This window comes from Salvelinus alpinus, chromosome 4 (assembly GCF_045679555.1).
Source record: "Salvelinus alpinus chromosome 4, SLU_Salpinus.1, whole genome shotgun sequence".
In the NCBI taxonomy this organism is placed as follows: Eukaryota; Metazoa; Chordata; class Actinopteri; order Salmoniformes; family Salmonidae; genus Salvelinus; species Salvelinus alpinus.
This window is the reverse complement of record NC_092089.1, coordinates 50,545,600-50,617,688: the sequence shown is the minus strand read 5'-3', so window position 1 is coordinate 50,617,688 and position 72,089 is coordinate 50,545,600. Positions and strand designations below refer to the sequence as shown.

At 43.4% G+C, this 72,089-nt stretch overlaps 3 protein-coding genes across 3 annotated transcripts in view; all 3 read right to left on the bottom strand.

Moving 5' to 3' along the window:
• The window catches only part of LOC139573877 (mitogen-activated protein kinase kinase kinase 5-like), a 29,333-nt gene extending 22,624 nt beyond the window's left edge, over positions 1-6,709 (bottom strand). Inside the window, exons 1-6 of the mRNA XM_071397815.1 lie at positions 6,148-6,709; positions 5,825-5,964; positions 4,919-5,106; positions 4,445-4,613; positions 423-529; positions 1-108 (exon numbers count right to left, since the gene is read on the bottom strand). The exon at positions 1-108 is cut by the window's left edge and continues 63 nt beyond it. Coding sequence (XP_071253916.1) covers positions 1-108; positions 423-529; positions 4,445-4,613; positions 4,919-5,106; positions 5,825-5,964; positions 6,148-6,478 — 1,043 coding nt within the window. The 5' untranslated portion in view covers positions 6,479-6,709. The remainder of the gene's footprint in view (positions 109-422; positions 530-4,444; positions 4,614-4,918; positions 5,107-5,824; positions 5,965-6,147) is intronic.
• A 5,789-nt stretch (positions 6,710-12,498) lies between these two features.
• Positions 12,499-26,882, bottom strand: LOC139573876 (smad nuclear-interacting protein 1-like). Its single transcript, XM_071397813.1, has 4 exons — positions 26,568-26,882; positions 15,019-15,142; positions 14,224-14,840; positions 12,499-13,757 (listed from the first exon to the last, which is right to left on the bottom strand). The coding sequence occupies exons 1-4, from the start codon at positions 26,732-26,734 to the stop codon at positions 13,478-13,480; spliced, it is 1,188 nt and encodes a 395-aa protein (XP_071253914.1). The 5' UTR covers positions 26,735-26,882; the 3' UTR covers positions 12,499-13,477.
• A 7,695-nt stretch (positions 26,883-34,577) lies between these two features.
• On the bottom strand, positions 34,578-64,477 carry LOC139573875 (nucleolar GTP-binding protein 2-like). Its single transcript, XM_071397812.1, has 16 exons — positions 64,284-64,477; positions 63,756-63,846; positions 63,409-63,503; positions 62,958-63,097; positions 51,670-51,854; positions 51,305-51,371; positions 49,930-50,088; positions 45,063-45,176; positions 44,192-44,320; positions 39,511-39,615; positions 38,593-38,751; positions 37,808-37,915; positions 36,740-37,242; positions 36,231-36,304; positions 35,351-35,433; positions 34,578-35,181 (listed from the first exon to the last, which is right to left on the bottom strand). Exons 1-16 carry the CDS (start codon positions 64,345-64,347, stop codon positions 35,038-35,040), a joined length of 2,220 nt encoding a protein of 739 aa, XP_071253913.1. The 5' UTR covers positions 64,348-64,477; the 3' UTR covers positions 34,578-35,037.
• Between the last annotated feature and the right edge of the window lie 7,612 nt (positions 64,478-72,089).

The window sequence follows — 72,089 nt, the reverse complement described above, 5'->3', positions numbered from 1 at the left end:
TAGATACGGCCGCAGAGGCAGTGCACGTCCGACGCCACCCTGCCACCTGACTCCACAATGGGCAGAATCACCTCCAGGGCCTTGGCACGGTCACCTGGACGATTCCTCCTGAAGGTCAAAGATTAGGAAACATTATGACAGATGGAATCCTCAGAATCAACAGCCTGTGTCGTGCTGCAAGTTAAAAGTGTCGGGTAAATTTCTTGATGAAACTGTGTGCTTGCTTCAAGCTGTCTAAAATAATAAAGATGGGGGAAAAACAGTAGTGTGCTTTCAGAAAGCCCACTAATTAAGTGTTAAAACAGGGGAAGGCTTTAACCCATTTAGTGTTGTATACACATTATTTCCTTCTATTATATAAGGTGAAAGACTATAGTCAAACAGAATATGTGAGCAATACACAAGTGGAGGAACAATGGTACCTGTTTAAAGCAAATATGTAGTGAAATTTGATATTCTGCTGGGCAGCCACCAAGCACATGGGCAAGTTGTTCAGAGTCTCTACCAGTTTGATAATGGCATCGTAGTCCTGAAGTCAGAAAGAGGACTCGATTACAGCAAACCCTTTATCAACATTATAATAACATCTCTGATTTCAATGAATTATATATTAGGCATGGCTGCAGACACCTTTAATATTCTTTAAATTGACATACAGAGTGAAGGTCCTCATTCAAATTGATTTACTTTAACCCCTGCAGTACTTGTTGGGTTGGGCGACGTCAACCTTTGTTCTATCTTGATTAAGTAGCCATAAACAAAATGGTGACATAAAATGAATATCCCCCTATTTGCCAAGCCAAAAATATATACAGTGCCAGTCAAAAGTTTGGACACACCTACTCATTCAAGAGTTTTTCTTTATTATAACTTTGTTCTACATTGTAGAATAATAGTGAAGACATCAAAACTATTAAATGACACATATGGAATCATGTAGTAACCAAAATAAGTGTTCAACAAATCAAAATATATTTGAGATTCTTCAAAGTACCCACCCGTTGCCTTGATGACAGCTTTGCACACTCTTGGCATTCTCTCAACCAGCTTAACCTGGAATGCTTGAAGGAGTTCCCACATATGCTGCTTTTCCTTCACTCTGCGGTCCAACTCATCCCAAACCACCTCAATTGGGTTGAGCTCGGGTGATTGTGGAGGCCAGGTCATCTGATGCAGCACTCCATCACTCTGCTTCTTGGCAAAATTGCCCTTACACAGTCTGGAGTTGTGTTGGGTCATTGTCCTGTTGAAAAACAAATGATAGTCCCACTAAGCGCAAACCAGATGGGATGGCGTATCGCTGCAGAATGCTGTGGTAGCCATGTTGGTTAAGTGTGCCTTGAAATTATAAATAAATCACTGACAGTGTCACCAGCAAAGCACCCCATCACACCTCCTCCTCCATGCTTCACGGTGGGAACCACACATGTGGAGATCATCTGTTCACCTACTCCGCGTCTCAAAGACAGTTCGAACCAAAAATCTTCAATTTGGACTCATCAGACCAAAGGACAGATTTCCACCGGTCTAATGTCCTTGCTCATGTTTCTTGGCCCAAGCAAGTCTTTTCTTCTTATTGGTGTCCTTTAGTAGTGGTTTCTTTGCAGCTTGAAGGCCTGATTCATACAGTCTCCTCTGAACAGTTGATGTTGAGATGTGTCTGTTACTTGAACTCTGAAGCATTTATTTGGGCTGCAATTTCTGAGGCTGGTAACTCTAATGAACTTATCCTCTGCAGCAGAGGTAACTCTGGGTCGTCCTTTCCTGTGGCGGTCCTCATGAGAGCCAGTTTCATCATAGCGCTTGATGGTTTTTGCGACTGCACTTGAAGAAACTTTCAAAGTTCTTGAAATTTTCCAGATTGACTGACCTTCATGTCTTAAAGTAATGATGGACTGTCATTTCTCTTTGCTTATTTGAGCTGTTCTTGTCATAATATGGAGTTGGTCTTTTACCAAATAGGGCTATCTTTTGTATATCACCCATTCCTTGTCACAACACAACTGATTGGCTCAAACGCATTAAGAAGGAAAGAAATTCCACAAATTAACTTAACAAGGCACACCTGTTAATTGAAATGCATTCCAGGTGACTACCTCATGAAGCTGGTTGAGAGAATGCCAAGAGTGTACAAAGCTGTTATCAAGGCAGAGGGTGGCTACTTTGAAGAATCTCTAATATATTTTGATTTGTTGAACACTTATTTTAGTTACTACATGATTCCATATGTGTCATTTAATATGTTTGATGTCTTCACTATTATTCTACAATGTAGAAAAAAGTTATAATAAAGAAAAACCCAGGAATGAGTAGGTGTGTCCAAACTTGTAACAGGTGCTGTATATTTGTATATATTTAAAATAAATACAATTAAAAAATGGACACTAAAAAGACTGCTAAAAATATATTTTAGTAGCCTATTTCTCTCTATTGGAGGTGTGGCATAAAATAAGTGTGTGTGTCGACACGTAAGACAGCCTCGTGGGCTGTGATATATTATGGTTAGTAAATAATGAATGGCCTGGCTGCAGAGCACGCAACTCTGCTGTCCCCAGAACTGGATAATTATTCAATGATTCGCATTTTTGACTAATCTTCCTCTCTTATTAGGCCTAGGCTTCTATACGTTGTAGGTAGGTTCTGTACATGGCTAATAATAGGCTATTGAAATAGGCCTACTCTACACATCATTTCTTTCATAAGCTTGGCTCAGCTGTTAGTTTCCTTTTGACTTCATTTTTCCACCAAAATATTGTTTGCACAATTTCACTTCCTGTTGCCTGTAATAGTTGCCATTCAAAATAAATCTGTATTAGAAAATCACCTATATATTCTGACTTTCACAATTGTTTCCATTTGAAAGCTGCAACTTTAGGACATTAAACACTTTATTAAAATGGCCTACTTGGGAAATATCTTTTATAATGTTAACTTGTCTTAATGTTTTTGATAAGCTTTTTTTCATTAGTAGGATTTGGCTTTTGGCCATTTGGTTCGCAACAGCAAGTAGGAGGGATTAATCATTTATTTCAGACTAAGCTTTGCTCAACTCTAAGGTTTGTTCAAACTACTAATTCTATTTTTCTATCTTGCTATTGTTTGTTCTACCTCTCATTATTACCTTAGGCCTATCATGTTAAGTTATTCAAAAACAACTTGAAACTGTCTGAGAACTCTGTTAAATAAATGTATTGTTTGATCAGGAAGTAGTACAGCAGGAGGAGGCGGGAGAAAGCCAGCATGCATAAAAACGGATGTCATATTCATATCAAATGGAGAGAAAATACAAAATGAGGCTTTTAAAATAATTAGACACCGGATTGTCCGCTATAAAAAAAAATGTATAGGCTTCGGCTATATGCCCAGATCACCCGACACAGAGAAAAAATATATATGTTTCTGACAGGACATTTTGTGCTGCTTTGGTGAAAATCTTAGCTCTGTCTACATTGTTCTTTTGCATTCTATAAATTGTTTATAACATATTTATTGAAATAGGTTATGCAGGCTATAGCAAAGAAATAGGCCACTTGGCATAGCCCTGCTGTGGGTTGCCCGGGCAGCTCTTTACTGCGTGGTGCCAATCAAGTTGAAATAGGCTATACATTGTCTGTCACGTCACGATGTCATCACCATCAACGATGGCTGTCAATCAGCTTCGATATCCAATACTATCATAATATCAGCCAACCCCTACTAGACAGTGTTCTTGCCTACAACTGAGACCCCCGATAAGATGAGTTTATTTTTACTTAGAATGACCATGGAGGGCTGCCATCTAATCATTGTTAGCATTCAATCCCCTTTATAATTGGTCTTTGTGTTCGCAAGACAAAGAGCATGAATGTTTCAATGAAGGCAACCCTCATGCAAAAACAGGCAACCGTCATGCAAAAACAGGCAACTGTCATGCAGACTGTAGATCCGCCACACCAACACACAGGTTTTAAAAGGTAGATTCAGCGATGCATGTAGTAAACTGCAGAGTTGGGCCAATTTCCACAACTAAAAGTATGAGCACGAGGCTAAACTTCTCAGCTATTGTGGTCCTGCAGCTATCACATTGCAGCAGTTACTCTGTGTGAGTGAACTGTCTTGCATCACGCTTATCTTCAACATGTGTGGTTCATCCTTCTGCTCGTGGTAACGTCATATCGCCGATTCTCTGTTTAAAACGCCACAAAAGCATTCCACAGCCATAAAAGTGAGCCCATGCCCAAAAATGTACTGCCCAAACAACAGCCAGCATAACATAAATAAGGGCAGTCTTGACACTGGCAAACACAGTACCACTGAGCCCTCGGTCATGTTCATTAGGCACCAAATAGTAGGAACTACCTGGACTTGTCCAATAAGAAGCGCTCATTTTCCATTACACAAAGCTTTGCTACAATGTAACCTAATAAACATGATCCAGGTCCCTCACTCCCATAGCTAAGCCCACCTGGACATCCCGGTACGACAGCAGTAAGTTCATGATGATGTCTGGGCTGAGCAGCTCCACCGTGTCAAGGCGCTTCTGGATGCGGCCCAGCTCCTGACTCAAATCCTGGCCACTGAAGCGTTCCCGGGCTGTGCGGATCTCATGCCGGATGGACTCCCGGAAGTACTCACTAATAAGAGAGACAGTTGTACCCTTAAGCAAGGCACTTAGCCCCTGAAACTGCTCTTGACCCAGAGGCATATATTGTACATAGCACAAATGACTGATAATAGCTCATGTCTAACTGAAAGACATTTGCAGTTGGGCAGTCTAGACATTTCCAAGCTTAACCTTGTACTTTATTTGCTGCTATTCTCCCACCCAGCCAAGCTATCAAACCAAGCAGTTTGGTTGAGCAAAACTAAGTGAAAAACACAACGAGGGAGTCATAAGGGAATAATTAGACATGCAGTGTGGGTAGCATGACATGCTGACCTGGCATGAACGTGCACATTATCCAGCAGTTGAATGAGCCTCTCTACCAGTGGGGTGAGGAGGGCTTCCAGTTGGAAGCTTGGCTGCATCAGTTCTTTGATGCCGTTTAAGAGGGTCGCGTCGCAGGCAAACACCTTGCCCTGTGGCAACACCACATACGGGATGAACGTGTAGCTCCCACACTGCTCCTGAGGGAAGACACACATACGGGCATTAATATACAAGCTCACACACACACAAGCGTTATCTATATGCAGCATACATAAACATATGATGACCAAACCCCGGCACACTACTAGCAAACAGAAACATATACAATATTCACGTTGGTACCACTGTATTAACATGTGTTCAAATATTAGGAAATGTTTTTGCTTAATTACATCTTGGCAAAAGCTTAATAAACATAAATGAGGTTATGAACACTGTTCCATTGTCATATGCCTGCTTGAGGATAATGATAATGGAATACTCACCTTGGTACCTTATCCATACCAGAGTGGTATCATGCTCTAATAGCAGAGCTGCTTTAAACACAGATATCTACTAAACACACACATCCGCTTGAAAGGTCTAAGGAAATCCATTGACCTATAAACCCATAAGAGACTGCAATTCAACTTATAAAACAACCCTAGGATCAACTTATATCAGAGAAATCAGGGCTAAAAATATATTTTTTAAAGTACAGCAGTAGTTTTTGGCAATATTAAGCAACTGGTGGTGGGATTGTTGTGGCAATGGAAGGGACATCTTTATGGCACTGTAGCCTACTTCTTCCAAAATGTCACACCCTAAAATCTGTTTACAACCCAATTTTCCCCCAAAGTGAGCTGGCAAAAGGCCAACTTGGTCCCTTCGTCAATTATTTAATAATTGTAAACTCTCACAATGCCCTGGGTGTACCTTGAGTGCTTGCAGGTCGCTGTCCTGCTTGTAACAATACAGGATGATGTTATTGGTCATGCTGAAGCTCTCTCTTACGCCCAGGTGATAGAAGAGGGACTGCTGGCAGTAAGTATCACTCATTTCCACCACTGCCACATCTGTCAAAAGAGAAAGGCCAAATTGGGTGTCGAAAAACGAAAACACCCGTGCAGCGCAGGTACGCACTTAAAATACCTGTGTGTGCAGAACACACACCAACTTTTTGGCCAACAACACTTCAGAAGAATGAAGTAGTGTGGTGTGGCCAATGCCTTACTGACAGTAGGCATGACTATACTTGCCTGCATTGTAGAATATATCAAGAATGTCAGTCGTCCCAAGCGATATTCTCTCGAAAGGAATGGTTTTGAACACCGCGTGTGTATCCGCGCAGGCTTCTTTCACGGACTTCAGTGACAAATTCTCTTCCGTCTGTGGCAGGGATGCATCCTCAGTGACAATGTATGCAACAGCAACAGCCCTAGTCCGGCTCCGGGGGGAAATAATGTGTTTATTCGAGGTGCTGAGTTCAATAGCCAAAGGGTCCTGCCATAAACTTCCAGCTGATACCCAAACAGGATCCTTTCTCTTAACCTCGTGCAGGCTCATACGCCTGCGTTCGGTGGTATACATTTCCCCAAATATTCAAGAACGCATATTCCAGTGTTGAATACCCTTCATAGACAGTGCAGCTCTGTTCCTGCAAATTCCCCAGGTGCGTCTCGTCTCGCCCCCGTTTCCAGTGACATTCCTTGAACTGTTCCATAATCTCTACACGCCTTTAACCCCTCCCATATCCCCGGTTGCAATGCGCGATTTCGTTTTGCGTGGCCAATGGAATGGTCTAAAATGTAAAGACTACGCCGACCGGGTCAAGAACCACCCGGTCGGCGTAGTCTTTACATTTTAGACCATTCCATTGGTCCTTAACTGAAATATCTACTCACCAAGGGCACCGGGCATGCGAAACGAACTCGCCCAATGTCTAGCCCAGATTAACTGTTGGATTTAGAGAGGCTCTTCTACGACCTCTGCTGACTACGTAGTGGTGTAGGCAGAAATTCGTTGGCGGGTGAGCCTGCAGAAATATTGCTATGTGGTAGAGATAAATTTGTTGTTTTATAGCTAATTTTATGCGATTCTACACATTTTGCTATGAGACTGATAGAAAATGTTGCTGTTTTAAAGCTCATTTCCTGTAATTCTACACATTTTGCCATGGGGCAGAGGAAAATGTGCATTTTTATGCTCATTTTATGCTATGCTACACATTTTGCAATGAGGCTGAGAGAACATAATTCAGTTTATGTTACAAAAAAAACATAAAATCTTACTAACGAAGTGCAATGCTTGCTATGAATTCTACCTGGTGGTGTTTGCATGTTTAGGTAAAAAGACAAATAATGTCCTGTTAGGAACACTGACAAGTAAAGGACATAAAAATATATTTGGGTGATTGGGTGGATCTGGCTCCCCAGTGGGTGGGGTATGCTGATGATTCAACCATACACGCATCAGCAACAATAGCTAATGAAGCCACTGAAACCCTTAACAAAGAGTTGCAGTCTGTTTTGGAATGGGTGGCCAGTAATAATCTGGTCCTGAACATCTCTAAAACTAAGAGCATTGTATTTGGTACAAATCATTCCCTTAAATTCTAGACCTCAGCTGAATCTGGTAATGAATGGTATGGCTGTTAAACAAGTTGAGGCGACTTAGATTGTGAACTGTCATGGTCAAAACATATAGATTCAATGGTTGAAAGATGGGGAGAGGTCTGGCCGTAATAAAGAGATGCTCTGCTTTTTTGACACCACACTCCAAAAAGCAAGTTCTGCAGCCTCTAGTTTTGTCTGATCTTGATTATTGTCCAGTTGTGTGGTCCAGTAATGCAAGGAAAGACCTAGTTAAGGCGCAGCTGGCCCAGAATAGAGCGGCACGTTTTTCTCTTAATTGTAATCAGAGGGCTGATATAAATACTATGCATGCCAGTCTCTCTTGGCTAAGAGTTGAGGAGAGACTGACTGCATAATTTCTTCTTTTTATAAGAAACAACGTGTTGAAAATCCTAAATTGTTTGCATAGTCAACTTACAAACAGCTCTGACACACACACTTATCCCACCAGACATGTCACCAGGGGTCTTTTCACAGTCCCCAAATCCAGAACAAATTCAATAAAGTGTACAGTATTATATAGAGCCCTTATTGCATGGATCTTCATTCCATCTCATATTGCTAAAATAAACAGAACAAATTGTCTCAAAAAACAGATAAAGCAACACCTCGCTGCACAACGCCTCTCCCCTATTTGACCTAGATAGTTTGTGTGTATGCATTGATATGTAGGCTACGTGTGCCTTTTAAAATGTTTTATGTAGTTCTGTCCTTGAGCTGTTCTTCTCTATTTATGTTCTGTATTATGTCATTCTGTATTACGTTTCATGTTTTGTGTAGACCCGAGGAAGAGAAGCTGCTGCTTTTGCAACAGCTAATGGGGATCCTAATAAAATACCAAATAAACTCAGCCAGAAAAGAAACGTCCTTACACTGTCAACTGCGTTTATTTTCAGCAAACTTAACATGTGTAAATATTTGTATGAACATAACAAGATTCAACAACTGAGACATAAACTGAACAAGTTCCACAGACATGTGACTAACAGAAATTAAATAATGTGTCCCTGAACAAAGGGGGTGTCAAAATCAAAAGTAACAGTCAGTATCTGGTGTGGCCACCAGCTGCATTAAATACCGCAGTGCATCTCCTCCTCATGGACTGCACCAGGTTTGCCAGTTCTTGCTGTGAGATGTTACCCCACTCTTCCACCAAGGCACCTGCAAGTTCCCGGACATTTCTGGGGGGAATGGCCCTAGCCCTCACCCTCCGATCCAACAGGTCCCAAACATGCTCAATGGGATTGAAATCCGTGCTCTTCGCTGGCCATGGCAGAACACTGACATTCCTTTCTTGCAGGAAATCACACACAGAACGAGCAGTATGGCTGGTTGCATTGTCATGTACCACATGAGGGAGGAGGATGTCTTCCCTGTAACGCACAGTGTTGAGACTGCCTGCAAAGACAACAAGCTCAGTCCGTTGATGCTGTGACCCACCGCCCCAGACCATGACGGACCCTCCACCTCGATCCCGCTCCAGAGTACAGGCCTCGGTGTAACGCTAATTTCTTAGACGATAAACGCAAATCCGAACATCACCCCTGGTGAGACAAAACTGCGACTCGTCAGTGAAGAACACTTTTTGCCAATCCTGTCTGGTCCAGCGACAGTGGGTTTGTGCCCATAGGCAACATTGTTGCCGGTGATGTCTGATGAGGACCTGCCTTACAATAGGCCTACAAGCCCTCAGTCCAGCCTCTCTCAGGCTATTGCTGACAGTCTGAGCACTGATGGAGGGATTGTGTGTTCCTGGTGTAACTTGGGCAGTTGTTGTTGCCATCCTGTACCTGTCCCGCAGGTGTGATGTTTGGATGTACCGATCCTGTGCAGGTGTTGTTACACGTGGTCTGCCACTGTGATGACAGTCAGCTGTCCGTTCTGTTTCCCTGTAGCGCTGTCTTAGGCGTCTCACAGTACAGACATGGCAATTTATGCCTAAGGCACATTCACGCAGATAAGCAGGGACCCTGGGCATCTTTCTTTTGGTGTTTTTCAGAGTCCGTAGAAAGGCCTCTTTAGTGTCCTATGTTTTCATAACTGTGACCATAATTGCCTACCGTCTGCAAGCTGTTAGTGTCTTAACGACCGTTCCACAGGTGCATGTTCATTAATTGTTTATGGTTCATTGAACAAGCATGGGAAACAGAGTTTAAACCCTTTACAATGAAGATCTGTGAAGTTATTTGAATTTTTAAGAATTATCTTTGAAAGACAGAGTCCTGAAAAAGGGATGTCCCTTTTTTTGCTGAGTTTAGGATATGATGTTCATGTGCACATGAACACTTGCTACAGTAATGAGAAAGTTTATTTCCATTTGTAATGTGTCCTTTGTTTGAAGTTTGCTGTCTCAGAGCACCATGTCTTATCTGTCATGCCCATGCGTAATGGGAGCGTGTGCGACTGCGCGCCTCCATAAGTAATACTTTTGCCACCTGTTGGCCTGCAGAACTATTGTTATGAAAGATGTATTCATTAAACTGGTACCGGGGAACTTCAGATAAGTCTTGTGAGGCTTGTGTGCCTCTTGAGCAAAACAACCGACATGTATGTATTCATGAGAGACTCATGTAGCCCAATCTGTTCGGATGCTACAGACAGAGGAGTCCAGTTGAGGAGGGGTCATAAAACGGAGAACACCATGTTTGTGAAAGTCTCATCTTTCCAGAGCCGTTGGATTAAGACGCAGCCCATGCAGAAATATATAGTTTTTAAACATTAGGATTTTGAGGGGGGTTTTTATATTATGGTAATTTGGTTTCCGCAGGGCCGTGGAAATTGTATAAGGGTTAATATGCCATATTTGGGCAAAGAGCTCCATGTTTAATGGTATAGTCCACAGGGAGGGGCCATAGGTATAAAGGTACCTGTGAGCTGGAGTTATGTTCTGGCTCTGCTATGTGAGCTGTGTGGGAGGCTGTCTATAGCCTGGTATACCCCAACCTGCTATAGTTGGTTTAGTAGGGTAGGCCTGATTAAGGCTTAAGTTTTCAATTTAGATTTAAATCTGTATTTGAGAGTCTGTTCATATTGTAAATATGTAAATAAGTACATTGTGTAAATATTCATTCATTGGATTTCGTCATTCACCGGGAACCACCTTTCACTGTTAATAAACTGGACACTCTTTTGCACCTGATCCTGCTGCCTCCTGCTACTTATTGCATAAAAGGCTGCTTCAACATCCAGTCTCTACAACAGCATCAGAGAGAAAATGTGTCATTTTTCAAGCTAATATCCTGAAATTCTACACATTTTGCCATGAGGCAGATAAAAACATTCAGTTTATGTTCCATTTTTTTTTTAAGGGGAATACAAGAAGTACTGAGTACTATGGAGCCTCCAAAACCCATGTTGCCCAGGGTTAAGAACATACATTGTAGAATAAAGGCGCTAGGCTATATGTTATATTTTTCATTGTTATTTCTAAAAACGTTCTTAATATCGACAGTAATAGTGGAATTATAGTGTTTCACAATATTCTTTTCCCAAAAAATGTATTAGGTCCACACAAAATTGCATTTATTGGTAGAGCGTTGTTATTGGTCAACAAAAGACGACTATCCCGTGGTCAAATTGACTTGAGTTTCCTTTAGCTTCAATAGACAGGTTAGCTGACGTCGCAAAAACCATGTGCACGCTTACAAGGGGCAGCAGGCCGTGTGTTATGGTTCTGGATGGACACATAGCTAGCAACAATGTCAAGAAACTGCCATTTGGTGAATCTTTAGTGGCTCGTTTCAGCTCATTTGATCTCGTTCTTAATACCATGTCTTATTTATAGGTGTTTTGACTGTCACATCTATGCTAATATGGCAAAAAAATGCTAGCCATCTAATGTAAACCTAACGATGTATTTGAGAAACAAGTGCTCATTGTTCAACTATGTGTTTTCAATAAACATTGGAGATGGAATATGTTAACAAATGATGTCAAAAATCTACGCCAACCCCGTGTTTTGTCCCATAGTTGCGCACCTGGCGTTGTTTTTTTGCTAAACAATCAACCCCTACTATAACCCCAAAGTAAGATTCCACAGCCACAAAGTCAAAATTGGCTACAAAAAAAATAGGTTAGGGTTTAATTTAAGGTTAGGCATAAGGTTATCATTGCAGTTGTTAGGGTTAGGTTTAAATTCAAATGTTAATTAGAGAAATTGTAGAATTAGGCGGGGTTTATGACTTTGTAGTTGTAAAAACGAGTGACAACCAAATTACTGGGGCCAGCAAATCTCGTCAAATTGACTGGGGCTGAGCGATTTTCTACATGTTTAACATTTGCTGGCCTCAGTCAATTTGACAAGAGTCTTTCGCCTTTCATTGACCAATAAGGCTGCACCATTAGAATGCAATTGTGTCCGCCCCCAATAACATTTTTTGGGGAAAAATACTATCACTGTAATATTATTACATTGTATTGCATTACACCCTCTAAACTTATTCGACAGATACCGGTCTTTGGCCAAAATGCGTTTTGTAATATTCATGTAATTATCATCTTGCAGTACCCCCGTGGCCCACACTGAGAACCGCCAGGGGTACTCAACTCAACCTACGAGGTCCAGAGCCTGCTGGTTTTCTGTTCTACCTGATAATTGCACACACCTGGTGTCCCAGGTCTAAGTCGGTACCTGAAAAAATGCAGTGTGGTCCAGAGTTAAGTTTGAGGGGTCTACGCAATACTATTACTGATATGACAGAAATGTATGAGAAAACGTTACTCACACAACGCAGCGCGCCATAGGACTGCAGGCAAGGCTAATAAAACTGAAATAACCGTGGTTATCAGAATTTGGGGTAAATTAGAGTTTGTAGAAGTTGCAACATTTATCTCTGGTTTATCACTTGATGTATGTGGCTTACTGTAAGGTTATGATGGTTTACTGTAAGGTTACGATGGTTTACTTGACCATACAGTAAATCATCAAAGGAATGGCAGATGTAAACCTGAACTACGAACAAACATCAACAAAACTAATAGTCTTTTACAACCTTTATGTACAATACAAAACATCTAAAATGGAACTACAATGTAGATGGTGTCTGAAAAAGTAAAAAACAAAATTGTCTTTGTAGTAGGAATTGTCATGCTTTACAGTGTGGTATGATCTTTCTCCAGAAACCTCCATAGCCTAGTCAATTCGGTGGTAAAGAACGGACAAACGAGAATATACTGCGATACACACGTTTTTCTTACATCACAAGAAACACATTTAAAGCAGATACATATACGCCTATGCTTTCTTTACTCCTGCTCAAACCCAAATACAGTACACCATATGATGAATCCAGCGTTCACATTCAATACATCCAGTGTATTTACAGTTAAGGTCTGGACATAGTCTATTGCTGAAGGCTAGCCTTACTTTGTATTCAATGTTGTATTCCAAAAATATAATAACAAAATATTTATTTTGTCAAGGAACTTCTTTCTGGCATTGAGCACTTGTGTTGAACGTATGCAGTCAGATATGGGGGTGAAATCAACCACACTACTGATCTTATACTAATGTCCTGAGAATAGGGAGTACTGAGACCGGTTACTGCAGGTTAAAGCAGGTTTTTATGACCGCCAAATAGAGACCACACAGACTTCTCCTACCACTTTTTATTTTATTTGTTCCGTTAACCCTGAAAGATGCTTAACCCAACACGCCATCATGTCAGGTCATTGTTCCATTCGTGTTTTTAAGGAGATGGCCAACAGGTGGTAGGCATCGGTGAGAACATTATTTTCCCACAATACACTTGATGGGATAATCCATGGCCCTGTCAGAATACTTGAAAGAATGCGCATTTCCTTCCTTGTTTCCCTGAGGTAAGCACATATTTATAAGTGACTGAATAGGTTTAACTAAGCAAAATCCTATTACTTTCAACAATCCAACCAATTAAGATCTGTGATTACTTCAAAGGAAATTAGGACGGAAGGACGCAAGTCAACTATTCGAAAAGGTTCAGAGGTCTTGCATTCCCTCATCTGGGCCCTCGTCCAGGCCCTCGTCGTCTTCCTCCGCCCTGGCGTCCACCTCGGCCGTGTCGGAGAACTCATGCAGCAGAACGTACTCGCGGCTACTGAAGCCAAACTTGAGCACGTCCTTCTCCTTGAGCTCGTAGTAGCGCTGCGCCTCGATGCGCTGGTTGTTCAGGTAGGTGCCATTGCCCGAACCTAGGTCAATGATGTAGGGCTTCACCCGCCGCCCACCAGTTCCATCCGAACGCGTGAACTCCACCAGCCTGGAAATCAGCAGACACAGAACTACATTACCCAGAGGTTGAAACTGTCCCAACTCAGAACTACGTAGCCTAGAGCAGGCCTGTCCAGGCCTATCCAACACTGTTCCTGGAGAGCTACCGCCATGGAGGTTTTTGCTCCAACCCTAATCTGATTCTAGTTATTAGCTGGTTGATAAGCTGAATCAGGCTAGTTACAACTGGGGTTGAAACAAAAACCTACAGGTGGGCAGCTCTCCAGGAACAGGGTTGGAGAGCACTGACCTAGAGATTGAAATCACATAAACCCAACAGAACTACATTAACCAGATGTTAAGTGTTAGACTTCAACAAAATGTTGGGAAATTATGTCAAACTGGAAAATGGCAGAATTTCAAAACATAGAGAGATGATTTTCGAAGGATTAGCAGCTAAAATAATGTCATCCCGAGGGCCTGATTTGAGCAACCAAGTGATTGTCAGATCTCACCTGTACTGGAACACTGCATGCTGTTTGGAGCAGGAGGGGTGGTCAATGGGGATATCCGCAATCTTCCTCTGCCGCCCCATCAGGTAGGCACTCTGCCTGTGAACGTACATGACCGGGAGCTGCTCATCGTTCTTGAAGGGGTACAGTCGCCACCTGCGCTTAGGGATGCGAGCCTCGGGGGGCTCGTTGTACTTGATCACTTCCCCCCTGAACGTGTTGGTATCTTCCGTGAGCGCGCCAGACAGTGCAAAGTTGGGCTTCTCTTTATCGACTGGGGGGCTGTCTTTGCCCTCGCCCCCCTCTTGGGTACCTTGTCCGAAAGCTTGTCCCTCACCATTGTTCTCCTCAAACCGGTGCCGGTTGTCCCGTCGTTGATTGTCATGCTGCTGTCTCTCAGCCTGCTGCTCCTGAAAGGAGCGGGATTCGCGCTCTCTGGGCCTCTCCCCACCTCCACCCCGCTCTCTCTCACCTCGTTTTCTCTCCCTGGGTCTGTCAGACTCTCTGGGTCCGTCAGCCTGCTCCCACCTACTTCGCCGCACTGGTGGCTCCGAGGGCTCTGGCTTGTCGTTGCGGTCACGCCTTCTACGGTCATCGGCACCGCGGTGGTCATCCTGCTCCTGTAGGGGAGACAGTGGGACAGGAGATAGGGGATTTAGCCTGATTCCAGAGTCAAGCATAGGGCCAAAATTAGTTGGTAAAGTGTTACTATTTAAAGAAGATATTTGCTGCATTAAAATTTTACATGAATACATTTCCCCAATTGTTACATTTACTCATAAGTAGTGGCAGAATCACCCGCTTTATTTTGACATCGGCACTGCGTGGAGGGCTTCGGCTCCTGCCGGTGTTTTTGGGCGATCTGTCTCGTCTTCCCAACGCCCTTCTACCTGGCGAATGACCTTTTGTCCTGGGTGGCGATCTAGTCAATCAAATCAACAAGGAAAGGCTTTAAAACCAATAGTTGAATAATTTAACACCAAGGCTAGCTAGCTACAACGGACAGCTCCTACTGGATTCTCTGAGCGACATCTGACAAATAATTAGTAATACAGGGTTTGACATACAGGATGATCGCTGGCCTAGGGAGTCAATCATCCCTGTCAATGGCCTGCCTGGGCCAATGAAAAAAAATATTGTAATAATGCTATTTTCAATTTGGGCTATATAATTGATGAAAAACAGAAATTCCCAAAGCGGTTACTTCTTTATGTACATTATTTATTACACGCACCGCACACATTGCCTTTGAGAGGAATATAATCTGTCGGGCAGCAAAGAGGATGCAGCTCTCAACCGGTTATCACGTAGAGCAGCTCACAGAAGAACGACAGCAGTAGGGAAGACGTTTCAATTCATGATAACTACCAGTAAAAGCTAAGGCAACAAATGGGTATTCAAACCAGGTATTTAAAAAGTTTGGTTCGAAGTCATGGTTAAATCCCTGCGATGCGCCATTCAGTCATCATGATTTGTTTGAATGAACATTTCTGAATGCTTTCCTAAAAATAACTCAAATTACAATTAGGACTGCTATGTAGATCTACCTGGCAGAATAATATCATGATGGTTTTGATCAATTGGGTCAGCATTTGTTTTGCAAACTCTGGCATCAAATTTAGGCTACACTGTACAGTACAGAAACACCACTAGCCAAACAACTGTCTCTTGGCTAGGTGCGCAATTGAATCGAAAGGCAACTACACACCCTCCCAACTACACCCGCCGGGATGTAGAACGTCACATTTTATCCTTTTCTATAAAATGTTTAAAAAAGTGTGATTTTGAGAGTGAAACATGACAAAAATAGGAAGCTCAGAAACCGTGAATAACAAAACTGGGAAAATGAAAATTAGCAAAAGATAAAACTGATTTTATAGGGTCCTATAGTAGCCTGCTGACTGTTCAAAATTGCTAACAATAACAACCTTTTTGAGATTACGGTAAGATTTTTTCCCTCTAAACAATAAATGTAAACATTCAATTGTCAAGTTAAAATGCAATTATTAGTGTATGGAGGGTAGGTTATAATAGGCTACTTGCTCAGCCCGCAAAATATGTATACAATTACCTGATATTGAAATTCTGCGCACATTATAATTTTTCACGTGAGATCTTGGCCCGGGACAGTATATAATTTTTCCCCATTTGGGCCAGTAGCTTTCAGTTGGCACTGGGCCGGTGTGCCACTGGCAAATGTACCATTTATAGCTAGTCTGATTAATCAGGCTGTAATAGATAATTAATTGGTATATACAGCCTGAAACTAATGACTGCAAAATCATGTAACGGTTCCTTAAAACGAACTTTACCTCGTTCCGAACCATATACCTACTGGCTCTCTAAAAAGTTGGGTAAACAATACCTTCCTGTGGATATTTTCTCAAATTTGGAGAAGATGAAGAACAAACCACTCAGACAACCAGTAATGTTTAAATGTAATTTTATTAAACATTCTGGAGACATTAGTTTCGGGCTGTGTACCAATTCACTGTGTATTACTGCCTGATTAATCAGACTAAACACATACAAGGCCCTCCGTTGGTGTGGGGTTTTTATAAGGTTTTTTGACATGCTTAACTAACTATTCTTATGCATTAAAGTTTGAATTGCTGACTCTTGTGAACCTGCATTTTCCATTGATCTCTACTCTTACCAGTGCTCTGTCTAACCATGAATATCAGCCTGAAATGTGTGTGTGTTAAAGAGAGCGCTGTACTGTATGAAATATGTGTGTGTATGCAACAAAGTATCAGTAGTGTGGGCGCTGTACTATGTGACCGGGACTGTGCTAATCTTAGAGAGACACAGGAGGGGGGTGAATCAGGAGACTGCTGAATAGACAATAACAGATAAACTATGCACACGAAAAACATGTGAGGTTCTGAGTCATGCACTATAACCCAATACTATAAACGTGATCAGCAACTATATCATATGTGATTGAATACTATAACAAACGTGATTTGATATTGACAAACTGTTTGGGCGCCTGGATGTCTGTGTGTGTGTGCTGGAAGTAACGGTTAGCTCAGATAAGAAGCTGGGCAGCTGTAGTTAGCCTTGAGCGAGAACAGTGGACAATGTATACAGGTGCAGATATCTCAGACAATGTTATAAAACTGTCTGACCTCAGTCTTTGGGGTGAAGGAGCGTAATCTACACAGCAACAGCGTCGGGACATCACATGCGCTAAGGGGCCAGGACTGGCTTAAGGCGCCAACATCAACGATAGGCTGGGTGAGTCTAAACCACGCCCAGTCTCTACTCTGACAGGCCGGCTCGGAAGTGGGAACTAACCTCTGTCACGAGTATAATATAATATTTATGTCAGAAACAAATCAGTTCTCTGTCTTATCCTGCGTGATGAAACAATGAACCCGTATATACGGAAATTGTATTTGCCATTTATTAACTTTTGAATTAAACAATTATTTTAACCAAGTTCAGGTGTGCTACTGTTCCTATCTCAGTTGAACTTTCCCAACCCTAACAAATGGTGACCCTGACCGTGAACTGAGGGAACTTCGCTGGACATTGAGGCATCCAGCCTTTGGCCTAGACTGTCGCCAGATGGGGTCCTCTCGCAAAAAGCCCGGGTCTACTAAAAAACAGGTAAGCAGAGCCTATTGTTTCAAAACTGAAATTCTGCATATTGGATTTAACCAAATTTATTTTGTGAGAAAACCTAACTGGTGTAAGTTACTAAATTTTCGAACCATATGTTCATTACAGTAAAGTAAGGATAAAACTAATTACGTATTATTTAATTACGTACTACTTGATGGCGAATGCATTTTCAGTTGGCCAACAGAATGACAATGGAATGACTGTGTGTATGACGTGATATTAAGAGCCTGTTTGTGTGTGTGTATGTATCTAAGCTAGGGTTGTTTTATTAAAAGTCTTATATATAAGACTTTAGGGAAGTGATTGAGGACAATGGCCACATAACCACCGTGACAGGCGGAATATTGGACATAAGACAAGTTCTAATATTGAACGGCAATATACCGACTTCACGGATTTTTATGTGTTTACATGGTATGTGGGATATAAGATAAATTGTCGATTAATAAGTCTAGGTGTAGTGGACCCTCGACTAAAAGTGGACGGCAACATAGTCCAGGGAAAGGCAGAAGTATTGGATATAAGACAAGTCTAGGTGTAGTGGACCCTCGACGGCAATACACTGAGTAAGACAAGTTCCCTGTAACAAGTAAACGGCAAAATATTTTAAGTTGGGTTTATATGCGCATATTACCGAACAACAATGTTTTGGAGATAAGATACGTTTACTGATTGAATAAGACGTGTTGGAAATAAGATAAGTCACACTGTATGTCTGTTGCTTTATGATTGTATCCCTCTGTATGTGTTGTATCAGGCTTTTATGCAAGGAAAAGTAAGGACATGTATATAAATTGCATAACCATATATACTTAAGTTACACATTAACCACATACTATATTCTCATATTATTTGTCACGGACACTCTAGTCTAACTAGGTAATAACAGATAAAAACAAAAATTATGAAACAAAAGTTATAATAAGAAACTAATATGGCTAGACTGGGTGGAGAGTTGTACAGAGAATGGACAGAAGATGGCAGTATTGCAGCGCTCAGCGTGCTCCCAGTCGACGGGGAGCCTGTTTGAATGCTGGTCACATAACAGAAAACTTAAAAACAATTCGGAGTAGAGAGAATACAGTTAATAACTTATTTAGGTTAAATTTTGGTACGTTTACACTTTGGAGTAGAGAAAGTTGAGAAGTTGATTTTACTTATACGATAGTTTTGATGCAAAACTCAGTTGGAGTAAGTAGATGTTTTGCCTAGAGGCATGAATAAGACAGTTCGTTTTGGTATTATATTATATCAGTGTATGTTGCTGGAGACAGGATGATTTGTTTTGTAACGACGTAAAATAACGTCACTAGGGGGGATACACGATTACGTTACTCGAATGGATTTGGTCATTGTTCAGGTACACTATTTCCTTTACTTCTTGCAGTATAGTTTTGATTAAGAGATGTTGATTGACGTTGTATATTCTATTCAAGATCCAACCTTTGTGATAAATTGGGTTTGGTTTATCGAATCCGTACTATTGCCTGTTGCAGTTAGTTAACAGTATTATAGGAGAAACGGGATACAATTTGTACTTTCCCCACCGGGTGTGGTCGTATCAAATTATGCCAGAGAAAATTGTTTGTGTCATTTAGAGGGAAAATGCGTGCATTATAGCTTTGCTTCACTTTTCAAAAGTGGCTAAAAGTTATTGGTTTTTGTTTAGGTAACACCAGGGATTTCGAACAAGAAGTAAACGTAGTCTAAACGTGATCTGTTTTCATTATGGTGAACAATGACCGGCCCGCAAACTGGTATGGCTGGCTGGGAATTTTTAAAGGGACAGTACACGTTTATCACAGTTGTGTGAATGAGTTACATGAAACATCGGGGAAATTTAAAACGAATGATTTGAGGGTATTATCATAATTATTAGTTTTTGTTTTTGTGGTAAACGTTTGGGTTAAGGGGTTTTCCGTGTTCCCGAGAGACAAGATAATATTAGGAGTTTTACTTTTTGAGTTTTATTTAGACAAGGGACTTTGTTAAGATAAAGGGTTCTTTTGATATGTCTAGATATGGTATGGAACACGAATGTAAGGGGGAGGTGTAACCTTTTGACCTGTTTTCATTGCATTTTCCTGTGATTTGATCACTTACGGGGGGATGTAGTGAGAATAATGAATTTGTGGTCATTTGGAATACTAATTTTGAGGTAAATCATATAATGGAGTTTATAGCTCTTGAACATATTTGTAGTTTGAACCACTGAGGAGTCAGGATTCTGTTTTTTAAACATTGGCTATGAAGGTTTTGAATTGGCTATTATTGATTTGGTATTACAACAGAAAAAATCCCATTTGTCATCGATAATAAATATGGGATGATATGATACATTGAGGTTTGAACAGGAGATATTTTAAGCCAATAGGGCAGGAAAGTAATAGGTTTCAGTTCTTAGAGGAGTGATCCTGGGGGAGAGAGCTTATTTAAATAGTATTCAAATTATTGATAGGATTATATATTTAGAGTTTGACACTATAAGACATGTTGTTATTCTGGATAGATGATGGTTCCATTCTAGATCCTTCCGGCCTGCCAACTGAGGGAGAACCCGGAAGAATACTAGATGCCTTGTAGCGTAGGACAATGAAGACCGCTGCCGAATGGAAGAACATAAGAATATTTTACTAATCATAATTAAGTCATGTAGGTAAGGTTGTTACCTGGCCAGAGCCAGGTATCAAACGGGGGAGGGGTACATTGTGGTCTAGGATAGGATGGGGCCTATTGGATAATAAACTAATTTTAAAAAAAATTCTAGCTAACAAATCAGAACAAATGAGAAACTGTTTGTTAACCAAACCTGTATGTCCAAGATTTTATGCACTACAGATGAATTACAGGTGAACTCACTCAATCCAGTCCCTGAGGCCTGTTGGGGGGACCATACCAAGACTCCTGGTAACAGCTAGCTGAAGTAGCTACCCGGATACATATCACACTGCGGGAGGGTAAGACACATTGACACTGTCGAACAAGCACAGTGTCCGAGAGGAGAACTGGAATTAACAGAATTCTGGGGGCCATCTCTCGGATGAAGATGTCCTTTTCCCGTCATTCCATCCCTGTGTTTGTTCATAGAAGTGAAAGTGTTGCTTGGTCTCTGGCTGATGATGTGTTCTCTGGGAGAGGAGGGGGCTTTACAGGACTGCTTGTGGTCCTGAGTTGTCTGTTTAGGATACGATGGGGATGTTACCATCACAGTACTGCCAGAACCACCACCAGTTCCAACAGACCGGGGTTCAGCCGGCCTCCTCCACCACTTCAAGACCAAGTCCCACACCATCACCTAAGCTCTCCAATCTGGTACAGGTAATAAATGTGAAAGACATCTCAGATAGTGACCAATCTGATTCTGGTTATGAGGGTGGGGAGAACATGTGGTTGGCCTATAAAACACTTAATAGAAAGGACTGTGTCGTATGTGGACATGCCAGACTTGTTCTGGCTGCTCACCCATTTGCTTTAAGCAATGGGAAAGGTTGGATGAGCATATTGGAAAGTTTAAGCCAAATTCAACCCTGTGTAAAACTCTGAGTCTTGTGTTCCCAGAAGTCCCTCCCCAGAAGACACCATGGGGGGTTAAGGCATATGGGGAAATTACAGCTGTAACACTGGTACAGGTAGGGGTATAGACTATGGGAGGCTCCCTACTGCTGCCTACTGCTCCCTACTGCTGTCACTATTAACTAGAGGTGTTGCTGATGTATGGTGGATGTGTGGACCTGCCAGGCGATTGACCCCATTTTGAAAGGAGATTGTCAGGGCACATGTGCTTTGGCCAGTCTGATAACACCATTGCCTATTATTGAGGTTACAGCTAACCAACTTTTGGGAGCTGCACATGACAGAGGCTTGGGACCAACCCAGGAGACGGCAGAAACGTGACGCTCCTTGGTCCGAGGGTACAGATAACATCCACACCAACCTGTTGGGGTCCCAATAGGGGTCCCCCACGAATTCCAGACATTAAACAGGAATGATGGCCTGTGGCATTTATTGCCCATTATTGACCCAGCTATTGTTGATGCTAAGCAGAATGCCTGGATCAATTATATCTAGTATAATCAACAATGATTTGTTAACTACACCCACACTGCACTTACAGGGATAGCTGAACAATTGGATGCCACCTATCGAACCAGTAGATAAAATAGACTAGCACTAGACATGATTCTGGCCAACCAGGGGGGTGTTTGTACAATGTTTGGAGAACAATGTTGCACGTTTATCCCTAACAATACCAGTCTGGATGGGAGCATTTCAAAAGATCTGAGCGGGTTGGAAAAGTTATCTGTGGAGATGAAGGGTCTTGCAGGTGTGGAGGAGAGTGGACTGTTCTCCTGGCTGGGTGGTTGGTTTGGTGAGTACACTGAATTGATGGTTACTGGATTTCTAACCCTAATAATTGTATTTTGCTATGTTTTCTGTTGTGCTGCTAAGGCTTCTGGCATGATGCCCCTGCTTGCAGATAGTGGGGAGGATACTGAGACCAATGAACAGAGGGGGTTGACTGAGGGTGACCCATGGTTTGCTGTAAAAGAGGTTTATTAATAACACTGTTCTCCCTAAGAAGGTTATAAGTTCCTGGGTGGTAACGAGCCCACCTAGTATATGGAAAAGGGATGGAATTTTTATTGTATGTGACACCTTTCGGGGGAATCAAAAATAAAAATGTCAATCAAAAATGTTTATGTAATAAAAACAAATGTCTATGTTAATCAAAAATGTTTATGTTGACACCTTTAGGTGTCAAACGGGGGATTGTGAGGTTTTTATAAGGTTTTTTGACATGCTTAACTAACTATTCTTATGCATTAAAGTTTGAATTGCTGACTCTTGTGAACCTGCATTTTCCATTGATCTCTACTCTTACCAGTGCTCTGTCTAACCATGAATATCAGCCTGAAATGTGTGTGTGTTAAAGAGAGCGCTGTACTGTATGAAATATGTGTGTGTATGCAACAAAGTATCAGTAGTGTGGGCGCTGTACTATGTGACCGGGACTGTGCTAATCTTAGAGAGACACAGGAGGGGGGTGAATCAGGAGACTGCTGAATAGACAATAACAGATAAACTATGCACACGAAAAACATGTGAGGTTCTGAGTCATGCACTATAACCCAATACTATAAACGTGATCAGCAACTATATCATATGTGATTGAATACTATAACAAACGTGATTAGCAACTATATCATATGTGATTGGATATTGACAAACTGTTTGGGCGCCTGGATGTCTGTGTGTGTGTGCTGGAAGTAACGGTTAGCTCAGATAAGAAGCTGGGAAGCTGTAGTTAGCCTTGAGCGAGAACAGTGGACATTGTATACAGGTGCAGATATCTCAGACAATGTTATAAAACTGTCTGACCCCAGTCTCTGGGGTGAAGGAGCGTAATCTACACAGCAACAGCGTCGGGACATCATATGCGCTAAGGGGCCAGGACTGGCTTAAGGCGCCAACATCAACGATAGGCTGGGTGAGTCTAAACCACGCCCAGTCTCTACTCTGACAGGCCGGCTCGGAAGCGGGAACTAACCTCTGTCAGAGTATAATATAATATCTTTGTCAGAAACAAATCAGTTCTCTGTCTTATCCTGCGTGATGAAACATTGAACCCGTATATACGGAAATTGTATTTGCCATTTATTAACTTTTGAATTAAACAATTATTTTAACCAAGTTCAGGTGTGCTACTGTTCCTATCTCAGTTGAACATTCGCAACCCTAACATTGGGCAAATCCGACCATGACTCCATTCTCCTGCTTCCTGTTAACTAACCAAAGCTCAAAAAGGAAGCACTAGTGATGTGCTCAATACAGAAGTGGCGGGAGCGAGCGCGAGGCCACAAGACTGTTTTGCTAGTACAGATGCTCGTGATGTGGCAGGGCTTGCAGACGATAAGGGATTACAAAGGGAAACACAGAGTAGCCCAGCAATGCAGAACTCCCAAACAAGCTAAATGCCTTTCATGCTCGCTTCAAAGAATAGAGCACTGTGCCTTGCTTAAAAGTCAATTTTTACAGATGACTGTGATACAGCTGTGGCCGATGTGAGCAGAATGTTTAAAACAGGTTAACAATCACAAGGCCAGAATACCAGGACATGTTCTCAAAGCATGCGTAGACCAGCTGGCAGTGTCTTCACAGACATTTTCAATATCTCCTTGTCCCAGTCTGTAACCCCAACATGTTTCAAGCGGAATACCATTGCCTCTGTTCACAAGAGATTCAAGGTAGCCTGCCTAAATGACTATTGCCCTGTAGCAATCACATCTGTAATTATGAAGTGCTTTGAAATGCTGGTCATGACACACATCAACCCCATCATCCCACACACCCTAGACCCACTCCAATTCGCATACCGCCCCAACAGATGGCGTAATCTCAATTGCATTTCACACTGCCCTCTCCCACCTGGACAAGAGCGGAAATAATTATGCGAGAATGCTTTTCATAGACTACAGCTCAGCGTTCAACACCATAGTCCCCTCCTTGCTCATAACCAAGCTAGGGGACCCAGTGACTGAACCCCTCCCTCTGCAACTGGATCCTGGGCAGGCAACAACAACTCCGGCAACGCTAACCCTCAACACGGGGGCCCCTCAGGGGTGTTTGCTTAGTCCTCTCCTGTACTCCCTGTCCACCCACACAGCTGCATGACCGTGCACGACAGCAAAACACGCATCAAGTTTGTTGACAACAACGCTGGTAGGCCTGATCACCGACGCCGATGAGTCAGCCTACAGGGAGGTTGTCGGAGTCTTAGGAGTGTGGTGCCAGGAAAACAACCTCAACATCAGTAAGATCAATGAGCTGATTGTGGACTATAGGAGAAAGAGGGGAGAGCATGCGTAGTTCCTTGGCGTACACATCACTAAGGACTTAACATGGTCCACACGCACACCCACAGTCGTGAAGAGGGCACGGCAGCATCTCTTCCCCCTCAGGAGGCTGGAAAGATATGGCATGGGCCCTCTGATCCTCAAAAAGTTATACAGCTGCACCATCGAGAGCATCTTGACAGGCTGCATCACCTCTTGGTATGGCAAATGCACTGACCCTTGAGCGCAAAGCATTTCAGAGGGTGGTGCAGACAGCCCAGTACATCACAGTCAGGGGAGGCCTGAAAAATTGCCAAAGACTCCAGCCACCCAAGCCATAGACTATTCACTCTGCTGCCGGACGATCGGCTCTCAAACGGCTCTGAGACAGCTTCTACCCCCAAGCCATAAGACTGCTCAATAGCCAGTTAATGGTACCAGTACTATCTGCATTGACTATCTTGCACTGACCCTATGCACACTCACTAGACTACATACACATTACACTGACACTCCCACAGACATTAATACAGACAATACAAACTCACACACACTTTTACACTCATTTGCTGCTGCTGCTGCTCTGTTCTTTATTTTACTCTTATTATCAATCCTGATGCCTAGTGACTTTACCGTCTTCATGTGCATATCTACCTCAAATACCTCGTACCTATGCACAATGACCTGGTACTCGCTGTACATACTGTCAAATAAAATAAAATGTTATTCCTCACATGCACCGAATACAACAGGTGTAGGTAGACCTTACCATGAAATGCTTACTTACAAGCCCTTAATCAACAATGCAGTTAAGAAAATATTTCCTAAATAAACTAAAGTATATATATATTATATATTAACAATATCAGATAAAAAAAATTAGACTTTATACAGGGGGTACAGCTACCGTGTCAATGTGCAGGGGTACAGGTTAGTCAATGTGCAGGGGTACAGGTTAGTCAATGGTAGCGCTATTCTATTCCTCCTTACCATTTCATTTTCTAAACTCGGCATCAATGGAAGGGGCTCATAAGCAAGCATTTTACGGTAAAGTCTCCAGTGCTTGTGACAATTATATTTGAATTCTAGCTAGCTCTCACTGTTTCCAGTCAACTAACATTAAATGAGACTTAGCTAGCTAATTGAGGGGAAACTAGGCAGCATTCTGCTTTGACCCCACAGCTCATTCATTTTCTTTGCCCACTACCACCTCATGTGAACTAGGTACAATCCTGACACCGTTTTAACGTTTAGAAACGTCAATAATAATCACTTCCCATACGTCTTTCAAAACATATGGCACTCATCCATCATGAGGGAGAAAGAAAAAAAACACTTGATCAAACAGTTTTGCAGATCCATTCGGCTATGGTAGCCTCTACCAGACGAAACTACACTTCAGCTACACTTCCTGAGTTATGCTTACACACAGGTGTTGGGGTGGAGCATGCTAGCTAGATAACACATGTGGTTGGTCGCCTCGTCTTCCGTAAACAAGCACTTTAACATGGAGGTATTTCAGTGTGGTAACACTAACCTTAACCCTATCAAGGCGTGTATCAATTTAACCTTTTGTTTTTTGAAATTATATAATGATACTAAAAATAAGGTCCTTATACTTCCAAAGCCGTACCGCCAGCGACGCGTTGCAAAGACGCCTTTGTACAATGCCTTGTGTAATGTAACAGAGTCATGATCAATGGCTAATTGAGGACTGACGTTAACGTTCCAAGACTAACGCATAACAATAACGCCTACTAGTTAGCTAAATGGTTAACTAGTTGCTATTATTGACATTGTGTAAACTCATGGACGTGCAACCCCACTGTGTAATTTGTGCTCGCTAACTACAATACCATACACCCATGAAATCAGGCTAGCTACCTGCTCGTTCGTCTCCTCTGCGGCGGTGGGCTTGGGCTGCCGTTGGACCCCGAACTCGAGCGGCGTGATCTCTGGGGCCTAGCAGGGCTCAGTTTCTCTTGTTTGATTTTCGGTTTTGAGTCCCGCACAGGGGATTCCACTCTTTTATGCCGTCTCTCTTTATCCATTATGAAACTCAACCAATCGTTGTTAATCGACTAAATAAAGTTCACAGCGAATAAATATGTATAAAACGTGAACAACAAACTCCACTACAAACGCTGAGAAAGTTTTCCTATTGTGCGCAAGGAAACGCGTTTCCGCTTCCGGCAGAACGTTATATATTTTTTTCACCGTGGCTATGGACTACTTCACTTTAGTTCCGTTGTAATATTGCAGACCTATTCTATCATATCTTCAATGAGGTCATGCACCTACAAATATTATAATTAAATGTACTTAATTTTCCTTAACCAATTCATAGCATCAAAGGTTTGAAACAACTCTGAATCATGCCATCGAGAAGCTCGGAGAGGTTAGTGAGTCGCGCATGGAATTAAGTTGCCATGGTAAAAATAAACAAATAAGTTATCAATTCACATTTCAACAACACATACATACATTCCTTAAGACAGTACTTGCTACAACAAACCACGTTTTTATGTGTAGTGTAATCAAAGTATCACAATGATTCCTCCAGCTGATTCTCTGCTGAAATATGACAACTCAGTCTTGGTGAGCAGAAACAGAAAATAAGTCACCAAAGGTAGAGAGTAACGTTAACAAAACACGTGTTTAATGCTGGCTGCTAACGTTAGTTACAGTAGCTGGGTGATTCTGCAACTACGGGCACTTCCATGTCCTCTGGTCAATTTTGGGGATTCTATAAAAATATATATATAAAATATATATATATATATATGTATATTTGTATGTTAAGTTCACACTGGAATCACCCCATACTTTTTTAAACACCTCTCTATCAAGTATTCTAGTTACTTTTCAGATGCATTTTATGCCTCAATTTCACTATTTTGCCCTTGTCCCTGACCCAGCCTTTTAAGCTTCTACTATGTTTTTCAATGAGAAAACATTAATAATTACACATTATATAATGTTAGGTACTACAGAAAGAGTCAATTAAATAAAATCTATATCAATATTTATTGTGAGTATGCCCTTTATATTGTTTTTTACACAAAATATACCTGTCCTTTGGGAGTGATGTCATTTCCACCACTGAGGACAAATTCCTCATTAATAAAGTTTTTTCAAGAGAATGTTAATTTAGTTACCATGGAAACATCGTGACACTGAAGCGCATGGCTGCAGTGGAAAGTTGTTCCAGATGTGATGTCCAGAAGTTGAAGGAAATTCGAGGTAAATATTGCTTGTGTAGAAAAACAGAGGGAAACATGGAGAAGTTCACTGTACATTTGACAGTAAAATAAAAGGTATGTGGCACACTGCAGATTCTATTGAAGGACTTCTCCAAAGGATTGAAAGAGAAGTTGGTGAAACACGTGTACAACATTCGACACCAATACTCCAAACTGAGAAAAGTAAGAGAATCTGGGGAAAGAGGTGATCATTGTGCATATTGACTTTGCAGAGAACTACCTGTGTAAATACACCAGTGAAATCCAGGCAGTTCACTTTGGTGATTCTCACAAGCAGGTGACCCTCCACACCTGTGTTGGATATACCACAAATGATAGTTTCACTTTGCTCACTGTGCTCTATGCGGCATGACCCCTCTGCTATCTGGGCCCATCTCGCAAAAACACTGGCCTACTTCCTTGAGCTCTGCCCATCGGCTACTGCTGTACACGTTGTGAGTGATGGGCCTACAACCCAGTATAGGTCTGAAATGTTTAACAATGGTTGTTGTTCAAAATGTTTGCCATAAAATATTGTTTTCATACATTTTTTTTTTACATAGATGTCATTTCCATCACAACCCATATTTTTGAGGTAGAAGAGTATATTATGTATAATTTACATACATTTATTTGTTTTAGATAGGGAAATCATATGGTTGTTATCATAATCTCACAAAAAGGTTGGGTGGAAATATCTTATTTTTCATGATAAATAAATGTTTTCAGCTGTCACCAAGGCAAGTTTATACATTCAGGCGTCATGTTGAATTATTAATATTAGGAAAACCTTAAAAATCACTTTAAATAATGTTCAATACAAGTTCATGTACAAATGTATAAGAAATCCATTATAAATCAATTGTATGATATTTCATTTTCAACTAAAATGGATGTTTAATGACGTGATGGAAATTACATTTGTCTATGGCTGTCTGGGAAAAATGACAAAAACATAAATTCCTGAAAAGTACGATCGCAGCCATTATCAGATATAGCTTCTAGACAAATCAAAGACAAGTACAATACTGGTAAAATGGTGTTTGAATAAGTTTTAATTTCTGAAAGTTTGCACTGCTAAAGTGTCCAAAGTTGTATAATCCCCCAGCTACAGGTAGCTAAATGTATCCATATAGTGGTATCTAACATACATCCAGGGGCATTATTTTGAAATCAATGTCATGCCAATGTTCCTAGTGAGCGGTGAGAGATGTCAAACAATTGTCTTTGCTTTTTCTCAACATCAAATTGGCTGAAGATGGATGTTCTTCTAACCTAAATGTGTACTGCAAATTCAAGCACGGACTCTGAAAGTGGCCCCACAACAGCCTGCCATGACTGGCCCTGTGCCACCTCTACCCAAACCCAAGACCCCCTCAGCCAACAAACAGTAAACCGAGGAGACACTATGATCACTTGGCTACATAGCTGATGCCTGCTTGACTGTCCATTAATTCACGGTACTCCATTCTGTTTATTTGTGTTTTATCTGTCGGCTCTGTGCTTTAACTCAGGATCTGTGTGTAGTTAATCCGACCCTCTCTGCCTAGTCGTCGCCATTTTTACCTGTTGTTGCTGTGTTAGACTAGCACCCTGTTATTGCTGCTGTTATCTTACCTGTTGTTTTAGCTAGCTCTCCCAATCAAGACCTGCAATCACTTTATGCCTTATTGTATGTCTCTCTCAAATATCAATATGCCTTGCATACTGTTGTTCAGGCTAGTTATCATTATCATTGTTTTGGTTTGCAATGGACCCCGTAGTTCCACTCTCCGTACCTCTGATACCTCCTTTGTCCCACCCCCCACACATGCGGTGACCTCACCCATTGAGACCAGCATGTCCAGAGATACAACCTCTCTTATCATCACCCAGTGCCTGGGCTTGCCTCCGCTGTACCCGTGCCCCACCATACCCCTGTCTGCACATTATGCCCAGAATCTATTCTACCACGCCCATAAATCTGCTCCTTTTATTCTTTGTCCCCAACGCTCTAGGCGACCAGTTTTGATAGCCTTTAGCCGCACCCTCATCCTACTACTCCTCTGTTCCTCGGGTGATGTGGAGGTAAACCCAGGCCCTGCATGTCCCCAGTCACCCTCATTTGTTGACTTCTGTGATCGAAAAAGCCTTGGCCTCATGCATGTCAACATCAGAAGCCTCCTCCCTAAGTTTGCCTTACTCACCGCTTTAGCACACTCTGCCAACCCTGATGTCCTTGCCGTGTCCGAATCCTGGCTTAGGAAGGCCACCAAAAATTCTGGGATTTCCATACCCAACTATAACACTTTCCGTCAAGATAGAACTGCCAAAGGGGGAGGAGTTGCAATCTACTGCAGAGATAGCCTGCAAAGTTCTGTCATACTTTCCAGGTCTATGCCCAAACAGTTCGAACTTCTAATTTTAAAAATTAATCTCTCCAGAAATAAGTCTCTCACTGTTGCCGCCTGCTACCGACCCCCCTCAGCTCCCAGCTGTGCCCTGGACACCATCTGTGAATTGATCGCTCCCCATCTAGCTTCAGAGTTTGTTCTGTTAGGTGACCTAAACTGGGATATGCTTAACACCCCGGCAGTCCTACAATCCAAGCTTGATGTCCTCAATCTCACACAAATCATCAAGGAACCCACCAGGTACAACCCTAAATCCGTAAACATGGGCACCCTAATAGACATTATCCTGACCAACCTGCCCTCCAAATACACCTCTGCTGTCTTCAATCAAGATCTCAGCGATCACTGCCTCATTGCATGTATCCGCCACGGGTCCGCGGTCAAACGACCACCCCTCATCACTGTCAAACGCTCCCTAAAACACTTCTGCGAGCAGGCCTTTCTAATCGACCTGGCCCGGGTACCCTGGAAGGATATTGACCTCATCCCGTCAGTTGAGGATGCCTGGTCATTCTTTAAAAGTTACTTCCTCACCATATTAGACAAGCATGCTCCGTTCAAAAAATGCAGAACCAAGAACAGATATAGCCCTTGGTTCACTCCAGACCTGACTGCCCTCGACCAGCACAAAAACATCCTGTGGCGAACTGCAATAGCATCGAAGAGCCCCCGCGATATGCAACTGTTCAGGGAAGTCAGGAACCAATACACGCAGTCAGTCAGGAAAGCAAAGGCCAGCTTTTTCAAGCAGAAATTTGCATCCTGTAGCTCTAACTCCAAAAAGTTCTGGGATACTGTAAAGTCCATGGAAAACAAGAGCACCTCCTCCCAGCTGCCCACTGCTCTGAGGCTAGGTAACACGGTCACCACCGATAAATCCATGATCATCGAAAATTTCAATAAGCATTTCTCTACGGCTGGCCATGCTTTCCTCCTGGCTACCCCAACCCCAGCCAACAGCTCCGCCCCCCCTCCCCCGCAGCTACTTGCCCGAGCCTCCCCAGCTTCTCCTTCACCCAAATCCAGATAGCAGATGTTCTGAAAGAGCTGCAAAACCTGGACCCGTACAAATCAGCTGGGCTAGACAATCTGGACCCTCTCTTTCTAAAATTATCCGCCGCCATTGTTGCAACCCCTATTACCAGTCTGTTCAACCTCTCTTTCGTATCGCCCGAGATTCCTAAAAATTGGAAAGCTGCCGCGGTCATCCCCCTCTTCAAAGGGCGTGACACTCTAGACCCAAACTGTTATAGACCTATATCCATCCTGCCTATCTCTCTAAAGTCTTCGAAAGCCAAGTTAATAAACAGATCACTGACAATTTCGAATCCCACCGTACCTTCTCCGCTGTGCAATCCGGTTTCCGAGCTGGTCACGGGTGCACCTCAGCCACGCTCAAGGTACTATATGATGTCATAACCGCCATCGATTACAAACAGTACTGTGCAGCCGTCTTCATCGACCTGACCAAGGCTTTCGACTCTGTCAATCACCGTATTCTTATTGGCAGACTCAATAGCCTTGGTTTCTCAAATGACTGCCTCGCCTGGTTCACCAACTACTTTGCAGACAGAGTTCAGTGTGTCAAATCGGAGGGCCTTTTGTCCTTACCTCTGGCAGTCTCTATGGGGGTACCACAGGATTCATTTCTCGGGCCAACTCTTTTCTCTGTATATATCAATGATGTGCGGGTGATTTCCTAATCCACCTCTACGCAGACGACACCATTCTGTATACATCTGGCCCTTCTTTGGACACTGTGTTAACTAACCTCCAAACGAGCTTCAATGCCATACAACACTCCTTCCGTGGCCTCCAACTGCTCTTAAACGCTAGTAAAACCAAATGCATGCTTTTCAACCGTTCGCTGCCTGCACCCGCACGCCCGACTAGCATCACCACCCTGGACGTTTCCGACCTAGAATATGTGGACATCTATAAGTACCTAGGTGTCTGGCTAGACTGCAAACTCTCCTTCCAGACTCATATCAAACATCTCCAATCCAAAATCAAATCAAGAATCGGCTTTCTATTCCGCAACAAAGCCTCCTTCACTCACGCCGCCAAACTTACCCTGGTAAAACTGACTATCCTACCGATCCTCGACTTCGGCGATGTCATCTACAAAATAGCTTCCAATACTCTACTCAGCAAACTGGATGCAGTTTATCACAGTGCCATTCGTTTTGTTACTAAAGCACCTTATACGACCCACCACTGCGACCTGTATGCCCTAGTCGGCTGGCCCTCGCTACATGTTCGTCGTCAGACCCACTGGCTCCAGGTCATCTACAAGGCTATGCTAGGTAAAGTGCCGCCTTATCTCAGTTCACTGGTCACGATGGCTACACCCACCCGCAGCACGCGCTCCAGCAGGTGTATCTCACTGATCATCCCTAAAGCCAAAACCTCATTTGGACGCCTTTCCTTCCAGTTCTCTGCTGCCTGCGACTGGAACGAATTGCAAAAATCTCTGAAGTTGGAGACTTTTATCTCCCTCAACAACTTTAAAAATCTGCTATCCGAGCAGCTAACCGATCGCTGCAGCTGTACATAGTCCATCTGTAAACTACCCACCCAATTTACCTACCTCACCCCCCATACTGCTTTTATTTATTTACTTTTCTGCTCTAATGCACACCAGTATCTCGTCTTGCACATGATCATCTGATGATTTATCACTCCAGTGTTAATCTGCTAAATTGTAATTATTCGATTTATTGCCTACCTCATGCCTTTTGCACACATTGTATATAGATTCTCTTTTTTTTCTACCATGTTATTGACTTGTTTATTGTTTACTCCATGTGTAACTCTGTGTTGTCTGTTCACACTGCTATGCTTTATCTTGGCCAGGTCGCAGTTGCAAATGAGAACTTGTTCTCAACTAGCCTACCTGGTTAAATAAAGGTGAAATAAAAAATAAAATAAAAAAATGCCATACTACCACCCCGGTATGATATGACACACACACACATCTTTACTGATTAACACCCTTCTCCCTATTTCTTCCCCTTCGGGAAATTAACCAATATTCCCGGTTTTGTAAAACCTGAAATCTGGCAACCCTGTGTTAATCTCAGCTCTACCACTGTTACAGGGAATGGATGGAGACCAACCAGCTGTGGGTGCAGCAGGTGTCTAGCACGCCGTGTACCCTCATGGACGTGGTGCACCTATAGGAACAGCTGGATCTGAAGCTGCAGCAGAGACAGGCCAGGGAGACTGACATCTGCCCAGTCCTCAGAGAGCTCTACTCCCAGTGCTTCGGTAAGGAGAGAGAGGAAGGAAAGATGAGATGCATGGACGGTAGTAATATTGGAAAAGTGTTCTCCCATTCTTCTTTGCAGATCCTCTCAAGCTCTGTCAGGTTGGATGGGGAGCGTTGCTGCACAGCTATTTTCAGGTCTCTACAGAGATGTTCGATCAGGTTCAAGTCCGGGCCCCTCAAGGACATTCAGAGACTTGTTTGGCATTCGCCAAACCCAGATTTGTCTGTTGAAGCGCGATTCAACACTCCAGAGAACACGTTTCCACTGCTCGAGAGTCCAATGGCGGCGAGCTTTACACCATTCCAGCCAATGCTTGGCATTGTTTGTGTGCGGCTACTCGGCCATGGAAAACCCATTTCATGAAGCTCCCGATGAAGTTATTGTGCTGACGTTGCTTCCAGAGGCAGTTTGGAACTCGGTAGGGAGTTCCAAACTACGCGCGTCAGCACTCGGCGGTCCCGTCCTGTGAGCTTGTGTCCTACCACTTCGCGGCTGAGCCGTTGTTGCTCCTAGACGTTTCCACTTCACAATAACCACACTTACAGTTGACCGTGGCAACTCTAGCAGGGCAGAAATATGACGAACTGACTTCTTGGAAAGGTGGCATCCTATGACGGTGCCACGTTGAAAGTCACTGAGCTCTGGCAGTAGAATGCCCTTACTGAAATGTTTGTATGGAGATTGTGTGGCTGCATACTCAAATTTATACACCTGTCAGCAACAGGTATGGCTGAATACACTAATTTGAACGGGTGTCCACATACTTGTGTGTATAAATATATATGATAGATATTTTTTACATTTCAATTTCTTATCCTTTACAGGCCCAGCTGGAGGGGTTCATTGCCCCCAAAAAGTGACCCCTTCATTCCACAAGTGATCTATAACCGGCAGATTTCAGATGTTCCAACACAGCATTATGTAATAAAAGTGTACTTCATAACCATAAAGCCTTGCGTTACTATAGCAGGGGAAAAAAATACAAAATTTGTTCATATTCTTTATTTTATGATGTATATTTGGAGAAGAAAAGTAAATGTCACATGTTTTTTCCCCCCAAAAGTGCAGTACATAACCTGGGTGCCAGTGCGTTTCTGCTCTCTAGCCAACTCCTTATGTAATTGTCATGCCAAATTTGACAGTTCCATAAGGAGCTAGCAAAAGAATGAAAACAGACTGGCATCCAGGCTATGCAGTACAAGTGTACTTTTTTTGGGATGACAGACTCATCCTTTCACTTCGCAGTGAAGCTCCTTATTAGGTTAATGCGTCAAGCAATTAGGTTCATCAAAACCTAACTCACTCAATGCACCCTAACCCAAATCACTTTCCATCAAGATTACCAAGGGTAGGTACCAAGACACCTTAAAACAATTCAATACAATGACAGGGTCATTAAAACAAATACTTATTATAAATGTCCCAATTTGGTGTCTTGGACCCCAGACTAGCGCTTCGATCTCTTGGCTTTCTTGCCCTCACTGGGCGCCGTAGGAATCTTTCTGTTCTTGTTCTTGTTCTTGATGTTGTGTGTTTCGTAATAGCGTGTTCCAACTTTCTTCACCTTCTGAGCACGATCCGCTGCTCTCCTCTGCAGAGGGGGAGAGAGAGACAAATGAGTGAGATTTTAGCTTGAGGAAAAACAGTGCCTTCATTCCATTAACAATAGCGGTAGGGGAGTGGCTTTCCATCAGAAGCGTCCAGTCAAGATAGATGGGCCTGTTTGATGTCAAACAGCAGGGTAAGTGAACATGCAGTACCTGCTTGGATGTTAAACTTCTGTGTGAACGCGTGGGCTCCTCTGCCTCCTCGTTTTTCCTCTTCTTGCCGACCTGTGTTACAGCTGAGGTACAAAAGGTTGGCCAGTAAGTGGATGCTCCTTAGGCATGGAATTCATAAAACAGTTAATAGGACATACCCAATGGGGCGGCAGGTAGCCTAGTGGTTAGAGCGTTGGGCCAGTAACCGAAAGGATCGAATCCCCGAGCTGACAAGGTAAAAATCTGTCGTTCTGCCCCTGAGCAAGGCAGTTAACCCACTGTTCCCCGGGCGCCGAAGATTACAATTTAAGGCAGCCCCCCGCACCTCTCTGATTCAGAGGCGTTGGGTTAAATGTATAAGACATTTCAGTTAAAGGCATTCAGTTGTACAACTGACTAGGTATCCCCCTTTATATGGTTTGATTGCTTGTTTGGTCAGTTTAACAGTGGTCTTTGGCCAAACACCTACTCTAATTATACATTTTATCTGCTGCTATCCATGAAGACTTGTGTAAAGGAAGGTGCATATTTTGCGAGAAGGCCCTTTTATTCTTTGATGGAATACATTTGGCGGGTTAAAGGAAAATAAATCCCATGACTGAAACTTAAGTTGATCTCAGATCGAATGTCTGGAGGGAAGTTAACCTCCCCTTTCATGTAACAAAAAAGTAATGACCATCATGCTTTTAGGGAAAGAGGATCATTTTGTAAATGTATTATACTGCAAGTTTGACCAATTCCAGTCCTTTTCAATTGGAAATATTACCAAAAAAATGATCCATACGACAGAAATCCGTCAGTGACAGAACTTTAACCCCTGCATTTGGGATGTCAGGTAAAAGGAAGGAAAATCACAAATAAGTTGAAATTAAGTTGTTACCTTTAGGTTGTGGTTTATTCCCCGCCTTCACTTTCATGTCTGTGAGCATTTTGTCAGAGAGCGCCTTTGGAATCCTGTACAAAAAAAGAAAAGTAGAAAGAGACGTCAAATATAACCTCATTACTCCCTACACATCCAGACGGTTTAGTCCCGTTGGAATTCGCTGAGCCGACAATGGAAAGCAAATTGGCCGCCGACGACTCTTATTTGACGTTGTTGAGCGAGGGGGCGTGAGCTGAAGTTCTCCAGCGAGAGAGACGGTAGGTGAGTGCGTGGAGCAAATCAACAAATGATAAAACCCCATCGATCAGACAGAACAGTATGAGCAACTGCCAATCATGTTTCACCTCAAAGGACCCAGGCACCCTTCACCTCTCTCCCTCTATGGCTTCGTCCCAAATGGCATCCTATTTCCTACATAGAGCACTACTTTTGTAGTAATTAAGCACATATTCAAAACAAGACTGAAATGATAAGTGGTGGGGAGAACTGAGAAGAATAAGACAAACCGGATGGCGGAGAAGCGCTTGAGTCTGGCCCGGTCCAGGAACTGCTTGTACTTCGCAATCTTCCCGTCCAGCTCGCGGATCGTCTCACGCGAACTCCTTTTTTCCTCCACCTTGGCAGGCTGACCGGCTGGGGTGGTGGCGGCAGCCTCGGCGTCTCCGGCTGCTGTCTCCCCATCCCCCTTCTCTTCATCTCCATTTTCCTCTTCCTCGCTATCCTTCTCCACGTCCGAGCCGGACAGGTCAGAGAAAGCGAGGTCGTCGGTCTGCACGGGGACCAGGTCTTCGTCGTTGAACTCGGGCGCCACGTTGATCTTGCCGAAATTCTGCCGGACATTGGAGAGGATCTTCTGCACCTGCTCATGTTTGTGTTTCTGCTGTTGCTGGGCCTCCTGCTCGGCCGACACTGCAGCCACCATATCGTTGCTCTGCTCCTCTGTTCCTCCTTCTTCCTGTACACACTCTGTAGCTTCTGGTGCCCCCTCCACCGGCAGTTTATCCTTGCCCTGAAAACAACACACCAGTCAGTACAGTTTTCATAATCATGACTAGGTTTCGATTCTCCTGAAGTGTGCACTTGCACTCATTCGCATGGATTTAAAAGTGGAAACTACCTCCAGCCAATTCTTACACCAATCCAATTAAATCCACATTGGGGAGTGTGTGAAAGTGCACACTTCAGGAGAAAGGTAGAAAATCGGGATGCATGCGGACCATGTGTACATTTCAGATTGAGTGTACAATCTTGTTGCTCACCTGAGAGGACCACAACGGAAATAAGACTTTGGGTTTTAGCCTCAATCATTTTAATGTATGCATTGTTGTACCTGGCTGGAGCAGCTTTATATCTATTTTTACATGTCAAATAAATCAAATAAAAAGATAACTTGAGCAAAGAAAGTCAATGTGACCATGCATGCACCCTTGGCAAGTCCTGTGATGACATTTTACATGTAGCCAGAGGGTGGCAGACTATAACCAGAATATGTGCTAACATTACTGTTGGAAATGTCTCTTTGTTTTTGTATGCGAGACAGAGGGTTTTATTCCAGCCGTTCGTCCACCCCTCACCTCATGCTCTCCCTCACAGCCAGGGGGTTTCACGAAGAAGGGGATGCGTCCTCTCTGCCAGTCGTTCAGCACCATTTTGGAGACACAGGTAAGGTCTGGCTCACCCCCCTGCAACAGATCATGCATTAGGGAAACATGAGAAGAAAATCAAGTAGAAATAAACGGAGCATCCTTATATAGACCTTATGTGCCACCTGGATTGATGAGTTCCAAATAAGCTTTAGGGTCAAGTGTACAATTTCAAACTGATCAAGAAAAGGCCCATACAAAAACATAGTGTATGTTTAGGGAAGATCATTTTTAACCACTGACCTACAGCTTCTCAAATACACAAAGATAAATCCTGAACATACACCTTTCAGGACTAATATATATTCTGACATTCAAATTCCATTGACCACAAAGAGTTATAAAGCTAATTGAGACAGATGAAAGATGGTCAGAAATGAAGACAAGCAGCCCAGACAATGTAGCCCGGTGGTCTCAAATCTGCGCTGTCTTGCCAATCCCTACGGTCATTAGCATGCCAAACGACAATCATAGGAGTTGGCTACGAAGCACAAACAGATCTGGATCGACCAACAGCCTACAGTCAATCACCCTGGACTGTGACTTCAGCCCCCATTGATACACTCCAGGGTGATGTTAATTAAGTACCAAACAAGAGAGACAACTGACTGGAACAGGGAGGGACTATCTGGGCTTGTCCAATAAGAAACACTTTTTGTTTTCCGTTAAAATGTTTTGCTACGGTGTGCGCTAATTAATATGACCCAGGCAGTGACCTTGTGGAGTTTGCCCATGCGCATCGCCAGTTTCTCCAGGAAGTCCTCTGGGGAGCTCCAGGTGGGGATGCGGTACGTCTTCTGGATGTACTCAGGTTTGGCCCGCTCTAGCACCGCCGGGATATGCTCCTCCGGGTTACGGATCTTCTCCACTTGCACCTGGGAAACAGCAGTGAAGCGTACAATGATACACTTGTTAAGTTAGAAATGGTACAGGTTCAGACATGGAAGTATACAAAATTATCAGTGAGAAAGTTACACACAAATATCATACCCCCAAAACATGCTAACCTCTCACCATTACAACAACAGGGGAGGTTACATTTTTGGGAGGGGGGGGGGGGGTATGCTATTTGTTCATCTAACTTTCTCACCCATCATTATTCACTAATCATTAAGGACTATCTGTAATCATGGTAGCACCCACATTAATATACAAGTGTTCAGAAACATTCAATTCACCATTAAAGTGACACCAAAATGATACATTATTTACCGTTCATTTCTATTGGGCACAAAATAATCTGAAACGCAACTAAAACAAACAACAAATGCATCCAACAAGTTTGGCGGCACCAGCTTGATGAAATCACTGCGTGCTAGGAATATGAGACCAAATACACAAGTGAATTTGTCCCAATATTTTTGTTCAACTAAAATGGGGGGACCAGGCACAAAAAGTACATTTCCAAACAGTTTACCCAACATGGATGAAAATACCCTCAAATTAAATAAGACCATTTAACCATTTCAAATCCAATGTGCTGGCGTACAGAGCCAAAACAAACAATTTTCCACCGTCCCAATACTTTGAGCTCACTGTATAACCCTGCCTGCTCAAATAAAATATAATTAAATGGTTGACTACAGAACAAAAACAACCACATAGATTATTGATGGAGAAAAATAATAACATACCACTCCTTTCAACACGATGTCGCTCTCGCTGTCATCAGAGGGGTAAACGACACCGGGGCAGTCGATGAGGAAGATGCGTCGCATCAGGGTGATGTACTGCCACACCTGGAAGAAGAGACCGGGCCCAAGATCAGCTAAGTCACAGGATCTATTGATTTTATACTCGGAGCACTTTCACAACATTTCACCGGTTTGGGACAATCACATTTGATAATGTAGCAGAAATGAAGACCCTAGTGCATCAACATAAACAAAACAGATCTTAAAAGAGGACAGACCATTCAGAGCGGACCCCAGAACTGTCCACATGTACTTTGTCAGCCAAAAAGGTGAGTAGGACTAGCGAACAGCAAAAGCACTAGCTTATGTCAATCGACTATCCCCCATAGTACAAAAGTTGAACTATTGTATTCGGTGCAAGAAATAAATATTTCTTAATGTTCCATTAGCGGGAAAACACCATTATCAAAAGTGACCACAAATGCGATTATACATGTAATGCTTATATTAAATCTTGTCTTTACATATACTAAATAAAATGTGAAATTTGTTTAGATTTAGAAAGGTGCATGGTAATGGTCCAATCTCGAAACAGGGGCAGGTGGAAAACAATACATGTCATCTAAGCTTAAATAGCAAATGGAAGACGCTTTTCCCGTGGTTCACTTTCATGCCAGCCAGGTAGGCTATACTCCTGTTGCAAAGACAAGCAATGTGCTTAATATTAGGAAAGTTGAGAAATTAATATAGTAGGCCTAGCCTATAGAACACTGATGGGATCCTCCTCTTAATAGAAGCCATCACGCTGTTCTCACACAATTGCATAGCTTATAGAAATGTTGCGCAACATGAGCTCATGGGCTCTCATGGAGTGTTTGATTAGATTTTTGATCACATTTGCATTGATATCAGAGTGAATAGAGGGGACAATAGAGTGCTGAGTACCTGGCAGTTTGGTAGGCTACAAATGACCATCAGCAGCATCACAGCTTGGAGAAGCCTAATTACAGTGACTAAGCGGTCACATAGAATTTGACTGCCTTCATGACTCATGACCGCTGGTGTGGTGGTAATACGGTCACAGCCCTAAATCAGGCCTACCACCGTGTCGTCGGGAAACTTAATGTGTTGATTCGTGCGTGGCCACTCAGTTGTGGGTGAACAGGGAGTACAGGAGGGGACTAAGCACACACCCAGAGAGCCGCCATGTTGAGGGTCAGAGAGGCAGATGTGTTGTTGCCAGTCAAGATCTAATTTAGGTCGTTTATCTACTTGCCCAGAGTCAGACGAACTCATGAATACCATTTTTATATGGCAGCGTGCAGTTTGAAGTTAGCTTAGCGCAATTGCTGGAAATCTCCCGGTACAGTAGCCAGCTCCTCTCAAAAGCAGGGAAATAGACATAACTACAGCAAAACTGGGTGGTTGGTCATTTATAGTCTTACAAATCTATACATAGTAATCAATATTTTATACATTTGTTAATTTCAATGATAATCATATGAAATGAGATTCTATCCACTTCCTCATTCTCTGACCAGTTGTTGTATAGAGATCGCAATGTTGTATTGGTCTCAATGGCGCTGCCTGTGTGCTTACAGACGCCATAATGGGACAGAAAACATTACTAGCTCTTTAAATCTCTATGCAACAACGGGGACATGAGGAAGTGGATAGAATCTCGTTTCTTATGATTATCAGTGAAATTAACTATATATTTTAAATCCATGCTAGTTAAGGATACTATAGTTATCACGTTTCACATTGAATTTAGTAACTACAAAAAGGTAAGACGGTTGAATTTTAATTCTGGTGCCACTCTGCACATAGGCTTGTTAGCTAGCTAGCTCTGGTCTAGCTCTCAAACTCTAGGCGGCATTATGTGTAATGTAATGGAACAGCGTCATGATTAAGGGCTAACTCTGGTCCAACGTTAGTTAAGCCAAATGTCTGAAATTCAAAGACATTCAAAGTTCCTTCATAGAAGCCACTCCTCTGTAGGTATGATTCTGTAGGCCTAATTCAGATAATGCATGTCATAAGAACAAGATTCCCAATTCCACTCGCATCGCGCACCCTACACTACACTTGTCTGTCTAATGCATGTACATAGCTTGCCTGCTCCATAGCAAGCAGTTCTATCCATTGGTGAAGTAATTTAAAGTTGAGGTAAATGGGAAAAAAAGTATAGATTTCAGAGGTTTGAAAAGGAACAGAATGAAAAAAAATTATGGACGAAACGATTGGAAAATAATTTCAGTTCCAACCCCTGGTAAGAAGGTCTATTCCCCTGCTTTTGAGAGGAGCTGGCTACTGTACTGAGAATCACATTACTTTTCTCTTCTGCCTGAAAACCAATATTCATATCCCAATTTGGACGACAGAAGGAAATATTTGACAAGCTTTTTTACACAGAAACACAAACGCATTGCACATCATTTCAAACAACCGGGGCGAGAGAGAGGAGGGACAGCCCAATGCTGAACAACCTTGTTTGGCCACAAACAAACGCAGACAGACAGACGCTAGCAGCCTCTGGCAAGAGCCACCTTGCATTGGGCGATAAACTCTTGCTGGTTACACGCCGATCTGATAGATCCCAAAGGGGAGAAAAAAAAACTGATCTCTTTTGCACGCTCACAGTTCTGGCAACAGACGGCCAACTCCGATAGTATCACCCTCAGTGGGGTTTCCAGACCTCCAGATCCACCGTTTGGTTCCAAACAAGATAAACAGGTCCAGAGAGAGGAAATGAAGGATGAGGGTTATTGTTTTTCTTGCTTTTTGGCCACGTCTCTCCCAGGTATCAGACGTACACTACCGTTCAAAAGTTTGGGGTCACTTAGAAATGTCCTTGTTTTTGAAAGAAAAGCAAACATTTTGTCCATTAAAATAACATCAAATTGATCAGAAATACAGTGTAGACATTGTTAATATTGTAAATTACTATTGTAGCTGGAAACGGCTGATTTTTTATGGAATATCTACATAGGCGTACAGAGGCCCATTATCAGCAACTATCACTCCTGTGTTCCAATGGCACGTTGTGTTAGCTAATCCAAGTTTATCAATTTAAAAAGGCTAATTGATCATTAGAAAACCCTTTTGCAATTATGTTGGCACAGCTGAAAACTGTTTTTCTGATTAAAGAAGCAATAAAACTGGCCTTCTTTAGACTAGTTGAGTATCTGAGCATCAGCATTTGTGGGTTCAATTACAGATTCAAAATGGCCAGAAACAAAGTCCTTTCTTCTGAAACTCGTCAGTCTATTCTTGTTCTGAGAAATTAAGGCTATTCCATGCGAGAAATTGCCAAGAAACTGAAGATCTCGTACAACACTATGTACTACTCCCTTCACAGAACAGATCTGGCTCTTACCAGAATAGAAAGAGGAGTGGGAGGCCCCGGTGCACAACTGAGCAAGAGGACAAGTACATTAGAGTGACTAGTTTGAGAAACAGATGCCTCACAAGTCCTCAACTGGCAGCTTCATTAAATAGTACCTACAAAACACCAGTCTCAAAATCAACAGTGAAGAGGCGACTACGGGATGCTGGCCTTCTAGGCAGAGTTGCAAAGAAAAAGCCATATCTCAGACTGTCCAATAAAAAGAAAAGATTAAGATGGGCAAAAGAACACAGACACTGGACAGAGGAAGATCGGAAAAAAGTGTTATGGACAGACAAATCTAAGTTTGAGGTGTTCGGCTCACAAAGAACAACAATCGTGAGACGCAGAAAAAATGAAAAGATGCTGGAGGAGTGCTTGACGCCATCTGTCAAGCATGATGGAGGCAATGTGATGCTCTGGGGTGCTTTGGTGGTGGTAAAGTGGGAGATTTGTACAGGGTAAAGGGGATCTTGAAGAAGGAAGGCTATCAATCCATTTTGCAACGCCATACCCTGTTGACGGCGCTTAATTGGAGCCAATTTCCTTCTACAACAGCTCCAAACTATGCAAGAACTATTTAGGGAAGAAGCAGTCAGCAGGTATTCTGTCTATAATGGAGTGGCCAGCACTGTCATCGGATCTCAACCCTATTGAGCTGTTGTGGGAGCAGCTTGACTGTGTGGTACGTAAGAAATGCCCATCAAGCCAGTCCAACTTGTGTGAGGTGCTTCAGGAAGCACAGGGTGAAATCTCTTTAGATTACCTCAACGAAACTGACAACTAGAATGCCAAAGGTCTGCAAGGCTGTAATTGCTGAAAATTTAGGATTTTTTGACGAAAGCAAAGTTTGAAGGACACAATTATTATTTCAATTAAAAATCATTATTTATAACCTTGTCAACATCTTGACTATATTTCCTATTCATTTGACAAACTCATTTCATGTATGTTTTCATGGAAAACAAAGACATTTCTAAGTGACACCAAACGTTTGAACGATAGCATATAGCCGAGGCGAAAGGTTTAAATACATATACTTCAGCACATCATCGGGAAGTTACTTAGGTTATGAGTACCACATTGATACACAAACAGTGCTGCCTGCAACATCCCATTTTGTGTGCTCTTTTAGCAATCAAGGGAATAGCGTGAGATTGTCCCCCCTGCATTGGCCTTTATTGAGATTACATGGACGTATGTAAATTGCTCATGACACCTCAGGTATCAATATGGGCTTATGTTCAAGTGTTTTTTATTTTGAAGTTATTTTTGAGGGGAATGATACCATACCTTAGTCTCACCGGCGAGGGGTGCCACGTTGCAGACCTTCTTGGAGCGTAGCGTGTTGATGACAGAGCTCTTTCCCACGTTGGGGTAGCCGATGAATCCAACGCTGATCTGCTTCTTGTCTGTGTGGAGCTGAAGAGGCAAAACAAGTTAAAATAGCAGTTTCCTGAACAATAGTCTAAACTTAACCTGTCTTCAATTCCGAACAGCCACAACTCTACACAGCACTTTGACGGAGGCCAATACTAATAAAACATGTGACCATGTAATCTAAAAAAGCTTGTTTTCACAGGAGAAAAATAGCTACTGGAAGCAGATAAGTCTACACCATGGATGAAAAATCGGTCAAAACCAAGAGGTATAAATATTAGTCTCTACACTTTGTCCCGAAAGGTCAATTCTAACAGCCATTTATTTTAACCGTTTCTTTGCCTCGTTATCTCTCTGACATGTCTGTGAGCCGAGGCAAACAACTTAAACCGCTGGAGTGGGGCAAATGCCTAAAGAACCTCAGTTCACACACACACACCGATCACGGAAACCTTAGTATGTTTTCTACTCAACACGGTTATCTTAAACCCAACAGAGAAAGTGTCAGCGATATACCTTTCAACTTGATTTATGTTAACTAAGCCTCCTCTGAGCATCCAAGGCCCTGTTTTATGGCCCGCGCATACCAAAAATAGCTCGGCAGCAGATGGGAGAACCTTGTGTGGAGCCGCACGCTCATAAGGGTGGTTAGAGTAGGGTGCCATGACAAAAGTTGTCCATTTGTACCAACCTCTGCCCCTTAGGGACCTACTTTTGACCAAATGGGGAGTTTAGTTCGGTCCGTGTGGAGTGGGAGACTCATGTGTGAGAAGACGGAACCTACCTTGCCAAACTGCCTGAGGAGTTGGATGAGGGAGCCCTTGCCGAACGAGTTGGTGAGGCTGGCATGGAAGGCCAGGGTGGGGTACTCTGCAGAGAGCACGGCTACCCAGCGTTTCTGGTTTGAAGACAAAACAGACAGACCTAAGTCAGACAGACATGTACATACATTTACTCTATGTGAAATTGTAATTAGTTTGCACAGCACGTGTGTCAGTATGAAAGGAAAGTGTGTAGATTGTAGCCTACAAACCAGGCGAATGTCAAACCCATCAAATATCCTGCAAGTACGCACGATTCAGTTGGCCGTGGAAAAATGTATGTCTACAAATGTATCATTAGGGTAAGGCATCATCTTCTCTGATGCTGATGGAGTAAATAATATACTTCTGAGTGGGAATGAGGGCTGGTTACACAAGATTAGCACCGAAGAATAAGCCCATTTAACGACACAGGCACAATGTGTCATTTCAATTTAAGTCTGACATTCATTCATAATGTGTGCTTTACAAGTGATCCTCTAGTGTATTCTAATGGCACTGCAGCAAAATCCAGCAGCACATTATGAAAACGGTTGGCGCTGACACCATCCTTCCTGTTTTGGTGAACCCTGAATCCACACACACGTTATTTGAGGCCACAGGCTATCATTTGTCAAGGTAGATCAAGCATGATCCGGGATTGAAAAAAAGGTTGACGATAACTACTTACATAAAACTCCTGAGAACATCAACTCCCTCCAGAAAACAATTGACATAGAAGGCATTGCCAGTCTTGCTCGTATATTAGTCTTTCGATCACACATTCACAGTTTTAGGGATTTTCACACTACTGAGCCAAACCAAACCGGACTGAGCTGATTTGTTTCCCATCCATCATAGTTGCAGCAACCGTGTTGAAAAAGACAATGTGAAAAGAAACTCAGCTGAGTACAGTTTGGGCCGGCAAAATAGTGTGAATGGGGTACATGTGTAGGCTTGGCCAGGTGTGGACTCAAGTCACATGACTTGGACTCGAGACAGACTCAAACCACAAATTTGATGACCTGACAGAAAATAAACTTGAGACTTGACTTCGACCCTAAAGACTCAGGACTCGACTTAGACTTGAGACTGATAACTTGAAATTATCTGGGCAGGTTTTGTAACGTTTTGTCACTACTCTCCATGCAGCCAGAGACCGCATTGCACTTGCAAAGAAACTGATTGCCTAGTGAAATGCACACTCGGCCCTCTGATTGGACCAGCAAAATGTCAAATCAACACAGGTCGGGCGCTACAGTTGCGCAGTGAAGTGTTTTATTTGGGGGGGGGGTCACGAGTGTGAAATTAAAAATGGGGAAAATGCATAAATTCAAACATATTTCAATAGGAATTTTTGTATTTATACCTTTGCTTATTCGATCTGATCACTAACCTAGGCCTACGGAATTGCATCATATTATTGTAATAATTTTGAAACTGCATAACGTGAGCTCGCGTGCATGTGTGGGTGGGAGCGTCAAGCAACAATTACTAGCATAGCTGGTCTTTTGGCATGTCAAAATAGCTTGGGTTATAGCTTGAGTTATGAAGCGTGCATTAGGAATTTGTTGCCAAATTAATAATAATCAAAATAATGAAATGGGCTGTCTGGTAGCCTCAATAGATAGTCCTACGGTCACAAAATCGTTTGACTATTTAAAAAAGGTTCTATCTGCACAAAGCATAGTTCTGAGATATTGAGCATCAATTTTCACATCCCAGATATCAGAACTGTTTTGTAGTGACTCATGTTGTCAAACCCATTAAGGTCCTCACCATAAAAGGTCCCAAAAGTACAGAGTATCAAAATCCTGCGACATTTGTTAATAATAACATTTTGGGGGTGGGGTGGGTGCAATTGCAGATAGAACCTTATGGCTCTGAAATGTCAATATGGGTTCAGCCATAAGTTTGACACTTCTTCTATGTTTTTAAGAAGCCTTCAGCTATTTGAATACATAAATGATAGAATAGCACTGTTTACCAAAATAGAAAACAAATGCATTTAATGTATTATGATCAGACAAATGACTGTTTTCACTGAACAACAATGTGAAATGTAATTAAAAGATTTGACACCGTTTTTTTGCTTGCGTGCCATTATTGCTGGTTAGACTAGCCTAAACAATACATTAAGGGAGATGGCAAAGACATGTGTTCTGATTGGTCTGATTTGTTCAGGCTTGTGATTGGACTGCAGATAGAACTTCCTAGTTTATTTTTCACTTAAAATGTACTTTTTCAAAAATCTAACTTTACAGACATGAAATAAAATCTGATATAACCTTGTCCCATGTACAGATTTTTTTTTACTTGACTTTCTCAGAATGAATGACTTGGATTTGAGACTCGGCCCTTGTGACTTGAGATCTGCTTGCGACTCGAATAATAGTGACTTGGTCTCACCTCTGGGCTCGGCCCTAATTGATGTGCTCTCTGTCACCTGGAGCTGTAGGGTGAGGATAACTGATGCTATCTATATGGATGTATGATCTGTGTTTTTTAAAATCTTTATTTAACTAGGCCAGTCAGTTAAGAACAAATTCTTATTTACAATGATAGCCAAACCCGGACGACGCTGGGCCACTTGCGCACCGCCCTATTGGACTCCCAATCACGGCCGGTTGTGATACAGCCTGGAATCGAACCAGGGTCTGTAGTGACGCTTCTAGCACTGAGATGCAGTGCCTTGGACCGCTGTGCCACTCGGGAGCCACCAACAAATGGTGTCAGAAGTGAGTCAGAAGTGGTAACTAATATCTGTACAGGGTGAACACCGAATTACTCTATGCAAAGGGGTTATTGTCTTCAGGAATTCTGTCTTACTTACAATGGTCTCATACCCCACACAAGCCTTTAAATGCTGTGACATCCTGTGGAGATTGGGCCTTGGTGATCAGGTTACTATAAACCTGGTATCGTTTGATTGGTCAATTGTAGTTGTTTTTAGGTTGAAAAGGTTACACCTCAGAGGGTATCAATGGACTCAAGGTCTGTTCGCTCTCTTATCCTGTATCCAGTCCATGGAGCAAAGTTGTATGATCAATTCTCATTTCCTAGGCTTCTAGGTCTCTGGCCTAATAGGCATATTTGTTCATGCTTTGTCTTGAAAGATAAGGTTAAGATCTATGCACTTGGAATAATGTTTTGTAATGCTTGCAATTTAAGCTTCATGCCTCATTTTACAAAGTCACTAAATACACTTCTATTTAGAACTCCATTATCAGACATTTCTTGATTGCCTATGACTTTAACTCAAACGTAGTCTCATGCATATAGCCATTTATCTTTTGGAGTCAGAAACATATTTTAATAGGCTAATTGCTTAGTCTTATTATGAGACGTACGGGAGGTGTATATACACACAGAACAAAAATATAAATATTCATTAGGCCCTAATCTATGGATTTCACATGACTGGGAATACAGATATGCATCTGCTGGTCACAGATACCTTAAAAGGTAGGGGGGTGGATCAGAAAAACAGTCAGTATCTGGTGTGATCACCATTTGCCTCATGCAGCACGACACATCTCCTTAGCATAGAGTTGATCAGGCTGTTGATTGTGGCCTGTAGAATGTTGTTCCACTCCTCTTCAATGGCTGTGAGAAGTTGCTGGATATTGGCGGGAACTGGAACAGGCTGTCGTACACGTCGATCCAGAGCATCCCAAACATTCTCAATTGGTAACATGTCTGGTGAGTATGCAGGCCTTGGAAGAACAGGGACATTTTCAGCTTCCAGGAATTGTGTACAGATCCTTGCGACATGGGGCCGTGCATTATCATGCTGAAACATGAGTTGATGGCGGCGGATGAATTCCACGACAACGGACCTCAGGATCTTGTCATGGTATCTCCGCGCATTCAAATTACCATCAATAAAATGCAATTGTGTTCGTTGTCCATAGCTTATGCCTTGCCTTGCCCATACCACAACCCTACCACGGGGCACTCTGTTCACAACGTTGACATCAGCAAACCTCTCGCCCAAACACGCGGTCTGCCATCTGCCTGGTACAATTGAAACCGGGATTCTTCCCTGAAGAGCACACTTTTCCATCGCGACAGTGGCCATCAAAGGTAAGCATTTGCCCATTGAAGTCGGTTACGACACTGAAAAGCAGTCAGGTCAAGACCCTGGTGAGGACGACGAGCACGCAGAGACGGTTTCTGACAGTTTGTTCAGAAATTCTTTGGTTGTGCAAACCCAGTTTCATCAGCTGTCCGGGTGTCTCAGATGATCCCGCAGTTGAAACAGCCAGATGTGGAGGTCCTCTGCGTGGTTACACGTGGTATGCGGTTGTGAGGCAAGTTGGACTTACTGCTAAATTCGCAAATGATTTTGGAAGCGGCTTATGTTAGAGAAATTAACATTCAATGCTCTGGTAACAGCTCTGGTGGACATTCCTGCATTCAGCATGCCAATTCGTATCTCCCTCAAAACTTGAGACATCTGTAGCATTGTGTTGTGTGACAAAACTGCACATTTAAGATGAGCCTTTAAAAAAGTGTGCGGGCCTTCTTTTTTACTGGCTTTGTATTGTTCCCAGCACAAGGTGCATCTGTGTAATGATCATGCTGTTTAATCAGCTTCTAGATATGCCACACCTGTCAGGAGGATGGATTATCTTGGCAAAAAATACATGCTAACAAGAATGTAAACACATTTGTGCACAAACTTTGAGCGTATGGAACATTTCTGGGCTCTTATTTCAGCTCATGAAACATGGGACCAACACTTTACATATTGCATTGATATTTTTGTTCAGTGTAATACTCATATACGATAATTATTACCCCACTACACGTGTATTTGTCTCGGGATAAAGTTAAGGGGTCTCTTACCGTGACCCAGGTGGGGATGAGGTCGCACTTGTTGAGCACGAAGATCAGGTGCTTCCAAGGCTTCTCCTTCCTCATGTAGGTCTCGATGCTCTGCGAGCGCGTACCCATGGGGTCGCGTGCATCCAGCACCTGTATGATGACGTCTGACGAGTCTATCACCTGCGAGTTAAGGAGTGAGATTGAGAGAGGAAGCAGAGTCAGGGTTTGAGAGTTCTTAGTTGATCTAAAAATCACTATACTTCAGGGATGCAAACTGATGAGGGCCCCAAAATGTGCCTATTTTCAGAACGAGGTTGTTACAATACCAATATTTTACAAACACTTCTACTCAATATAACACAACTTCAACTTCATACTTCACACGGTATAATAGAAAAGGCTAAGGCAGAAAATAGCTGATTTGCTCATATTTAAAGGCCTCAATGTAGTAAGAAATATAAATGCATAATGATCCTCTCTCCCGCTCACTCATTCACACACTCCTCCCAAAAGTTGGGCACCAAACAGAATTTAAGGAACACCAGACAAATACTTTTCTATTCAGATTTAACTTAGAATTACATTGATTAGGCATATGCAGCCTACCTTTGAAGCATCTCTTTGAGTGGGCCATCTATCCCTATTCCGTTATCCCCGTGCCTGCCAAATGTTTGCATAACCATGGTACCATGTTGACATGGTAAACAACATGACTAAACAAGGTTGCTTGTTATCAAACCAAAAACGTGCGGCCCAGGAGTAGTTTAAAAACATGGTTTATAAAATTACAGAACATTAGCGCCAATTTGCAGTAGAAAGTGGTTTGGGTTTGAAACTTCATTTTCAGTGATGTAAAGGTACAAGCATGACTGTCACTGTGCTCCATTTTCCCTCTATGGCAGTGACTCTGAGGCTGCATGACAACAAAGCTTAGTCAGACTGGCCTGCTTTGTCCTTACAGGTGAAATGAAAAGACGCGTATCCACTTCGCTCGCGTGTTCAACCCCATCACTGCCTGCACACCCCAGCTCGCCATCAAGGCTAAATAACATTTTTTTTTTTAAACTGATAGAGATAAACAGAAAGAACAGAGGGAGAAAAGCAACTGAGTAGACTAATGGCTAGTTAGGGGACGAGGGATGGCTGGTCACAGCTGTCACACGTCATTTTATTGGATGAAGAGTTCTGTTATGCCATATCGGACATCCCGCTATGAACTTTGATATTCTATTTGTAGGAAGCGTAGGGACGCATTCTGTCATTAACTTCGATATGAGAAAGATACAGCGGCAAGTTCGCAACCCTGATACCTGCACCGTACGTAGTCTCTATTAGGAAAGACCAAGGTGAACTACAATAAACATTCCTATATCAATCCGATAGAAAGATGCTGTACCTTGTAGAGTTCTCCCCAAATCCTCTTCGACTGGCCCTTCTTGAAGATCTCCTCACGAGCTTCCGCTCTGTGTGTAGATAACATACAGTTCAACAGGTGCGCACACCCTAACAATAACCACAGACTGGAACTGCTCATGTGGTCTGACACAGTCAAAACCTAGGCTATATTATCAAAACAAAGAAAACTATGGAGTATCAATCATGGAATTGGGGTAGTAGTAAATAGAAAACGGTTAGTAGTTATTGGTAGACATTGAATACCTGAAAAAGCACAGTACTGTTTGAAGGCATTGTCACTGTCAGTCAAAGTGACATCAGTGACAGAATTAACAGTGCCAAAGTGACAGGAGCTACTGCACTTACCTGACCCCGTCGTCCTCTGTGACCAGGTCGCGGTCCTTCTCAGCGCTGTAGGTCTGTGCCGAGACCTCGGCCTGTTCTGCCAGGTCCTTCATGTCTCCCACCATCAGGTTGGGTCGTTTACGCTGTGCCTTGGGCCCGAACGTGGTCTCAAAGCCCTCGGTGTCCAGGATGTGTACCTTAGAGTTCTGCAGAAGATGGTGGCCAAGGGGAGGAAATGGGGAGAGATAATTTAGACAAAATTGCTTGACATACACTGCATTGGTTAAATAACAGGAGGAGATAACAGAAGGAGAAAAATGGTCTTTTGCAATCTATTTGACAGGCTATTCTATCACAGCTGCTTCCAAAGGAGAGAAGCGGCAGGAGGGAGACATTCAGAAGACAGACAAGGGGAAGACTTTACAATAGACGTGAAAGACGGATGTGGAAATGTGGGATGATAGAGGCAATTACGTCTGTGCTGTACTCTCTTATTATGGTTTTCAATGGGTGTCTGAGCTCTACAACCACAAGTGTCCTCAAAACGTAATGTCTGCAAGTTGTTCAGCTGCCTTACAGACAAACCACAACCCAGGGGGCTGGAGGAAAGCAGCTCTGTGCTCGCACAACAGATTTATGGCCGCCTGCGTTGTATAGTGTGGCTAGTGTGGCTTTGTAATGCTGCATGCAATGCAAAATAAATGCTTCCACTAAAGCAACAGCTTATCTCTCGCACTGCGAAGAAACAAGCAGAATAAAAACCCAGCGGCTTGGAGGTGGTTACAGCTGGAACAAAACTCTTGGGTAGAACAGTAGTGGTGAGAAAGAACAGTGATGTAGAATTCCATGTGTGTTCCGTGTGAGGTATATGTTAGGTTATAATTAGTTGGTGCAAACCGCAAAGCTTTATGCGACGGAGCTGTGGCCATGTTCCAGGGGTTCCACCAATAAACAACGGTGGAGAACAAACACAACACGCAGAACCCCAAGTATGCAGTGAAACTGTCAATAAACTGCATTGTCTGAGCCAGATCTGATTAGGAGTTAAATTACCCTCCAACACAGCCGTAAAAGGAAGCCTTAGTCCTATTCCAACATGAAGAGAGAGAGAGAAAACAAACAGTTTATGGATCTTGTCAAAAGCAATGATGTTTAAAATTTCAGCTTCACTATGACCATCCGCCAGGATGTTTGAGGTTGTTCTTTCTAAAACTATGCGTCTATCACCTCCCGTTTCATTCTTCCACCCCTTCTGGTCTTTTTTTGTTGCAGTATTCTATTGCTAGCCCTGGCTTTTAAAATTAGAATCTAACAGTAAATTACACATTTTTTTCCCTTGAAGGGGGGGGGGGGGGCAAAAATTAAATAATAATAAATACTATAAAGAAAAATAATCCAAATACGCGTTAACGACTGAAGACAGAAACTATAGTGAAAACATCACCATAAAATAGGAGACCTGACAAAGACCTCTCTGCCAACAAACAGTGAAGATCAGGACCAGATCAAAAGATAGAGTACCAAAATTGGCATCCAATTAAAAATGATTTATGCAACATATCTGGACTTGCTCACATTGCTTTGGCATGGGGCTCAATTCCCAAAATGGCTTAAGACATAAAATGGCAAGAGAAGGAAGGAGGAGGAGTGGGGAAAGGAGGGAGAGTAAAAAAAGGAAAAGGCCATTCATCTCCAACAGCTTTGAGCATCTTGAAAGGTCTTACACGCATATGGAGCCATTTAGAGGGAAAAGAACACTGAAACTCAGTCAACAACAATGTTCAGAGAGAACATGAAGAACTGGACAGAAGTGTTGCTTGGAGACTTTTGGGGCATTTTTGGGGGGGGCTGGACGAAATGGACAATAAGTCAAATTGTGATAAATTTGACCATGTTCCTCGATAACAAATACAAGGACATTCACTGCACATTAGTGGCAGGGCTCTGGACAATTACCCAGTGCCAAGTAAGACCGAGATGGTAGACTTTGATTAAAAAAAGCTATTATTTCATCCAACATATACAGGGAATGCATGATAGATATTTTGATGTGAAACCTGTCAAAATAGGACCCAGAATTATTAGACTTATTTTTTGCTCTTCAGAGAATTTGACATCTTTGTGCATATTGGCACATCTATAAGCGATAATACTCACATCCTAAGGAAGGAAGGAGGGTACTCAAAACATTTAGCTAGATTGATAACTAAAAATATGATAGTGTTTCTATATAGCCATGTAGGATAATTGATTAATCAATTAGTAAAATGTGGGCTAATGTCCCTACAATTGTTTTTTATTTTTTATTAATACATACAGTTGAAGTCGGAAGTTTACATACACTTAGGTTGAAGTCATTAAAAACAAAATTTTCAACCACTCCACAAATTTCATGTTAACAAACTATAGTTTTGGCAAGTCGGTTAGGACATCTACTTTGTGCATGACACAACTCCTATTTACAACAATTGTTTACAGACAGATTATTTCACTGTATCACAATTCCAGTGGATCAGACGTTTACATACACTAAGTTGACCGTGCCTTTAAACAGCTTGGAAAATTCCAGAAAATGATGTCATGGCTTTAGAAGCTTCTGATAGGATAATTGACATCATTTGAATCAATTGGAGGTGTACCTGTGGATGTATTTCAAGGCCTACCTTCAAACTCAGTGCTTCTTTGCTTGACATCATGGGAAAATCAAAAGAAATCAGCCAAGACTTCAGAAAAAAACTAATTGTACACCTCCACAAGTCTGGTTCATCCTTGGGAGCAATTTCCAAACACCTTAAGGTACCACGTTCATCAGTACAAACAATAGTACGCAAGTATAAACAACATGGAACCACACAGCCGTCATACCACTCAGGAAGGAGACGCGTTCTGTCTCCTAGAGATGAACGTACTTTGGTGTGAAAAGTGCAAATCAATCCCAGAACAGCAGCAAAAGGACCTTGTGAAGATGCTGGAGGAAACAGGTACAAAAGTATCTATATCCACAGTAAAACGAGTCCTAAGTCAACATAACCTGAAAGGCCACTCAGCAAGAAAGAAGCCACTGCTTCAAAACTACCATAAAAACGCCAGACTACGGTTTGCAACTGCACATGGAGAAATGTCCTCTGGTCTGATTAAACAAAAATAGAGCTGTTTGGCTATAATGACCATCGTTATGTTTGGAGGAAAAGGGAGAGTCTTGCAAGCCGAAGAACACCATCCCAACCGTGAAGCACGGGGGTGGCAGCATCATGTTGTGGGGCTGCTTTGCTGCAGGAGGGACTGGTGCACTTCACAAAATAGATGACATCATGTGGCAGGACAATTATGTGGATATATTGAAGCAACATCTCAAGACATCAGTCAGGAAGTTAAAGCTTGGTCGCAAATGGGTCTTCCAAATGGACAATGACCCCAAGCATACTTCCAAAGTTGTGGCAAAATGGCTTAAGGACAACAAAGTCAAGGTATTGGAGTGGCCATCACAAAACCTTGACCTCAATCCCATAGAAAATTTGTGGGCAAAGAACTGAAAAAGCATGTGCGGGCAAGGAGTCCTACAAACCTGCCAGGAGGAATGGGCAAAAATTCACCCAACTTATTGTGGTAAGCTTGTGGAAGGCTATCCGAAACATTAGACCCAAGTTAAACAATTTAAAGGCAATGCTACCAAATACCAAGAGTGTATAAACTTCGCACCCACTGGGAATGTGAAAAAGCTGAAATAAATAATTTCTCTCTACTATTATTCTGACATTTCACATCCTTAACATAAAGTGGTGCTCCTAACTGACCTAAGACTGGGAATTTTTACAGGGATTACATTTTTTTACGGAGTTTAAATGTATTTGGCTATGGTGTACGTAAACTTCCGACTTCAACTGTACATACATACATAACATTTCCAGCACTAGGCGAAGGCTACTTGATGTAACTAAAACAGTAGCTTTGAAAACTGTACATTTTCCTGTAGTAGCGTTTTGAGCTTCTCAAAATGCCTCTCTCCCTCCACCATGTGCACAGTTAGGAGAGGGAGTGAGAGTGGCTCGCACACACAGCAGCCGGCCACAAAACAGGGACAGGCAGATACTTTCATAGCAGGAATCCTCATAATGCATAGGCTATTACAGTTGAGAAAATAATGGTTTTAGAAAAAGTTCTACAGGAACGTTGTGTAGCAAAATCACCGGTGGCAGGGGTGCAAAGTTGGCTGACTGCATCAAACTATTTCTTGCAAAACAACACGATACAGGCAGGTTAGTTCACTGTGAAGTGGAGCAAAACAAGCGGGAATATGCCAATAGGTCACAAACATAGCCTGGTTGAACCCGAAAGAATGCTCAATCTGGTGTAACCAGGCTCGAAGAAATCAGCTACCTGAGGAAAACGGAGTAATGATTTTACAATAAGTTAACTACTGACTTTCAGCAAAAATAAAGAGAAGGGCACTCAACTTGTACTGCACTGACTCAGATGACTGATGGTTAAAATAAATGGATAATAAAATGATAGGTGGAGCTGTATTGTTAGATTTCAGTGAAGCCTTTATTTTTATTGATCATAAATTGAAAAAAAAAGAAAAACCTCACTTGCTATGGCTTTACATCACATGGTTGCAGAGTTATTTATCCAACAGAACCTAGAGAGTGTTCTTCTATCATCATATATATATATATATATATACACACACACACAAAAGTATATATGTGTGTATGGACACCCTTTCAAATTAGTGGATTTGGCTATTTCAGCCACACCCGTTGCTGACAGGTGTATAAAATACGAGCACACAGCCATGCAATCTCCATAGACAAACATTAGCAGCAGAATGGCCTTACTGAAGAGCTCAGTGAATTTCAACGTGGGACCATCATAGGATGCCAGCTTTCCAACATGTAAATTTGCCTAATTTATGCCCTGCTAGAGCTGCTACTTTCAATGCCCCGGTGCACGAAGCCAGGTCCATACAGAAATGGTTTGTCGAGAGCGGTGTGGAAGAACTTGACGGGCCTGCACAGAGCCCTGACCTCAACCCCATCAAACACCTTTAAACTTGGGAATTCATTTTTCCATCGATGATATCAAGCTGTCCAGACCCTGAGGCAGCAAAGCGGCCCCAAACCATGATGCTCCCACCACCATACTTTACAGTTGGGATGAGGTTTTGAAGTTGGTGTGCTGGGCCTTTTTTCTCTCCACACAGTGTTGTATGTTCCTTCCTTCCAAACAACTCAACTTTAGTTTCATCCGTCAGAATATTTTTCCAGTTGCGCTGTGGAACATTCAGGTCTACTTATGAACTTCAGACGTGCAGCAATGTTTTTTTGGACAGCAGTGGCTTCTTCCATGGCGCCCTCCCATGAACACCATTCTTGTTTAGTGTTTTACTTATCGTAGACTCGTCAGAGATGGTAGCATCTTCCAGAGATTTCTGTTAGTCTTCAGCTGACACGCTAGGATTCTTCTTAACATTATTGAGCATTCTGCGCTGTGCTCTTGCAGTCAACTTTGCAGGACGGCCACTCCTACGGAGAGTAGCAACAGTGCTGAACTCTATAAATGGACAATTTGTCTTACCGTGGACTGATGAACATCAAAGCTTTTAGAGATACTTTTGTAACCCTTTCCAGCTTTATGCAGGTCAACACTTCTTAATCTTGGGTCTTCTGATATCTCTTTTGTTCGAAGCATGGTTCACATCAGACAATGCTTCTTGTGAATAGCAAACTAACATTTTATGAGTATTTTTTATGGGGTGTGGCAGGGCAGCTCTAACCAAAATCTCCAATCTCGTCTCATTGATTCGACTCCAGGTTAGTTGACTCATGACTCCAATTAGCTTTTGGGGTTCACACTTTTTCCAACCTACACTGTGAATGTTTAAATGGTGTATTCAAAATAGACAAGAAAAATACAATAATTTGTGTGTTATTTGTTTAAGCACACCGAGTTTGGATATTGTTGTGACTTGTCAATTTTATACAGAAATCCAGATAATTCCAAAGGGTTCACATACTTTTTCTTGCCACTGTACACAGAACATTTGCATTGTAACGTTATTCTACTAGCAACTACATTTGAATGATTTGAGTGACAATGACAAACATACAGTACCAGTCAAAGTTGACAGAACCACTCATTCCAGGGTTTTTCCTTTATTTTTACTATTTTCTACATTGTAGAATAGTGAAGACCTCAACAATATGAAATACATACGGAATCATGTAGTAACCAACAAAGTATATTTCATATTTAAGATTCTTCAAAGTATCCACCCTTTGCATGATGACAGCTTTGCACTCGACATTCTCTCAACCAGCTTCATGAGGTTGCTTTTCCAACAGTCTTGAAGGAGTTCCCACAAATGCTGAGCACTTGTTGGCTGCATAACTTAAGTATGAAGGCAAAATATTTAGACTATTTTGCATTTGTCTGGGCTTGCTAGCATCAGCCAGCAGCCCTGGGCGGAGCATTTCATCCTGGGAGTTAAAATACACTCTTGGAATTGTAATATGCTATGTAAAATCCATTGTATTCCTATGGTGTGTACTGCGTAGACCAGGGGTATTCAACTCTTACTATACGGGGTCCGGAGCCTGCTGGTTTGCTGTTCTACCTGAAAATGTACAATACCCACCTGGTCTAAATCGGTGCCTGATTCGAGGGGAACAATGAAAACAAGCAGTGGAACTGGCTTCGAGGTCCAGGGTCGAGTTTGAGGGGTGTAGACTACTGCAGTATAGAAGCTTCAGAAATGACCTTCAAAGACTTCTTTACGTTGTTTTGGAACTATTACATTATTTAGCTGTAATGAAAAATGGATCATAGGTCTAATGAATGTCATTTGGCACAATATTATGGCCATCGATGATTATATTAACCCTGATACTGTATGTCTCAAATTACATTTTAGAAGAGATATTCTTCTGTTATTTAATGCTTAAGAGTATAAAAATGTGATAAAATATTTAATTTGGCATTTACTACTGTAGTCCATAGTAACAAATTGAATAGCACATTCACAAATGGCAAAAATGACAGTCATATATCCACTTCCGGTTTGGAGCGAGCAGTCGCAATTCCGCTTCGCTCCACAGGTAGTTTTACCATTTTCATTTTCATTACAGTACAACGGTTTGATTTGTTTGATCTTAGCTAGCTACATAGCCGTCTTTGTATCAAAGATAATTGTGTAGTTATTGAGGTTCGCTAGCCAGCTAGCCAGCTATTTTTCGTCCGAACGTGACGTAACGTAGTCAACACTGCTAGCTAGCTAGCCAGCTAGCCACCGAATAGCCGCATAGCAGCACTGGAGAAACGATTACATTACAACGGAATTACAACGGAACGACTTGATTAGTGTAGTGTTAGCTGGCTACATAGTTGTCTTTGCTATCTTTCTATCTAAGATAATTGTGTAGCTTAGAGTTGGTTAGAGTATTCGGTTAACTAGCCAGCTATTTTTGTCCGCCGCGCCGCGCTGCCGTCTCCTACCTAGTCAACACTGCTAGCTAACACTGCTAGCTAGCCAACTTCTACCGAATAGCAGCACTGTAGAAACTCACATTACAACTTACATTACAACGGAACGACTTGATTAGCGTAGTGTTAGCTAGCTACATAGTTGTCTTTGCTGTCCTTGTATCCAAGATAATTGTGTAGTTTTGAGAAATTTTCGAGGTTACCTAGCCAGTTAGAGGTTACCTAGCCAGCTACACGTTCAAACAAAGTCAACAACGCAGCCACTGCTAGCCAGCCTACTTCACCGCCAGCAGTACTATATCATTTTAGTCAATAAGATTTTATTTTTGCAACGTAAGCTTAACTTTCTGAACATTCGAGACGTGTAGTCCACTTGTCATTCTAATCTCCTTTGCATTAGCGTAGCCTCTTCTGTAGCCTGTCAACTATGTGTCTGTCTATCCCTCTTCTCTCCTCTCTGCACAGACCATACAAACGCTTCACACCGCGTGGCCGCTGCCATTCTAACCTGGTGGTTCCAGCGCGCACGACCCACGTGGAGTTCCAGGTCTCCGGCAGCCTCTGGAACTGCCGATCTGCGGCCAACAAGGCAGAGTTCATCTCAGCCTATGCGTCCCTCCAGTCCCTCGACTTCTTGGCACTGACGGAAACATGGATTACCACTGACAACACTGCTACTCCTACTGCTCTCGCCTCGTCTGTCCACGTGTTCTCGCACACCCCGAGAGCTTCTGGTCAGCGGGGCGGTGGCACTGGGATCCTCATCTCTCCCAAGTGGACATTCTCTCTTTCTCCCCTGACCCATCTGTCTATCGCCTCCTTTGAATTTCATGCTGTCACAGTTACCAACCCTTTCAAGCTTAACATCCTTATCATTTATCGCCCTCCAGGTTCCCTTGGAGAGTTCATCAATGAGCTTGACGCCCTGATAAGTTCCTTTCCTGAGGATGGCTCACCTCTCACAGTTCTGGGTGACTTTAACCTCCCCACGTCTACCTTTGACTCATTCCTCTCTGCCTCCTTCTTTCCACTCCTCTCCTCTTTTGACCTCACCCTCTCACCTTCCCCCCCTACTCACAGGGCAGGCAATACGCTTGACCTCATCTTTACTAGATGCTGTTCTTCCACTAATCTCACTGCAACTCCCCCCCAAGTCTCCGACCACTACCTTGTATCCTTTTCCCTCTCGCTCTCATCTAACACTTCCCACACTGCCCCTACTCGGATGGTATCGCGCCGTCCCAACCTTCGCTCTCTCTCCCCCGCTACTCTCTCCTCTTCCATCCTATCATCTCTTCCCTCTGCTCAAACCTTCTCCAACCTATCTCCTGATTCTGCCTCCTCAACCCTCCTCTCCTCCCTTTCTGCATCCTTTGACTCTCTATGTCCCCTATCCTCCAGGCCGGCTCGGTCCTCCCCTCCTGCTCCGTGGCTCGACGACTCACTGCGAGCTCACAGAACAGGGCTCCGGGCAGCCGAGCGGAAATGGAGGAAAACTCGCCTCCCTGCGGACCTGGCATCCTTTCACTCCCTCCTCTCTACATTCTCCTCTTCTGTCTCTGCTGCTAAAGCCACTTTCTACCACTCTAAATTCCAAGCATCTGCCTCTAACCCTGGAGTCTTTGCCACCTTCTCCTCCCTCCTGAATCCTCCTCCCCCCTCCTCCCTCTCTGCTGATGACTTCGTCAACCATTTTGAAAAGAAGGTCGACGACATCCGATCCTCGTTTGCTAAGTCAAACGACACCGCTGGTTCTGCTCACACTGCCCTACCCTGTGCTTTGACCTCTTTCTCCCCTCTCTCTCCAGATGAAATCTCGCGTCTTGTGACGGCCGGCCGCCCAACAACCTGCCCGCTTGACCCTATCCCCTCCTCTCTTCTCCAGACCATTTCCGGAGACCTTCTCCCTTACCTCACCTCGCTCATCAACTCATCCTTGACCGCTGGCTACGTCCCTTCCGTCTTCAAGAGAGCGAGAGTTGCACCCCTTCTGAAAAAACCTACACTCGATCCCTCCGATGTCAACAACTACAGACCAGTATCCCTTCTTTCTTTTCTCTCCAAAACTCTTGAACGTGCCGTCCTTGGCCAGCTCTCCTGCTATCTCTCTCAGAATGACCTTCTTGATCCAAATCAGTCAGGTTTCAAGACTAGTCATTCAACTGAGACTGCTCTTCTCTGTGTCACGGAGGCGCTCCGCACTGCTAAAGCTAACTCTCTCTCCTCTCATCCTTCTAGACCTATCGGCTGCCTTTGATACTGTGAACCATCAGATCCTCCTCTCCACCCTCTCCGAGCTGGGCATCTCCGGCGCGGCCCACGCTTGGATTGCGTCCTACCTGACAGGTCGCTCCTACCAGGTGGCGTGGCGAGAATCTGTCTCCGCACCACGTGCTCTCACCACTGGTGTCCCCCAGGGCTCTGTTCTAGGCCCTCTCCTATTCTCGCTATACACCAAGTCACTTGGCTCTGTCATATCCTCACACGGTCTCTCCTATCATTGCTATGCAGACGACACACAATTAATCTTCTCCTTTCCCCCCTCTGATAACCAGGTGGCGAATCGCATCTCTGGCAGACATATCAGTGTGGATGACGGATCACCACCTCAAGCTGAACCTCGGCAAGACGGAGCTGCTCTTCCTCCCGGGGAAGGACTGCCCGTTCCATGATCTCGCCATCACGGTTGACAACTCCATTGTGTCCTCCTCCCAGAGTGCTAAGAACCTTGGCGTGATCCTGGACAACACCCTGTCGTTCTCAACTCACATCAAGGCGGTGACCCGTTCCTGTAGGTTCATGCTCTACAACATTCGCAGAGTACGACCCTGCCTCACACAGGAAGCGGCGCAGGTCCTAATCCAGGCACTTGTCATCTCCCGTCTGGATTACTGCAACTCGCTGTTGGCTGGGCTCCCTGCCTGTGCCATTAAACCCCTACAACTCATCCAGAACGCCGCAGCCCGTCTGGTGTTCAACCTTCCCAAGTTCTCTCACGTCACCCCGCTCCTCCGCTCTCTCCACTGGCTTCCAGTTGAAGCTCGCATCCGCTACAAGACCATGGTGCTTGCCTACGGAGCTGTGAGGGGAACGGCACCTCCGTACCTTCGGCTCTGATCAGGCCCTACACCCAAACAAGGGCACTGCGTTCATCCACCTCTGGCCTGCTCGCCTCCCTACCTCTGAGGAAGTACAGTTCCCGCTCAGCCCAGTCAAAACTGTTCGCTGCTCTGGCACCCCAATGGTGGAACAAACTCCCTCACGACGCCAGGTCAGCGGAGTCAATCACCACCTTCCGGAGACACCTGAAACCCCACCTCTTTAAGGAATACCTAGGATAGGATAAAGTAATCCTTCTAACCCCCCCCTCCCCCTTAAAAGACTGAGATGCACTATTGTAAAGTGGTTGTTCCACTGGATATCATAAGGTGAATGCACCAATTTGTAAGTCGCTCTGGATAAGAGCGTCTGCTAAATGACTTAAATGTAAATGTAAAAAATAAATAAAGAACAACATTTTGAAGTGTCTGTCATATCTAGGATATATAAGAAGTCTCACATACATACATACTCTAGGGGGTTATTAATATGGTGTTTTATTTTTTGAAAGAAATTGAATATATTATTTTAGATGTTGTACTAAATGAAGGTTAAATAAAACTAGTTATCAACATATGTTAAAAAAAGGCCAGTGGTTATGCTGTGACATTTTTTGCAATGGTATTGTTTCCGTATCATGATACTAGACCTGCTATCGAGGTCAAAATGCTGGTATCGTGACCACACTATAGTGTGCCCAAATTAATGCGACCCTGTTTGGTACTCACATGTGCCTTGACTCTGTCGTGCAGGAGTGACATTGGCAGCCTGCTCTGTTTCATCACCACACGGTATGGGTCCTTCTTCACCGCACCCATCTCATCCTGGAACTTCTGTAGGGATGACTGCTTGATGACCCGAGTGTTTGCTGAGACAGAGGAGACCAGAGGGGAAGAATTATCCAGTGTGTGTGTGTGTGTGTGAGTTGAGGCTGCAATCTTATCTCTCTGTACACAGATATAAAAAAATAAAAAATAAAGGCATAAAAACAGATGTATTCTTAAATCAAAGGTTTGCCAGTCATTATTGACAAGAACTTCACCATTCTGTATACAGTTTGAACTTGCTCAGAGCCGATCAATTGTTAGACAAATTGCCATTATACATGTCCAAGCAATAATAAAAACAGAAGAGAATTTGTGGGTTAACCAGTGACAGTGTGGCAATTGCACTACTCACCAAACCATTTGATGTTGGGCTCCACTCTGGCCTGTGTCCCATCAGCCACAGTGGACTGGTACGACAAACGCTTGATCACCTGGCCTCTGTTGTTGCTAATGGCAGAGGAAATAGTCAGGTCACGAAAGCAGGTGCATGGAAATGATGTTACAGTCAAATATATTACAAAACAATCATTTTAAACAAGAAAGAATGAAGATGAGCTAACTGTGGCATACCAGGAACTAGTGTGCTCCATCTGGGTAATGTGTCAAACCCTGACCTGAGCGTTACACTAGCATTAAAGGAAATAGTTCATATGTAAGTCACAGGGGAAGTGTCACATTTTTCCCCCACCCATCATTTACCATCTCTGCTTTTGTCTGTACATATTCAGACGCCTGACAGTTGCTCGGTCCCTCATGCTGTTGCCTGAACCTGCAGGAGTCTTGGGTCGGTCTGTAAAAGGTAGTCATAAGGTAAAGTTATGGTGATATAGCAATTTCATGTCACACAGTGTTGGAGATTATAGGTGGTGGTATTTTGGGTTAATTAAATGTCAGTGTCAGAACAATATTGGAAATCCATATAACGTGTAGTTCTCAATGTTGTTATGGAAGTTATGTTGTGTTTTTGGCATAACGTTAGACATAATGTGTAGCTAAATTAGCTAGTTACTGTAGCGAACTAATTATGTCAGTGCCAAACATATTGTATACTTTTCCATTTGTAGCTAACACGAATGTCACATATGGACCAAATGTTTCTGCATAGATAGTTAGGTAAGGTTGGATCTGTCCGTTTCGTCTTTTCAGAGAGAAAGTCTATCGGGTTAGCTAGCTAACATTAGCTGTAAACAAACAGTAACATTACATCGCGCATGGACTGTAACTTACCAGGATTACTGCTGGAAGTCGAGGTGTTTATCGTGCTTTTCCCCTTGAACCGTGGCTTCACCATCTTGGCAGGTTATCTGACACACACGTAGACGATGAACAATAAGCGAAATCACTCTTCAAAATGTAAAGTTATATCTTCAACTTCTTCTTTGTACCCGAACCACGTGTTTTAACTCAGAGTCCTGCACATTCCGGATAGACGTCATCAGAGAGCGACAGTACGTGTATTTCTTTTTTTGTGTATATATATTTTATTTGTCTTTTTTTTAAATTGTATTTATTGCAGACGAACCAGTATACATACAAGAAGTATACAAACAGACAACGATAACATATGCTAAGGGGTACAACAAATTACAGATTATACTAAGACCTTAAAATATACACACATATTGATTGTTTTAGCAGCTTTCTTATTAGAATAATGTAGAATGTACTGTTCGAATTCTTATAGAAAACACGGAAGAGCGTTTTTTTTTATTAATTAATTTACATTTATGAATATGAATTTTACATTTGCACAATTCGATTTTATGAGGTAAAATTATGTTTCTTTATCCCGATTATAGTTAAGGAAACCCGAGCAGCACACTCTCCCATAAAAAAACAAACGTCATCAAGAATATTAACAACTATAAAACTACGAATATACATACAAACAAATAATTTATTTACATGTAGACAATGCCAAAATAAATGTAAGACTGTTTCTGGATGCTCAACACAAAAAGTACAGTTAATGTTAATGCATTTTTTGAGTTTCTTCAGTTAATTATTCACAGGATAATACTTATGGGTCATTCTGAAAGAGACCTCTTTGACCTTGTTAACAAGCAGGTATTTGTGTGGTAATAACCAGACTTTTTTTACAACAGATATTATTGACAAATGTATTCCAGTAAGTTGTGACATAAGGAATGGATACAATATCCCTTTGAAATAAAGCACGTATAGATCTGTTGTTCTGAGGGAGCAAGGAGAAACACATTATTCCTATTGGAGAGTCAACTGGATTAAGCGAGGGTAGTTCAAGAAGGTGAGGTGTGGTTACAACTCTAAACAACATGAGAGTTCCAGATGGAATAGCATCAAAAACTATGGCAAACTCTCAATGTGTAACAGGGATTTTGTAACGAGATGAAAATTCCTCATGATTAAGTAACAATCCTTCTGCATTAAAAAGTTGACGCACCAGCAGGATATGATTATTTAACCAGTTCTTTAAAAAATAAAGACTTGTTTCTATACAAAATATCCGTCCAAATGAAATACTTATGCGGGGAAAAGAATGATGTTTATATATTAACGATCACGCTAAGAATACTTGTCTATGAAAAGCAGCTAATTTTGTATGAATCTTATCAATGTTATAGTTACAAAGTAACTGTCAACGACTTCTAGGAGTAGTGGGTGGAGGAGTCAGGCGCAGAGAGCAGAGGTAGTTCAATCGTGATCTTTTAATCCAGAACAACAAGTAACGGTAACACCAAACACTAAGGCGCATCACTTAAACCAGCCCAAAAGCAGGACCAAACAGTCCGGAGAAAATAGTCCACGAGAATACACACACACATGAACAGAAAAGCATGTGTAACAAATCAGACAAAACTAACTTAAACAGAAAAGGGGATCGGTGGCAGCTAGTAGACCGGCGACGACGACCTCCGACCGCCGCCCGAACAGGAAGAGGAACCACCTTCGGCGGGATTCGTGACAGTACCCCCCTCCTGACGCGCGGCTCCAGCAGCGCGCCGGCCTCGAGGGCGACCCGGATGGCGAGGTGCAGGGCGATCCGGATGGAGGCGATGGAAATTCCTTAGTAGTGCTGGATCCAAAATGTCCCCCACCGGTACCCAGCACCTCTCCTCCGGACCGTACTCCTCCCAGTCCACGAGGTACTGCAGGCCCCTCACCCGGCGCCTCGAGTCCAGAACAGCTCGTACCGTGTACGCCGGGGACCCCTCGATGTCCAGAGGGGGCGGAGGGACCTCCGGCACCTCACCTTCTTGTAGGGGACCAGCTACCACCGGCCTGAGGAGAGACACATGAAACGAGGGGTTAATACGATAATAAGAGGGGAGTTGTAGTCTATAACACACCTCGTTTATCCTCCTCAGGACTTTAAACGGCCCCACACACTGCGGCCCCAGCTTCCGGCAGGGCAGGCGGAGGGGCAGGTTTCGGGTCGAGAGCCAGACCCTGTCCCCTGGTGCAAACACAGGGGCCTCACTGCGGTGGCGGTCAGCGCTCACCTTCTGCCGCCCACCAGCTTGCTTGAGAGATTCCTGGACTGCCTTCCAGGTCTCCTTAGAGCGTTGCACCCACTCCTCCACCGCAGGAGCTTCGGTCTGACTCTGATGCCACGGAGCCAGGACCGGCTGGTAGCCCAGCACGCATTGGAATGGCGACATGTTCGTGGAGGAGTGGCGGAGTGAGTTCTGTGCCACCTCCGCCCATGACACGTACCTCGCCCATTCTCCTGGTCGGTCCTGGCAATACGACCGCAGAAACCTACCCACCTCCTGGTTCACTCTCTCCACCTGCCCATTACTCTCGGGGTGATAACCAGAGGTCAGGCTGACCGAGACCCCCAGACGCTCCATAAACGCCCACCAAACTCGGGACGTGAACTGGGGACCTCGATCAGAAACGATGTCTTCCGGCACCCCGTAGTGCCGGAAGACGTGGGTAAATAGGGCCTCCACAGTCTGTAGGGCCGTAGGGAGACCAGGCAACGGGAGGAGACGGCAGGACTTAGAAAACCGGTCCACAACGACCAGGATCGTAATGTTCCCCTGAGACGGGGGAAGATCGGTAAGGAAGTCCACCGACAGATGAGACCAGGGCTGTTGTGGAACAGGGAGGTAGCTTCCCTCTAGGCAGGTGCCTAGGAGCCTTACTCTGAGCGCACACCGAACAGGAGGAGACATAGAGCCTCACGTCCTTAGCTAAGGTGGGCCACCAGTACTTCCCCCTAAGACCCTGCACTGTCCTCGCAATACCTGGATGACCTGAAGAGGGTAGTGTGTGGGCCCACCGAATCAATTGATCACGGACACCAAGCGGCACGTACCTAAGACCGGTAGGACACTTTGAAGGCGCAGGTTCCAACCGTAACGCCCGCTCAATGTCCGTGTCGGTGCCACCAGCCTAGAGACTGGAAGGATGGGAGTAGGATCGATGGACCGGTCCTCAGTGTCATAGAGACGGGACAGCGCGTCGGCCTTAGTGTTGAGGGATCCTGGTCTATAAGAGATCGTGAATCTGAATATGGTAAAGAACATGGCCCACCTAGCCTGACGAGGATTCAGTCTCCTCGCCGCCCGGATATACTCCAGATTGCGGTGGTCAGTCCAGATGAGGAAAGGGTGCTTAGCCTCCTCAAGCCAGTGTCTCCACACCTTCAGGGCTTTCACCACAGCCAACAACTTCCGGTCCCCCACATCATAGTTTCGCTCCGCCGGACCTAGCTTCCTCGAAAAGAAAGCGCAGGGGCGGAGCTTCGGTGGCGTGCCCGAGCGCTGTGATAGCACGGCTCCAACCCCAGCCTCGGACGCGTCCACCTCCACTATGAACGCCAAAGAGGGGTCCGGATGCGCCAACACGGGAGCGTCAGTAAACAGCGCCTTCAACCGGTTGAACGCTCCGTCTGCCTCGGCCGACCACCGTAAACGCACCGGTCCCCCCTTCAGCAGTGAGGTAATAGGAGCTGCCACCTGGCCAAAACCCCGGATAAACCTCCGGTAGTAATTGGCAAACCCTAAAAACCGCTGCACCTCCTTTACCGTGGTCGGAGTCGGCCAATTACGCACTGCGCTAACGCGGTCACACTCCATCACCACCTCCGAGGTGGAAATGCGATAACCCAGGAAGGAAACGGCTCGTTTGGAGAACACACATTTCTCAGCCTTGACGAATAGGTCATGTTCTAGCAGTCGCCCAAGTACCTTGCGCACCAGTGAGACATGTGTGGCGGAATAGATAAGGATGTCATCAATATACACCACCACACCCTGCCCGTGCAGGTCCCTGATAATCTCATCTACAAAGGATTGAAAGACGGCTGGAGCATTCTTTAACCCATACGGCATGACAAGGTACTCATAGTGGCCAGATGTGGTACTAAACGCTGTTTTCCACTCATCTCCCTCCCGAATATGCACCAGATTATACGCGCTCCTGAGGTCCAGTTTCGTGAAAAAACGCGTTCCGTGGAATGATTCCACCGCCGTAGCGATGAGAGGTAGCGGATAACTAAACCCCACTGTGATAGAATTGAGACCTCGATAATCTCCCTCCTTTCTTTTCACAAAAAAGAAAGTCGAGGAGACGGGTGACATGGAGGGCCGAATGTACCCCTGTCTCAGAGATTCCGTGACATATGTCTCCATAGCCAACGTCTCCTCCTGTGACAATGGGTACACGTGACTCCTGGGAAGTGCAGCGTTATCCTGGAGGTTTATCACGCAATCCCCCCGTCGATGGGGTGGTGAATTCGGTCGCCCTTTTCTTACAAAAAGCGATAGCCAAATCGACATATTCTGAGGGAATGCGCACAGTGGAAACCTGGTCTGGACTCTCCACCGACGTGGCACCGATGGAAACTCCTATACACCTACCTGAACACTCCTCTGACCACCCCTGGAGAGCCCCCTGTTTCCAGGAAATTCGGGGATTGTGACTGGCCAGCCAGGGAACCCCCACCACCACTGGAAACGCAGGTGAATCGATAAGGAAGAAACTGATCCGCTCCCTATGATCCCCCTGCGTTACCATGTCCAGTGGAACCGTGGCCTCCCCGACCAGCCCTGACCCTAACGGTCGGCTATCTAAGGAGTGCACGGAGAAGGGCGGATCTATCGGCACCAACGGAATCCCCAACCTACGGGCGAGTCCGCGATCCATAAAACTCCCAGCTGCGCCTGAATCGACTAGCGCCTTATGCTGGAGAGAGGGAGAAAACGCAGGGAAAGAAATTAATAAAAACATGTGACCAACAGGGAGCTCTGGGTGAGTTTGGTGCTGACTCACCTGGGGTGACCGAGAAGTGTTCCGCGTGCCATCTCGACTCCCAGACGAGCTCCTCTAGCACCGGTCGGAAGTGTGTCCTCTCCGACCACAGCGGGTGCAGGAGGAGCCTCCTCCTCCAGTCGCCCTCGATGCAGCCCCCCCCTAACTCCATCGGAGTTGGAGCAGGAGGGCTGGGAGGTGGAACTGACAGGACCCCTTCTGAACGCCCGCGGGCAGCTAGCAGGTTGTCCAGCCGGATCGACAAGTCTATGAGTTTGTCGAGGGAGAGTGTGGTGTCCCGACAAGCTAGCTCCCTGCGGATGTCCTCCCGGAGGCTGCACCGGTAGTGGTCCATCAGGGCCCTGTCATTCCACCCCGCACCAGCGGCCAAGGTCCGGAACTCCAACGCGAAGTCCTGCGCGCTCCTCGTCTCCTGTCTGAGGTGAAACAGTCGTTCACCCGCCGCTCGTCCCTCTGGAGGGTGGTCGAACACGGCCCGAAAACGGCGGGTGAACTCCGGGTTGTGGTCCCGAGTGGTTCTCTCCATCATTTGGTCCATCGCCGAACCGATCCGATGGAAGATGGCCGTATGATGGAGGACGCGCTCCTCCATTGATGGAAGAGGGGTGGTCGCTGCTCCTGCTGACTCCATAGGATTTGGTGCGGGCTTCTGTCACGACTTCTAGGAGTAGTGGGTGGAGGAGTCAGGCGCAGAGAGCAGAGGTAGTTCAATCGTGATCTTTTAATCCAGAACAACAAGTAACGGTAACGCCAAACACTAAGGCGCATCACTTAAACCAGCCCAAAAGCAGGACCAAACAGTCCGGAGAAAATAGTCCACGAGAATACACACACACATGAACAGAAAAACAGGTGTAACAAATCAGACAAAACTAACTGAAACAGAAAAGGGGATCGGTGGCAGCTAGTAGACCGGCGACGACAACCGCCGAGCGCCGCCCGAACAGGAAGAGGAACCACCTTTGGCGGGATTCGTGACAGTAACATAAAATCGAAGCCACCAAAACGGGTGGATTCTTTAAGAAATGTTTAGTCCAATTTATCTTAAAAGTATTATTCAAAGTAGGAAAATCAAAAAAATTCCACCATATTCATATGTGTTCATAATAAGAGATTTCCTAATATTGTCACGATCGTCGTCCTCCTCATCTGAGGAGGAATAGTAAGAAGGATCGGAGGACCAAAATGCAGCGTGATGATTATCCATTTTAATTAGAAAACTTGAAAACAAAGAACAAAACAATAAACGGACAAACGAACGAAAACGCAACAGTCCCGTATGGTGACATACAAACAGACACAGAAACAGGAACAATCACACACAACCCACAATACAAAACAGGCTACCTAATATGGTTCCCAATCAGAGACAACGCCTAACACCTGCCTCTGATTGAGAACCATATCAGGCCAAACACATAGAAATAGACAAACTAGACATACAACATAGAATGCCCACTCAGATCACACCCTGACCAAACAAAACATAGAAACATACAAAGCAAACTATGGTGACAAATATAATGTGTACGATTTTTCCAGATGAAGTTGAAAAGCATCTGGTCAACTGCTTTACCTATTTTGTTGTCAAGATGTAGGGACTGGGCTGCATAGGTAAGTCTGGAAATACTTCAGCTGTAGAAAACAATACTCAACCTTTCAAGGATAAATCACTTTGCAACCAATGGTTCAACTTCATTTAGTTTTTTTCTATAATATGACATTTAATGAGCATCTTTCCTGTTGATCCTTAGAAATGGTAATCCCAAGGTATGTTACGTTTTTCTTTACTGTAATATTGCATATAGAGGGTATCACACAGTCTTTAACAGCAAACAATTCACACTTATTAATTAAGGATTAGGCAAATACCAGATGCTTTGGAAAAAATATTTATCGACTGCTCTAGGAATCTGGTCAGCATCTTTGAAAAAGAAGGTGGTGTCATCTGCAAGCTGACTTATGATAATATCTCTGTCAGCAACAGAGATCCCTTTTATATCGCTGGATTTAACAAAACTTGTAAGAAGTTGGGTTGCAAGCAGGAAAAGCTAAAGTGAAATTGGGCAACCTTGCCTAATTCCTCCTTTCAAATCAAATCTGGGAGAAGTGCCATGCTTTAATTTAATGGAACTGTTCCCATTCATATTAAGAGTTTTAATAGTACGACAAAATAATTCCCCAAAACCAAATTTCTCAAGGGAGAGAAATATAAACTTATCTTCCACTGTATCGAAGGTTTTATAAAAGTCTAAGAAGACAATAATACTATCTTCGAAGATTAGATCAGAATAGTCAATAAGGCTAACACCAGTCGGATATTATTAGATATATGTATATTCCTCATGAAGCCATGTTGGGTCTCTTCTATAATTGAGTCCAATATTGCCTTCATTCTTTTTTCAAATATAGAGGCTAATATTTTGTAGTTGTTATTGAGCAGACAGATTGGATGCCAATTTTCGAGGAGAAGCAAGTCTTTCTTGGGCTTAGGGATTAATGTAATCAGACCTTGAGTCAAACTGGGAGGGAGAGCATTATTTGCAGTGCTTTCAGAAAAGACCTCCAACAGAAATGGGGCTAAATGTTGAGAAAATGTTTTGTAAAACTCAGCAGATATACCATCAGTCTCAGGAGACGTATTATTTTTAAGGTGTTCAATAGAATAAATGATCTCTTCAACTATAATAGGGTCATCACACCGTTCCCTCTCAGCCTCCCCAATTGATTTCACATCTCCCAGAGAGTCAAAAAAAGAGTTGAGGAAACCTC

Excerpts from the sequence above, each read along its gene's own strand:
- LOC139573876 (XM_071397813.1), bottom strand. The coding sequence starts at position 26,734 with ATGGATAAAGAGAGACGGCATAAAAGAGTGGAATCCCCTGTGCGGGAC. Across the intron at positions 15,143-26,567 it reads CAGAGGAGACGAACGAGCAG|ATCGCCACCCAGGACAAAAG; the intron begins GTAGCTAGCCTG and ends TTGATTGACTAG. Across the intron at positions 13,758-14,223 it reads CATGCAGTGTTCCAGTACAG|GCTGGTGGAGTTCACGCGTT; the intron begins GTGAGATCTGAC and ends GCTGATTTCCAG.
- LOC139573875 (XM_071397812.1), bottom strand. The coding sequence starts at position 64,347 with ATGGTGAAGCCACGGTTCAAGGGGAAAAGCACGATAAACACCTCGACT. Across the intron at positions 44,321-45,062 it reads TCCTCAGGCAGTTTGGCAAG|CTCCACACAGACAAGAAGCA; the intron begins GTAGGTTCCGTC and ends TTGCCTCTTCAG. Across the intron at positions 35,182-35,350 it reads GAAGTTTAACATCCAAGCAG|AGGAGAGCAGCGGATCGTGC; the intron begins GTACTGCATGTT and ends CCCCCTCTGCAG.